The sequence below is a fragment of the Anguilla anguilla genome, chromosome 14 (genome assembly GCF_013347855.1).
Source record: "Anguilla anguilla isolate fAngAng1 chromosome 14, fAngAng1.pri, whole genome shotgun sequence".
In the NCBI taxonomy this organism is placed as follows: Eukaryota; Metazoa; Chordata; class Actinopteri; order Anguilliformes; family Anguillidae; genus Anguilla; species Anguilla anguilla.
The window spans coordinates 40,794,983-40,856,644 of record NC_049214.1 but is presented as its reverse complement, the minus strand read 5'-3'; the positions used below and the strand labels follow the sequence as shown (position 1 = coordinate 40,856,644).

General features: G+C 43.4%; 1 protein-coding gene across 2 annotated transcripts; it reads left to right on the top strand.

The window, feature by feature from the left end:
* The first annotated feature begins 4,654 nt into the window (after window positions 1-4,654).
* LOC118212884 (anthrax toxin receptor 1-like) lies at window positions 4,655-58,579 on the top strand. 2 transcript variants are annotated; one of them, XR_004762329.1, is made up of 19 exons: window positions 4,655-5,560; window positions 26,299-26,370; window positions 26,564-26,635; window positions 27,581-27,662; window positions 27,865-27,898; window positions 28,076-28,155; window positions 28,902-28,970; window positions 29,256-29,336; window positions 30,322-30,382; window positions 31,074-31,172; window positions 35,059-35,128; window positions 35,571-35,649; window positions 36,149-36,244; window positions 38,480-38,521; window positions 42,670-42,765; window positions 42,898-43,065; window positions 46,635-46,715; window positions 55,947-57,701; window positions 57,906-58,579. XR_004762329.1 is itself a non-coding variant. In XM_035391324.1 (18 exons), exons 1-18 carry the CDS (start codon window positions 5,415-5,417, stop codon window positions 56,382-56,384), a joined length of 1,866 nt encoding a protein of 621 aa, XP_035247215.1. In that variant the 5' UTR covers window positions 4,655-5,414; the 3' UTR covers window positions 56,385-58,579. The 2 variants fall into 2 exon arrangements, 1 of the variants encoding a protein (XP_035247215.1); XM_035391324.1 differs by having other exon boundaries at window positions 55,947-58,579.
* The last annotated feature ends 3,083 nt before the right edge of the window (window positions 58,580-61,662 follow it).

Sequence of the window (61,662 nt, the reverse complement as noted above, 5' to 3'; positions counted from 1 at the left end):
TTCAATGAAATCATTTGCAATCATTTCTTTGGTACTGCTGTTATTTCCTGATATGCAAAGATTGATGGTAAACATGTTTGTGTATGACATTGTCCAATGTCAAGTGTCTATTTGTGAAAACTGTTAGCTAGTTTTGTCGGTCAAATTGTAAGGTCAGATTAGCTAGCTGAGGAAGACAGCAAAGAGGAGTCCTAGCTACAACTAAGCATATCAACGTGTCTTAGTTATAAACACAAAAAGTAGATCTCTGAAGATGAGATGAGTTGGACGGATTTTTAAAAAAGCAATTGCCAAACTCGCAACTCAACCGTGTCAAAAACTTGCTCAAGTGCTGTCATTCAGGCCAGATCATCAACGCACACCTCAGTCTCCTAACTTGCGAAAATGCTTATTCTGCATCCTCTGGAAACCATTGCTGAGCGGTCCATTTAGGGTACCCCCTAAATGGGCAAGGATTAGCCAGATTTGGCATGTGCGCTAAGGGGTTAACAGAGAGAAAGAGATTGAGAAGTAAGCAGAGTTGGACACGTCACTAAGCTGTGCATACAGAGGCCTCAGCATGTGCTCTTTTTCTGAAAGAAGCATCTGTGTGTGAGGTGTCTGTGTGAAAGGGGATCATTTTCTGGGTGTTCCTGGTATATTCTGGATGACCGCATGATGGAATTTGACATGGCTGCCTGCCAGTTCATGGTTTTCAAAACAAATGGCGCATCCAGTTAGTGTCCTTACTTCCGTGTGGGAAAGGAGGGACCTGTATGTAGCAGCCTGGGAAAGGAGGGACCTGCATGTAGCAGCCTGGGAAAGGAGGGGCCTATATGTAGCAGCCTGGGAAAGGAGGGGCCTGTATGTAGCAGCCTGGGAAAGGAGGGACCTGTATGTAGCAGCCTGGGAAAGGAGGGGCCTGTATGTAGCAGCCTGGGAAAGGAGGGACCTGTATGTAGCAGCCTGGGAAAGGAGGGGCCTGTATGTAGCAGCCTGGGAAAGGAGGGACCTGTATGTAGCAGCCTGGGAAAGGAGGGACCTGTATGTAGCAGCCTGGGAAAGGAGGGGCCTGTATGTAGTAGCCTGGGAAAGGAGGGACCTGTATGTAGCAACCTGGGAAAGGAGGGGCCTGTATGTAGCAGCCTGGGAAAGGAGGGGCCTGTATGTAGCAGCCTGGGGAAGGAGGGACCTGTATGTAGCAGCCTGGGAAAGGAGGGGCCTGTATGTAGCAGCCTGGGAAAGGAGGGGCCTGTATGTAGCAGCCTGGGAAAGGAGGGGCCTGTATGTAGCAGCCTGGGAAAGGAGGGGCCTGTATGTAGCAGCCTGGGAAAGGAGGGGCCTGTATGTAGCAGCCTGGGAAAGGAGGGGCCTGCATGTAGCAGCCTGGGAAAGGAGGGGCCTGCATGTAGCAGCCTGGGAAAGGAGGGGCCTGCATGTAGCAGCCTGAGAAAGGAGGGACCTGCATGTAGCAGCCTGGGAAAGGAGGGACCTGCATGTAGCAGCCTGGGAAAGGAGGGGCCTGCATGCAGCAGCCTGGGAAAGGAGGGGCCTGCATGTAACAGCCTGGGAAAGGAGGGACCTGCATGTAGCAGCCTGGGAAAGGAGGGACCTGTATGTAGCAGCCTGGGAAAGGAGGGGCCTGCATGTAGCAGCCTGGGAAAGGAGGGGCCTGCATGTAGCAGCTTTGGAAAGGAGGGGCCTGCATGTAGCAGCCTGGGAAAGGAGGGACCTGTATGTAGCAGCCTGGGAAAGGAGGGACCTGCATGTAGCAGCCTGGGCCCCATGCCTGGGAACGGAGGGGCCTGTATGTAGCAGCCTGGGCCCCATGCCTGGGAAAGGAGGGGCCTGCATGTAGCAGCCTGGGCCCCATGCCTGGGAAAGGAGGGGCCTGCATGTAGCAGCCTGGGCCCCATGCCTGGGAAAGGAGGGACCTGCATGTAGCAGCTGGGCCCCCTGCTTGGGAAAGGAGGGACCTGCATGTAGCAGCCTGGGCCTCATGCCTGGGAACGGAGGGGCTTGTATGTAGCAGCCTGGGCCCCATGCCTGGGAAAGGATGGACCTGCATGTAGCAGCTTTGGAAAGGAGGGACCTGTATGTAGCAGCCTGGGAAAGGAGGGGCCTGCATGTAGCAGCTTTGGAAAGGAGGGGCCTGCATGTAGCAGCCTGGGAAAGGAGGGACCTGTATGTAGCAGCCTGGGAAAGGAGGGACCTGCATGTAGCAGCCTGGGCCCCATGCCTGGGAAAGGAGGGGCCTGCATGTAGCAGCCTGGGCCCCATGCCTGGGAAAGGAGGGACCTGCATGTAGCAGCTGGGCCCCCTGCTTGGGAAAGGAGGGACCTGCATGTAGCAGCCTGGGCCTCATGCCTGGGAACGGAGGGGCTTGTATGTAGCAGCCTGGGCCCCATGCCTGGGAAAGGATGGACCTGCATGTAGCAGCTTTGGAAAGGAGGGACCTGTATGTAGCAGCCTGGGAAAGGAGGGACCTGTATGTAGCAGCCTGGGAAAGGAGGGGCCTGCATGTAGCAGCCTGGGAAAGGAGGGGCCTGCATGTAGCAGCTTTGGAAAGGAGGGGCCTGCATGTAGCAGCCTGGGAAAGGAGGGACCTGTATGTAGCAGCCTGGGAAAGGAGGGACCTGCATGTAGCAGCCTGGGCCCCATGCCTGGGAACGGAGGGGCCTGTATGTAGCAGCCTGGGCCCCATGCCTGGGAAAGGAGGGGCCTGCATGTAGCAGCCTGGGCCCCATGCCTGGGAAAGGAGGGGCCTGCATGTAGCAGCCTGGGAGCAGAGACGTACCTCCAGAGAGAAATGCCTGCATTTCCCTTTGAGATTTAGATGAGGTTTTTGCAGAAATGCACATCTGCTTCCAGCCAGCAATTTGAAATGGAGTTTTTCTAATTTTTCAATCAATAATAGAAATGTAAGTCTTTAGGACCTGGACTCAACGTACATTTTTCTTTGGCTTACGTATACTAGTGGAACTTTTCACCAATGCGCAAACACAATTATTTTGCTTAATTTTGGTTATTGGTATGCAGTGGGTAGCACTGTCGCCTCACAGCAAGAAGGTCCTTGGCCCCAATTCCCGGCCGGGGCCTTTCTGTGTGGAGTTTGCATGTTCTCCCCGTGTCCGCGTGGGTTTCCTCTGGGTATTCCGGTTTCCTCCCACTGTCCAAAGACATGCAGGTTAGGAGAATTGGAGAGTCTAAATTGCTCCTAGGTATGAGTGTGTGAGTGAATGGTGTGTGTGCACTGGTGACCAGCCAAGGGCGTATTCCTGACTCTCACCCAATGCATGCTGGGATAGGCTCCAGCACACTCCACACTTCCCTGACCAGGAATAAGTGGGTTAGATCAGTGGGTCCCAATCTCGGTCCTGGAGTACCCCTGTGTATGCTGGTTTTCGTTCCAACCACAGTTGAAATTCCATAATTATAACAAGTTGTAAATTTTTCTTAATTAGGTACTCTTGTTTAGAGGGATTATTTACCCTCTTCAACCACATTATGTCAGAAATAGCTAAGCATTCCATGAAGAATAAAATTCCCATGTTCGCATTGTGCTTATTGTGCTACATTGCAAACAATTACATTAAAAGGTAAATTATTTTTAACGGGATCAAATTAAAGACTGAGGTGAGTCAATAGGCTTCTAATTGGTCAAAGTGTGGACACCTGGCCACTAAAACTAACCATCTGGAAGATAATGAAGAGTTCAAAGACAAAGCAAATGGTAACGAGCCGAACCTGCATTGTGTCAATACATTTCTGGAAATTAAACGTTCCACTATATGTTCAGGGGTCTATTGATTAAGTTTTTCAATTGGTCCAAAAAGTTTGTTACCTCTTCTATGTAATTATTTGCAATAAAGCACAATAAGCACAATATGAACCTGGTAACTTTATTGTTTATGGCTATTTTTGACATGATGTGGCTTAAGTGGGTTAATAATCCCTCTACACATGATAGGCACCTAATTAAGAAAAATGAACAACTTGTAATTCTGGCATTGCAATTGTGGTTGGAACAAAAACCAGCATACACAGGGGTACTCCAGGACTGAGGTTGGGAACGAATGTGTTAGATCAGTGGTGTCAAACTCGTTGCCATGGAGGGCCGTGTGTATGCAGGTTTTCATTCCAACCAATTAATGCTGCCTCAATTGAGTCCAATTACTCATTCAGCCATATGCGTTTAACTGCATTGAAGCACAGAATATAAGAAAATTTTTATTTAGACAATGCGGGTCACCATAGACGTCGGGTCACCATTGTGCACAAACCTGCATCCCTAATTCAGCAAATAATTTAACTAATTATATAATCAAGATCTGAGGCTGGAATGAAAACCTGCATACACACGGCCCTCCATGGCAACGAGTTTGACACCACTGTGTTAGATGATGGGTGGATGGATAGTAATTACTAGATTCCCTACAGGCCATTAGTCCTTGTCTGTGGAAACAGGGCCTTCAGTATGATATGAAAAACTCATTACATTATCTCATCTATCTTTGAGTTACTTTGAGTTGGGTTCTCTGTCCTACCACCAGGGGGAATCAGCACCACAGTGATCCAATTCGCTTACATTATTATTTCAGAGAGAGACAAAGAGGGAGAGAGGGAGAAGGGGGGAGCGAGAAAGAGAGAGAGAGTGAGTGTTTTGGAGAGTTTTGGAAGGAGTGTGAAGCTCTCATAAACTGAAATGGATTGCAGTGGAAGTCTCTGGAACACATGTGTCCCATATGTTAACGAGAAGAAGCAATGAAAAACAGGGCGCGTGTGTGTGTCTGTGTGTGTGCGTGCGCCTGTGTGCGTGTGTGTGTGAATGCTTGAGGGTTTGTCTCTGATCAGAGTTTCCCGATTCTGTCCAGAGAGTATCTCCTGTCTCCTGACGTTGGAATCTGAAAACTGCAGAGGATAACTCGATCGTGCTCTTTCTCGCTCTGAAGTTTACCTTCAGACAGTTGGAAGGACTGAAACAGGGAGCTCCACAGATTTCACAGACCATCTTTTTAAACCTGTTATGGAATAATTCTTTTTTAGAGAGGGTTCAGCAGGTGCTCTACCAGAACAGTTGCCTTTTAGGAAACGGATCAGAATCCACCTGTCTATTTGCTTTCTAGCCATTTTTTAACTGTATAAGAAGTATCTTGGATTACAATACAGTCTACAAAAAAGGAAAGGAAAAGAATAAAATAATTATTATTTGTATAATAAAAAATAATATATACATATTTTAAAAAAAGAAATTAAAGCAAACTGCACAAATGTGCATGAAAGTGAAGGACCGTTAGCAGAAGGAGGACCACTGCTGCATTTCTGACTCTGGCTCTGTTTTTGCAAGGTTTTTTGTTTTTATTTTTGAGGCTTTTGGGGGTGAATCTGTTGGGGATACTCGGGCTGCTTCTCCGGGTCTCCCCGACTTCAGCACAATGTCCTCCGGGCCAGTAGAGGGCGCCCACCTCTTGCTGAAGTTGTGCACCACGCTGGTGGTGCTAATGACAGCAGGTGCTGGACACAGCCAGGACGCCAGGTCCTCCTGCTACGGGGGATTTGACCTCTACTTCGTCCTGGACAAGTGAGTGAAACCCGGTCTTACCAGCAGAGCGCCTGGTTCTGGGGGACGTCCACCAGGGGGCCCCAGGGGTTCAACTCCTATTTTCTACATTAATTAATTTGCATGTTTTCACAAGTGACTTACAATACACAGCATATAAAAGTGGTTGGAAGTTGACAGCCTCTGTGCATGTTGGCTAAGATGCCAAACAAACTTGTTGCCACTGCTTTCTAGTTGGGAAGCCAATTGAGAAGAATGATCCAATACAGAATTAATGAATAGTTGGAGAGTCTGGTGTTTTGAAAATGTGCTGACAGTGACTTGCTGTGGATATGCTGGCACAAAAGCCCAGTTAAGTAATAGGTCATAACAGGACATTGTATAATGTATACACAAGGAGGATGACAGAGTGCTACCCTTCTCTGTGCATGTGGGTTTGGTTGAAGCCACAGAATGACGTTTGCCCTCAAGAGCCAATTCAGAAGGATTATTTTTATAATTTATAATGCACTTTTACACTGATAGCGGCTTAATAAAGCAGCATTCATCCAGTTCTTTCTTTAAAATAAGCTTTACATTTCATTTAAAAAATCAAGACTGTCCAATTTGATTTGGAAAATTAAAGATAGGCTACTTGAGTGTGTTTGAAGAATCTCTGAAATTAGCAACTTGTCAGAATAAAAACATGACCTTGCTAGAGTCTCCACTTAAAACTAGAACTGCTTCTAAGAATATACATTTCAACTGTCAGGCCTCAACAACCATTATCTATATAGGCATTAAGATTTTCAGTCAATGATTATTTCAGATTTCACCAATTGCATTCAAATTTAAAATCAAAAGAAAAATTACCTTTGTGTGTTCTTCAGCCATGCTGGGCCGCTGGCCCCATAAATAGCATTGAGTGTTCCCTCCAGAAGGTAATAAAGCAATAAAATTTTAAAAGGAGAGAAAACTCCAGGTTTTATATACATTTAGAAGACCTTGGTTGTGACTATAATTGCCATGGCTGTGTGTGTGTGGGTGGGTGGTGGGGGTGGGGGTGGGGTGGTGGGGGTGGGGGTGGGGTGGGGGGGGCGGGGGAGAGGAGGAGAGACAGAGAGAGACCATTTCTGTGGTTTCACAGAGCAAGTTTGCCAGATCAAATTATATTGTCTATTTCTCTAAGGCGGTAATCTAAAAACTAGATATTTGACAGCACACAATTAACACTAGAAAGGCTGCATTTTTTACTACCTTCTACTGCTAAAACCTGACTCCCAGTGGCGTCAGGCTGATCCAGCATTACAGCGTTACAGTGTCATAGCATTACAGCTTTACAGAGTTACAGCATTACAGCTTTACAGAGTTACAGCATTACAGCATCACTGCATTACAGCGTCACAGCATTACAGCTTCATAGAGTTACAGCATTACAGCATTACAGCTTTACAGAGTTACAGCTTTACAGCGTCACAGCATTACAGCTTTACAGCGTCACAGCATTACAGCTTTACAGCGTTACAACATTACAGCTTTACAGCGTCACAGCATTACAGCTTTACAGAGATCCAGCGTTACAACATTACAGCTTTACAGCGTTACAGCTTTACAGAGTTACAGCTTTACAGCGTCACAGTGTCACAGCATTACAGCATCACTGCATTACAGCGTCACAGCATTACAGCTTCATAGAGTTACAGCATTACAGCATTACAGCTTTACAGAGTTACAGCTTTACAGCGTCACAGCATTACAGCTTTACAGCGTCACAGCATTACAGCTTTACAGCGTTACAACATTACAGCTTTACAGCGTCACAGCTTTACAGAGATCCAGCGTTACAACATTACAGCTTTACAGCGTTACAGCTTTACAGAGTTACAGCTTTACAGCATCACAGTGTCACAGCATTACAGCATCACTGCATTACAGCGTCACAGCATTACAGCTTCATAGAGTTACAGCATTACAGCTTTACAGAGTTACAGCTTTACAGCATCACAGCATTACAGCTTTACAGCGTTACAAAATTACAGCTTTACAGAGATCCAGCGTTACAACATTACAGCTTTACAGCGTTACAGCATTACAGCGTTACAACACTACAGTGTTACAGCATTACATCATTACAGCATTACAGAGTTACAGTGTCACAGCATTACAGTTACAGCATTACAGCGTTACAACACTACAGTGTTACAGCATTACAGCTTTGCAGCATCATGGCGTTACAGCTTTACAGTGTTACAGTATTACAGCTTTACAGTGTTACAGCATTACAGCGTTACAGAATTACATTGTTACAGCATTACAAACTTAGTGTTACAGCATTACAAAGTCACAGCATTACAGCGTTACAGCTTTACAGTATTACAACTTAACAGTGTTACAGCGTTACAGCTTTACAGTGTTACAGCGTTACAGTTTTACAACGTTACAGCATTACAGCGTTACAACATCTATTTCTGCACCCACAGCAGCCTAATTCCATAAACATTACAAAACCACAAGTTGCAAAACTATTGTCTAGAAATAAAGAACACAAATGTATCAATTTCATAATTTTTATTTCTATATTATAGTAGTTTTGTCATATAGTGTAAGGGAAATGTTTCAAGGTGCATTGCACTGAGCATGCTAAAATGTGCAAAACAAGGAAAAACACAACATGGAAAAAGGGGCTAAAGAAATACAAAGTGCAGTATCTTAAAAAAGTAATTTCTTCGGTCATAACAAATTCAGCACGTTTGTCCCTTCCCCAGTGCATGTTTACATACTGTATGTACTGTCTCTCTCCTCTTACTCATCAGTTCCACAGGGAATGCACATCTTTGTCTATCTGTGTGAGCAGGGAATGAGAACCACGCAGTTGTCCTTAGCCAAAGTCACAGTTTCAGTGGAAAACTGAAAGTATAGCTCAGGAGGTAAGACTGATTGTCTGGCAGTCGGAGAGTTGCCAGTTCAAACCCCGCCCTGGGCATGTCGAAGTGTCCTTGAGCAAGACACCTAACCCCTAACTGCTCTGGCGAATGAGAGGCATCAATTGTAAAGCGCTTTGGATAAAAGCGCTATATAAATGCAGTCCATTTACCATTTACCATTTATGTTGGAAGTGTTATCTCCGTTGAGTTAGCTGACTACAGCACCCACAATTATTATCCCCATGCTGAGGTCAATCATCAAAGTAAATCATCTTCATCAGATGACTGCATTGAATTAATTTTCTGTGATTATATGTGCAAACTTAGTTTCAAATGTGCTTGATCAAGTGATTTGTATCAAAACTTCAAACATTCAGTTGCTGAATAGGGTGCCGGAGGAGAGAGAAATCCATTCACACCTGGGTACCAGCACATGCTGCCTATTCACACCTGGGTACCAGCACATGTTGCCTATTCACACCTGGGTACCAGCACATGCTGCCTATTCACACCTGGGTACCAGCACTTGCTGCCTATTCACACCTGGGTACCAGCACATGTTGCCTATTCACACCTGGGTACCAGCACATGCTGCCTATTCACACCTGGGTACCAGCACATGCTGCCTATTCACACCTGGGTACCAGCACATGCTGCCTATTCACACCTGGGTACCAGCACATGCTGCCTATTCACACCTGGGTACCAGCACATGCTGCCTATTCACACCTGGATACCAGCACATTCTGCCTATTCACACCTGGGTACCAGCACATGCTGCCTATTCACACCTGGGTACCAGCACATGCTGCCTATTCACACCTGGGTACCAGCACATGCTGCCTATTCACACCTGGGTACCAGCACATGCTGCCTATTCACACCTGGATACCAGCACATTCTGCCTATTCACACCTGGGTACCAGCACATGCTGCCTATTCACACCTGGGTACCAGCACATGCTGCCTATTCACACCTGGGTACCAGCACATGCTGCCTATTCACACCTGGATACCAGCACATTCTGCCTATTCACACCTGGGTACCAGCACATTCTGCCTATTCACACCTGGGTACCAGCACTTGCTACCTATTCACACCTGGGTACCAGCACATTCTGCCTATTCACACCTGGGTACCAGAACCTGCTACCTATTCACACCTGGGTACCAGCACTTGCTACCTATTCACACCTGGGTACCAGCACCTGCTACCTATTCACACCTGGGTACCAGCACCTGCTACCTATTCACATATGGGTACCAGCACTTGCTACCTATTCACACCTGGGTACCAGCACCTGCTACCTATTCACACCTGGGTCCCGGCACTTGCTACCTATTCACACCTGGGTACCAGCACCTGCTGCATATTGTCTGGTGGGGGGTTTTGTGAAGAAAATGGCACAAACTGCCTGTATTTCTTTCATGAGTTGACTTTTTAGAATTCTAAAAGCAGTTATTTTAAGGCCAGATATTTAAGCCGTGGGTGTATTGGATTGGTGGTGCTGAAGTAATTATGTGTTTTGAGTCCAAACGCCTAATGGCATCATCTCTGCCCTTTGTAGTGTTAAAGGAAGGCTTATTAGAAGTGAGATTTCTAAACGATCAGAATGGCGATGAACCGGCCACAATCATGAAGTTGATCTGCCGGTCAGAAGCTTACAGCAGCCTATTTACTGAAAGTATCTTGGGAGATTTTTACGGTCTGGTTGTGATCTTTCACACCTTTCAGTCTGTGTGGGCTAACCCCCCCCCAACCCCTATCCGCAGCCCCTCTATCCCCCCTTCTCTCTCTTTCTCTCTTTCATTTTTCTTTTTCTCTAATTTTTGTTAACCCGCTCTCTGTCTTTGTCTCACTATCCCCGTCTGTTGATCCTTCCCTCTCTCTATCCTTCTTCTCAGTCACTTTTTCTCTCTTCAATATCTCTCTCTCTCTCTCTCTGTCCTCCCCCCACCTCTGTGTCCCTCTGTGTGTTTTTGTAAGTAATTTGCCGAGAGCTTTTGATGAATTTTCCAGTTGCAGACAGGCGGCAGTTTCTGTGGCGCCAAGACCTTAGACTGCAGGGATCTGTCCAAACTCCAGCAGCTGATGATTTAAAAGCACAAGGTAGACTGGAGTTTTAACCCCGAATAATCTGTTCTGTCCATCCCTGTGCCTCTTTACTGCAAACGCTGATGTGAAAATAGACAAAAAACAATCTGTTAATGAACAAGAGAAGGCCAAACTTCAAATATCCTGTTTGTGGCCTGAAAGTACAAAGAAAAGCAAAAAGCAAAAACAAACCAACATTCTCTTATCTCTTCTTTTTAAATGATGGGACACACTAAACACAATAGTGTTTAGTGTGTCCCATCGTTTAAAAAGAAGAGATAAGAGAATAGTTAGTGTCCTAGAAAAACTTTAGTCCTTTTGAAAAATTATTTTCCCTGTTACACATAAATAGTTTCTTTCTACACATTATTTTACTTCAGGGGTTTCAACATAACCTTCTCTAAGACCGCTTTTTGCTTCAGCATGTGTAGAATCTGTACAACGTTGAATCTGAATGTGATCGGGCTGTTAGACCTTGGAGTTGGTGTACATCCATCCATTGGAGTACATCACTGACAACAAATGAAAAGAAGCACAATGCTCTTCAAGACATCATGCATTTTTTAAAGGATACATTCCTTTCACTTTTTCACCACAGTGTCAAAGGGCATCCTTGGATGCAGAAACAGTGTTGTACAATATCAGAAATGTTGAAGCACATTTCAAAAACATTTTTGTATGTGCTTGCAAATTGAAACCGTATGGCTGGGATTATTTAGCACATATTTCGAGATTGACTCATTATTTCTATTTAGCAAAACAATGAGCTCTAATATCAGACTGATAAGAAAAACCGAAGCTAATTTTGTTTGAAGAATAGGGCTAAGATTATAACATGATTTGGCCAGCGTGTATCAAATGGAAAATTGGAATTTAGACACAGATAAAGCATTCCACTGTAGCTAATTCATTTGGTTCATGGGACCAGAGCCCCTGCCCATTATGTGAGGCTATTGAGTGGGCTTAGCCTGTGCTGCTTCAGGAGTCCAGTGCTAGCCACTTTCAGCTTTCTTTGTTTATTCCTTACTTACAGTCCAGGATGGATCTACAGGTTATCGGTGCAGGGGGAAAACGTGATCTGAGGGCCCCTCCAGGTGTATACCTGAGCACTAAACCATTGTACTGCAGAGCAAGTCCATGGATTCATTTAAAAACCAGTTATGTCCAGCTCAATACCTGTTGGGTATAAAAGAAAAGCATTCTGTTTCAGGCATTCATTATCCCTTCTGGGCTGTGTGGACTTTGCCAGTTAAAGCATATTTTGAAGGCATGGAGAGGCTGCTTGGGTCCAGCCCACAGCCACAGCGTTTACTGTGTTTCAGCACCAGTGATTAAGTCCCTAATCGACTAAAAAAAAATCTACACACCTTGTTTTCAAGGAAATGACTGCTGATCAAAAAAAAAAAAAAATCACAAATACCTGCAGGCACTGTGGCCCTCCAGTTTGTTTCACAACCCTGGGTTAAATCTTGTGTTTGCCACATTTATGTAAATTATGTTCAAACTTAGCAGAGCTCACACACCATCCATGACCTTGACTGATTTTATTTGACTAGATTTGACCCAGAATCCATGATCATGGTGTTGAGCTAAACCAGGGGTGAATTATACGAGCCAATAAGTTTCAGTATTTGTGCCAACTAACTTCTCAGTTATTTAACAAGTGCAAACATTTACTTGATCTGATATTTTCTAAATCATGAATGGGATATTTTTCTACATCTACAGCTGAAGACTGCATTTGTGTCCTTGGTGAAAATGTTTTGCTGTGGTCAATGCAGGAGCGAGCCAGGGCTTGTGGATACAGATGTTCAGAAAACCGCAACAATAAGAGTCTGCATATTTAGAAGGTTAGGCAGTAAGAGACTGCACATTTAGAGGGTTAGGGTTAGGCAGTAAGAGACTGCACATTTAGAGGGTTAGGGTTAGGCAGTATGAGACTGCACATTTAGAGGGTTAGGGTTAGGCAGTATGAGACTGCACAGTTGGAGGGATAGGGTTAGGCAGTAAGAGACTGCACATTTAGAGGGTTAGGGTTAGGCAGTATGAGACTGCACAGTTGGAGGGATAGGGTTAGGCAGTAAGAGACTGCACATTTAGAGGGTTAGGGTTAGGTAGTATGAGACTGCACAGTTGGAAGGATAGGGTTAGGCAGTAAGAGACTGCACATTTAGAGGGTTAGGGTTAGGCAGTAAGAGACTGCACAGTTGGAGGGATAGGGTTAGACAGTAAGAGACTGCACATTTAGAGGGTTAGGGTTAGGTAGTATGAGAGTGCACAGTTGGAGGGATAGGGTTAGACAGTAAGAGACTGCACATTTAGAAGGTTAGGGTTAGGTAGTATGAGACTGCACAGTTGGAGGGATAGGGTTAGACAGTAAGAGACTGCACATTTAGAGGGTTAGGGTTAGGTAGTATGAGACTGCACAGTTGGAGGGATAGGGTTAGACAGTAAGAGACTGCACATTTAGAGGGTTAGGGTTAGGTAGTATGAGAGTGCACAGTTAGAGGGATAGGGTTAGACAGTAAGAGACTGCACATTTAGAGGGTTAGGGTTAGGTAGTATGAGACTGCACAGTTGGAGGGATAGGGTTAGACAGTAAGAGACTGCACATTTAGAGGGTTAGGGTTAGGCAGTAAGAGACTGCACATTTAGAGGGTTAGGGTTAGGTAGTATGAGACTGCACAGTTGGAGGGATAGGGTTAGGCAATAAGAGACTGCACAGTTAGTGGGTTAGGCAGTAAGAGACTGCTCAGTTAGAGGGGTAGGGTTAGGCAGTACGAGACTGCACAGTTAGAGGGTTAGGCAGTAAGAGACTGCACAGTTAGAGGGGTAGGGTTAGGCAGTACGAGATTGCACAGTTAGAGGGTTAGGCAGTAAGAAACTGCACAGTTAGAGGGTTAGGGTTAGGTAGTACGAGACTGCTCAGTTAGTGGGACAGGGTTAGGCAGTACGAGACTGCACAGTTAGTGGGTTAGGCAGTAAGAGACTGCACAGTTAGTGGGATAGGGTTAGGCAGTGAGAGACTGCACAGTTAGAGGATTATGGTTAGGCAATAAGAGACTGCTCAGTTAGTGTTAGGGTTAGGCATTAAGAAACTGCACAGTTAGTGTTAGGGTTAGGCATTAAGAGACTGCACAGTTAGAGGGTTAGGCAGTAAGAGACTGCACAGTTAGTGGGATGGGGTTATGCGGTAAGAGACTGCACAGTTAGAGGGTTAGGCAGTAAGAGACTGCACAGTTAGAGGGTTAGGCAGTATGAGACTGCACATTTAGAGGGTTAGGGTTAGGGTTAGGCGATAAAAGACTGCACAGTTAGAGGGTTAGGCAGTAAGAGACTGCACAGTTAGAAGGTTAGGGTTAGGCAGTAAGAGACTGCACAATTAGAGGGTTAGGGTTAGGCAATAAGAGACTGCTCAGTTAGTGATAGGGTTAGGCATTAAGAGACTGCACATTTAGAGGGTTAGGCAGTAAGAGACTGCACAGTTAGAGGGTTAGGGTTAGGCAGTACGAGACTGCACAGTTAGTGGGATAGTGTTAGGCAGTACGAGACTGCACAGTTAGAGGGTTAGGGTTAGGCAGTAAGGGACTGCACAGTTAGTGTTAGGGTTAGGCAGTACGAGACTGCACAGTTAGTGTTAGGGTTAGGTAGTACGAGATTGCACAGTTAGTGGGATAGTGTTAGGCAGTACGAGACTGCACAGTTAGAGGGTTAGGGTTAGGCAGTAAGGGACTGCACAGTTAGAGGGTTATGGTTAGGGTTAAGGTTAGGTGAACTGTAGCAGTCTGAACTGCCTGTTTCTTTGTGTTTTTAAACTCTTCCCTTCAGAATGTTATTTTTCACCTCCTTCCTTCTTTTATTTCTTCTCCACTGTTTTTCCTTTCTGTCTCTGTCTCTCATTATTCATAGCCTATCCCCTCTTCTTCTGCTCTCTTTCTCTGGCTAAAATATTGCATTCTTTCCTCCCCTCGCCTGCTCCTCTCTATTCCTCCATTTCCTGGTACAAAAGTCCAATTTGGACACCTCACACAGACTTCTTTTTTTGGTCTAGAAACACAAACACTCCCCAACCATTACTATATATACAGCTCTGTAACATATAAGACTCCACTCTCTCTCTCTCTCTCTCTCTCTCTCTCTCTCTGGTTTTTATCCTGGGGTTTCCATACAGTCAAAGACAGAGGGCAAAGTCTCAGCTCATTAACTTTGTTTTGGGGCAGGCAAAAATGGCAATTTACCTAGCCATAAAGCCATGGTTGATCGGGGGGATGCACAAGATGTGGTGGCTATGGTCAGGGGTATGATTAAGGCCAGAGTCATGGTAGAGTTCAGGTACTGCAAGGCCATGAGGACACTCTGAGTTTTTCAGAGTGTATTGGGCTATAGGGGAGCAGTATGCTCAGTAGAGGAAGGACAGCTTCTGTTTGCTCAGGGCATTTGGTGACTGAGTAGGGGTGTCTTCTTTGCTTTTGTTCACTTAAGTGAATGAATTGTCACTGATGCATAAAAATTATGTATTGAACTCGCCATTGGTTAAAATTTAAATTCTCTCTCTCTCTCTCTCTCTCTCTCTCTCTCTCTCTCTCAAATTCAAATGCTTTATTGGCATGACACATTTATAAATACATATTGCCAAAGCGTAGTGATAACAAGAATCAACCATAGCATCAACCATAGTAAGAACATATATAGTAAAAATAATAATTTAAAAAATCAACAACGATAACAGCATAAATGACGGTAACATAACATCTATCTATTAAATCTATTCTATTAAATTAACTACTCAAATTCAAATTGCTTTATTGGCAGGAAATACATACGTACATATTGCCAAAGCATCATAAATTAATTCAAAATACATATAGTGGAATACTAATAACAGTGAACATTCTATAAACAAAAAACAGAACAGTAACAATATTAATGTTCAATCAACACAAGTATTTAACGAAAAAATTAATATAATTATGTAGGATGGTCACTCAGTGTCCCTCAGGTTATGGCAAACTGAGACATATTGAGTCGCAATTGGTGCTGTTGTTCCTTGTCCTAATAGGACTGCACATTTTTCATTCTTTGATAATGAATGGAAGTTTTTTTATAATTTCTGAAAATTTGCGGTGATATATTTTTCTTATATTTGTATATTTTGTACAGTTTAGGAGTAAGTACATCTCTGTCTCCACCTCTGCTGTCTTACAGTGACCACATAGAAAACAATTGTGCGGTACGAATTGGCAATAAGGACGGAGTCCTTCACACGAGAATACATTCATGAGTTACTGGTGTTGTTGGAAAAGTCTGCAGCTCCTGATCTCACACTGTGTGACAAAGAGATCAAATGTTTGCTCTATGCAGATGATCTGGTCCTCTGTCACCCACAGAAAAGGGGTTACAGCAACACCTGGATCTTCTTCAGCAATACTGCCAGAACTGGGCCCAGGCAGTAAATTTTAAAAAGACAAAAATCATGATTTTTCAAATGAAGCCCAGATGTCAGGAAAACAGATACAAATAAACTCTAGGTAACACTGCCCTAGAGCACACTCTGAATTATACTTACCTTGGTCTGACTATCACTGCATCAGTTTCCGCATAGCAGTAAATGCATTAAAAGAAAAAGTTTGAAGATCAATATTTATTTATTTATTTATTTATTTATTTAAAAGGGACAACACACAGTAATCAACAGTAATCAACATTTCCGCAGTTGCATCAAATGGTACAGTGCCAGAGTTAACTCAAGAGCTAATTTTCATCTGTATATGCAATAGAGAGACAACTTTTCAAACTAAATATCCCAATTAGAATCTGGTCCAAATTATTTGACAGTGTAATTCAGCCTATTGCGCTTTATGGAAGTGAGGTCTGGGGTCCACTCAGTCAGCAAGTCTACACTGCATGGGACAAGAATCCAGTTGAAACATTACATACTGAATTCTGCAGAAATATCTTACAAATACAAAGGAAAGCACCTAACAACGCATGTAGGGCAGAATTAGGCCGATTTCCATTGGTAATAAACATACAAAAAAGAGCTCTAAAATTCTGGATACACCTCAAATAAAGTCCCAATGACACGTTACAATCTAAAGTGCTACAATCCCAAGAACTGGACCCAGAAAAGAGTCCCCTCAGTCAGATGGTACTGAAGCTTACTAATTCTGTAACCCAAACTAACCTGCACCACGCTCCGACCAGCACTGCTTACCAGCCGCAAATCAGTATAACCCAAATTATGCAACAAACAAAAAAACTGTATTTGGAACATTGGGATAAAGAAACCAAAACACAAAGTCGACTAAATTGCTATCAAACCCTTAAAAAAAGACTATACTCCAGCAGAGTATCTCTTCTCTGTCAGAGATACAAAGCAGAGACAGATTCTGACCAAATACAGACTCAGTGACCACACCACTGAAATTGAAAAAGGCAGACACAAAAATTCACGGTTACCAAAAGAAATGAACTACTCTCTCTCTCTCTCTCTGTTTCTCACACACACACTTTCTCACTCTCCTGCTATTCCTCCCTCTCTCCTCTCTCTGTCTTTCTCCCATTTACCCTCCCTTTTTACTCTCTCCCTCCCTCCTTTCTCTCTCTCTCCCTTTCTTTCTCACTCCCTCTCCCTCTCCCTCCCTCTCTCTTTCTCTCTCTCCCTTTTCCCTCCCTCTTTATCTCTCTCCCTCTCTGTCTCTCTCTCCTTCCCTCTCTCTCTCTTCCTCCATCTCTATCTCTCTCTTCCTCCCTCTCTCTCTCTGTCTCTCTCTCCCTCCCTCCCTCTCTGTCTCTCTCCTTTCTCTCCCTCTCCCTCCCTCCCTCTCTCTCTCTGGTACAGCTGTCCCAGCTCTTCTGAATCTGGCAGCTGTGTCTGCAGTGGGACTCATATCTTCCTAACAATGGAAAAAAAAATGGTGGGAGGAGCAGAGAGACAGAGGGAGGGAAAGAAAAAAGAAGAGAAAGACAGAAAAGCATATAATGCTGTTAACTTAAATAATATAAATTCAATATTTGCAAAACCATATTGAATAACTGAGTGAATAGCTGAGGACTTTTGGCTGAAGAGCACAGATGCTGTAATAATTTGAACCCTACGCCCAGCTGATGTGTCCCCAAAGGACCTGAGCTAAATATCATGTGGGAAGAAACTGGAGTTTGCACTGTGGCGGATCTGGAAATGAATAACCATTGATAACTACAGTTAGGGCTGTCGCACTGGCGAAGTGGCATTTGAGTTTTGGATTTGATGCATCTGAGCATGTTTGGTAAATTTGGTGACTCACTGCATCCCAAAGTAGAAGGAGACATGCTGTTGGCACTACGCCAGTGAAGATCATGCAGCGCACTGCAATTTTGGTGCAGCGCAATGCAATTTGGGTGTCAAGCATAGTCTACGACTTGCACCTGCCCCGACCAGGTCTATGGTGTAAGTCGCAGCCCAGCACATGGTGAGTTGCTAATTTCAGGGCTTTCACATGCAATGTGCACAGTATCATAACCTATTCAAAAGCCAATAAACCGTTTTTATGAATCATATGCTGTTCAATTTGACTTTGATATAAATCCCCCCCAGCAGGAAAAATGCACACTTTTCATTTAACATTTACTGTCTTTCTTCTTTTAATAATGTTATTTCCTGTGTATATTTCTGTTTTTAATTGTTTATGGCTGTTCTGACAGTGGTCCAGGGGTACTGTATTCCATTATTTTTCTTACACCCCTTAATAATGACAAGAATGACAATAAATGCAACTTGAACTTGACCAATCTTCTCATTGTAATTGTATGACTGTAGTTAAAATGATAGCTACAAGTAAGCTACATGCATTAACTGTATTATTTATCTGTGCATACATTTAGGTAGCCTCAAAATTAAATAATGTGTTGGTCATTCTATTCTATCAAAATGGAAAAATGTAACTTCACAGCACCTCAGGAGTGCCATTTGGAAATATTAAGGCCTCTGTGCCATTGGAGACAAAATAACCAAGGAAAAAGTCAAGGTATGCAAGCCGCAACTAACCCTCCAAAGGCTGCCAGAGAGAGATATTGGGAAGGCATGCTTTGAGCAGAGAGGCAGGGACACAGTTGAGAAGGCAGGTGGAGGAGCTAGATTTATGAATGATTTCAGTGATGTAGGCAGGGTCAGCGAGTGGGAAGCTTCTGAGGGTGACATCAGGATTAGTATTATGAGTTTCTGTGGGAGTATCAGATGAGCTGCTGGGGGAGGTATCTGAGTAAATGTTGTTTTGTCTTGAAAAAAATGTAGGAAAGTATTACATTGTTGACAGAGGTAGTTGAAACCGTGGCAGTTATTGAGAAGGTCAACTGACTTAATTTTATGGAATGATACAACACACTTTTTACCGAAATGAGGAAGGAGGATGTCAAGGCTGAATTCAATGAGCTTGTGGTCAGAAATGCCAAGATCTGAACCAGAAACAGAGACAGAACTGTGGCCTGTGGAGCAGATTTGGTCTAGTGTGTGGCCATGAGTGTGTGTGGGGAAGTTTACATGCAGTGTGAAATTGAAGCAATCAAGTATTGACATGAATTCAGTGTTAAGAGAACATTGAGAATCCAGCTGAATGTTAAAATCACTAAGCAGGATCACAGAGGGGCACAGTGAGCTTTTCTTTCATCGAGTTCAGCTTCGGGGGCTCCTAGGTTCGAGAGAACCTTGTTTTTAATGCAGGAAGCTCCATTATCCTCCATTAATTCAGAAGGAGATTGTGAGTACACTAACCCCAGAGCCATTAATTCAGAAGGTTGTGAGTACACTAACCACAGAGCCATTAATTCAGAAGGAGATTGTGAGTACACTAACCACAGAGCCATTAATTCAGAAGGAGATTGTGAGTACACTAACCACAGCTGGATATATATACTGAAGCAATTCCGGTTAAGTGCCATGCTCAAGGGTACAACGGCAGTGTCCTTACCCGGGAATTGAACCTACGACCTTTCGGTTACAAGCCCAGTCCCTTACCCACTGTGCCACACTCCGTCCTAACCACAGAGCCATTAATTCAGAAGGAGATCGTGAGTACCCTAACCACAGAGCCATTAATTCAGAAGGAGATTGTGAGTACACTAACCACAGAGCCATTAATTCAGAAGGAGATTGTGAGTACACTAACCACAGAGCCATTAATTCAGAAGGAGATTGTGAGGAGAAACCCCGACAGGAGAAGCCAGCCACATGAGAAACCCCCCGCAGGAGAACCCAGCAGCAGAAGATGCACTGTGGAACATGCTTGCGGCAAAACCCTGTCCCTGGTTTGTTTTAACCTCCCTACCTGGGCCGTGGATCACTGTGAGGGGTCACAAAAAGAGCTGACCCCTCTTTCTTGGCCCTCTACTCAAGTGATTCTACTTTTGGAGAACACATTTCAGGCTTTGGGGGGACTGGCATCACACAAACTCTGCCCTCAGCAGAGCCCTGCACTCTTAGCAGCCGACTCTAGCTCTGCCAGCTTGTCACATCCTAAACTCCAGCGGTCTCCGAGCCTCTATAACAGCAGGAACCTCTGCCCGCATTGTGCTGCTCCTCTCCTCCATCCACACTCATCCTGGGTACCTTTATAGTCCATCATGCCAGTCTGAATTGCAGTTGTTTTTAAATGCAGCCCCATTGCTGTCAGTAAATTTTATAGTTTCAAAGTTTTTATGTTTAAAATTATGTGCGACAATCCTATACTCTGTGTATATATTCTATGCTATCTACTGCCCCCCTAAACCAAACCCTGTGTTCTTGTCTGGATTTACAAAACTGTTATCTTCTGTTGTTCTAGATTATTATTAAGTTTGTTCAGGTGCTTTTGGTTGGTGACGTCCACATAGATGACACTTTAAATAGCACTGCAGCTGAATTTTTAAACATTACTGAGTCCTTTAATTTGGTTCAGCATGAGCCTGGCTCAAATCACACCTTGGCCTGATATTTAGTCTTGGCCTGGTGTTTAGTCTGGGCCTGGTGTTTAGTCTAGGCCTGGTGTTTAGTCTTGGCCTGGTGTTTAGTCTGGGCCTGGGTTTAAATAGCATTGCTATGAAAGACCTCTTTGTCTCTGATCATCAGTGTGTCATGTTGGACACTGTTTTCATGCTGCTGCTTAACCTCCAAAGTGTTCTGTGTTCTTAATAAACATATGGCCTGAAAGTTTTCCTCCTTTTTATGAAAACTTGTGACAGCATACCCAGTCATTCAAATACTAATGGCCTTTTAAAGGGGAATTATACTTTAAAACACATATGGGCCTATTTTATTTCTAATTTTCTTCTAATTAATGTGTCGACCTTCATTTTTCGATTAGTTATCTCGTTTAGTTAATATTTTACGATGTTTTGTTGCTTACCTTTACAAATTCAGGAAGTAGACCTAGGCGGCATATCATTGCGCGACTTCAACGCTATGCTTTTCTTCGAAGGAGAAGAAAAAACCAGCAACCGTACTACTATGTGGACTTGCGCTAAAAAAAAATAGGTCCTTGTTTCTAACATTAGACATTTAAAACTAAATAACTAATCGAAAAATGAAGGTTGACACATTCATTAGAAGGACAATATAAACAAAATAAGCCCATATGTGTTTGAAAGTGCGATTCCCCTTTAAGTTATTTTAATCAGTTATGCTGATAGTTAGTTATGAAATCAGTTATCTCTTTTAGATACTATTGCTTATTTTAAAACCTAGTTAAAGTCAACTACTCTCATTACATTACATTACATTACAGGCATTTAGCAGACGCTCTTATCCAGAGCGACTTACACAACTTTTACATAGCACTTTGCATTGTATCCATTTATACAGCTGGATATATACTGAAGCAATGCAGGTTAAGTACCTTGCTCAAGGGTACAACGGCAGTGTCCTTACCCGGGAATCGAACCTGAGACCTTTCGGTTACAAGCGCAGTTCCTTACCCACTGTGCCACACTCCGTCCCTCTCCTGCGCAAAAAAAATGGGCCAAGCCCAAATGGCAAAATATTATGCTTTTAATGGTCTTAACAACAAAGCATTGGTCAGAAAATTAGCAAGAATTAAACAAATGCACTCCTGAGACCTCCTGTGCCACCATTTGCTCATTTGCTTTTGCTGCAGTGAACTGTTTGGGGAAAAGCTAGAAACAGGGCAATTCACTTATACAGTAGACAAATTAACATGTCAAATAAGAGTCATGTTTTGTCTTTGGTTGCATATCATTTGCATGCCATAACTTCCTGATGTCTTTGACCTATCAACATCATCAGAGTCTGGATATCTTATCTTCAGGTTGTCCTACAAGCGATACAAAAACTCTTTGCATTTGAATGGATCTCTATGGGAATTGGGGGTGGGTCTAGATTCAGCTGTAAATTATGCTGATACAGTATGGAACACATTTGTTGGCTAAATAAAAGTCATCAAAAGTCCAAGGTATCAAATGAGCATTTCTCCTGATTAATTTTCCAGTTGAACTCAATGGAAAAAATATTCAGGAGAAACGATGCTTGTAGTATCTACTGCATATCTGGCAGCATCACGGTGCTTTGAGGCTCATTTGATACCTTGGACATGCATATGCATATATATAAATAAAATGTATTATTATTATCATTTTTTAAATAGAGCATTGCCTTGCCTTGTTTAATTATTTATCAACAGCCTCTGATAAAATTAGTCCCAATATTCTTCTGGGTAAGCTGGACAATTTGTTCTGATAGTACTGATAGTGGTTCGGGGTCTACCTTAAAGGCAGAATCCAAGCAATAGTGACAGAGGGGCATCAGTCTAGTTTTCTTGAGGTATCAAAGAGGTCCCCCAGGGTTCTATGTTGGGGTCTTTGCTTTTGTTTTATACATAAGTGAGCTGGGCTCGCTGATTGCAAATAGTTCTGTTCATTACTGTACGGATGATAGCATCATTTACACTTCAGCACCCTCAGTTGATAAAGCTTTTAGAAATTTACAAGCCGACTTTCAGGCCATTCAGAATGTCTATCAGGTCTTAAACTTGTGTTTTACCCAGCAAAACAAATGACATGCTCTTTAGTAGATATGCTTTTTAGTAAAGGGAAACATCACTGAAATTGTAATATTTATACAATGGGTGGGTTTGAAATTCAGAGAGCCCAGTGTTAAGTATTTGGGTATCTGGTTAGATGAAGATTTATCCTCTAAAACATGATGTTACTGCCAATTATGCATCCAGCTGTGCATGTTCTCCGATTTGAGAAGTTCTACATCTGCAAGCCCTACCCATCCCTCTCCTCACAAAAATGAGCGTCATGCTCAGAAATGTCTCGAACACATCTTAGAAGAAGAAATTCCGGCAGAGGAGCATGGATTCGGCAATTGTGTGCAAAGACAGAGCCATGTGTGCAATTACCAGTGCATCATAGAATGGTTATTTTATAATGTTTTCAAGGTAAAACTCCTGCATAGTATACCTTTAAGGAAAAAAGCAGACATCATTCATAGCTTAGATTATCCTGAAATCTGCAATGGAGTCAAAAAAAATAGCATTACACCAGCATTGCTCATATCAAAAGGTGTTGCAAGGGTGACACAGTTTGACTCCTACCTAGCTACTTCGGTAGCTAAATTTTTGAAGATACCACTAGCTGGGAAGCACAAAGTCCAGGTATACTAGTGTTCCAGCAGAAATAATGCAAGCTCCGCGTCCGTCTTCACCTCCCCCTGCTCCCGAAGCTCTCGCCACCTTCTGAATTGAGCTTTGATATTTATTGTAGTATTAGAGCTAGCTGTATCTAATTTTCTTTTCTTCTTTTTGACATTAGATAGCACCATTGATGCAGGAGCAGGTCATTTGTCCATCTCTGGCGAAACTGTTACGTTCTTTCTCAAGTTACTACCTATGTGTACTGTTATGTCAATGTGCTAGGTCAAACTCATCGTTAATTGGCTAATAAAATGAACCGGCCAATCTCCTTGTTTGGTTCACCTTGTAAACCACTTTGTTTGAAAAACAAAAACTCAGGCTGATTTCCTGGTTTTAGAACACAGACTCTGAGGGTATAAAAATCTGGTACTGGATTTCTCTTACTGCTGCTCTTTCTGTGATTGCTGCCAATTAAGCATGACTGTTCCCTGACGTCTTTTGAAAAACTTACCCAATGCAGTTTTAAATTAAGGCAGGAGGGGGCCTTAATCTAGAACAGGTAAAACAGAATACTCTCTGGCTTTCATGAACAAGAAAATTAAAAACTAATCAGGAATCAGGAGTGGGACATTTCCTCAAAAACCCTAAAATGGATGTAGACAAGTTTTTTTTTTTGTTGTCTCATTAGAATTGGATTGAGACCAACCAACCAATCAATATTAGGTAAATTATATGAAAGCCAAAATCATAACATTTAAATAAATCATGATTCTGTATCAAAATTACAGAAAGTAGAGATTTTGAATGTGTCTATGAAAAACCATTTTCCTTCCTTTGAATGATGAAAATCCTGGAATAAACTGGATTTAAACTTTGTTAGACTCCGATGGTCAAAATTCACTAACAAGATTAAAAAATACAAAGTTTAAAAATAGTTAATTTTTTAATTAATTCAAGTTGGGGGGTCAGTGTTGGACACATTTGCATCCTTATATAACTGGTTGTATAATGCCATAATTTTCTAAAATAACTACGTTTGTGCTGAACAATGTTTGCACATTTTGTTTCAGTACTGATGATAAGTGGACGTTTCACACTCTGTCCTACTTTCTTTTTTTAACCTCTTAGCGCACAGCCCCTAGTGGTCAGCACGCTAAATTACTAAACTCAGACATTCGGTGCTACTGCAACCAAAGTATGAGTTAATAACAGAAACACATTGTTTTAGTTTCATTAGTAGATGATACACGACAACTATGCTGAATACGGAGTTTCGCAGTGCCACCAGTGTCGCTCTGGTCGTTCATTTAACACGCATCCCCTCCCTGCAGTCTCATCTACAAAACACCCCCCACCCTTGACATAATGGACAATATTGCCTATCTTGGCATTCATAAAAATATTCTTTCACTACAAAAAAAAAAATCGTATTCCATCATAGCAACAAGATAAACCCGACAATAGCCCTAAGATATACCTATACAGCAGTGAAAACCCTGCTCACTGAATAACGAAATAAACAAGAAAAAGTTTTTAAAAATGATACCATGTAATTCTACAGTCAATATCTGGGACTAAATATTGAATAAATGTACAACCTTACCATTGGTTTTACGCGTAGAGATGTCCCTTTTGAGACTGAATGGTCATACATTGTCTTGGACAATCCGTTTGTGAAATATACGCGCATTTGGGATGCCTGGGTATCTTCCAAAATAGCTGTGAGTAATACCACACGTGTTGTTTACGGCGTTGTCGCCCTTTTTAGTACAGTCTGGCTTGATTAATAATTCATTTATTTAGTAGGTGAGAGTATAAGCTTTCTAACAATGTATAACATTTTCTTATCATCGCATTCAATTACGCATTCACTCTGTGGTAGCAGTAAAACAAAGACGCTGCTAACAAAACATTTGTCAACTATTTTTATGAATTTCTTGGAAAATATTATTATTATTGAGGACTTCTGAGCATAGCTAAGCCATATGCTTGCTGACAGACCGAGCTGACATTTTCTGGTGTAAGACAGGAGCGGATAGAACTATATCATTGATTTCCTGTCTCTGTCTCTATCTACTGAAAACAGATAAGATTTCATCATTGCTATGTAAGTATTACTGCTGAAAATACTTCGGTTATATATATTATTTTTGAAATTGAGTGTCTTTAAATAGGTTAGTGGTATTATATAATGTGGATATTTCACACTGTAATGTAAGCTTAGTGTAATAGTTTTTGTGAGCATGCAACAGTGATGACGTGAGAGTTGGAGCATTGCCAAAACGTGGTGGATGGTTGAAAATTCTTTTCATGTCGTCCCATCCCCATACAAGAAAACATATGAGAGTACAGAGTATAGAAATACAAACAAGAGATCATTATTACACATTTAGGTACTGTACCGCATTGTGTGACAATATTTTTACACTATTTTTTAACCTGATAGTAATGTTCCATCTTAAAACTTCATAAGGGACTCATTTATATGTTTTATAATGGACAAAAAGCATTTGATTCATTTTTGGAGAGATTTTGGATATTTGGACAGTGGTCTAAAATATCTAGGGGTCCAGAAACATATCCAAAAACTGATGGAAAGCTTGTAATTGCCACTTGAAAATGATGCAACAGTGAGTTTCTTGAGACAAAACAGTTGATTTGCAGTGAAATACGTGAATATTTTGTGATTTACAGCAATGCATCATTTAGACATTTTGGATAGATTTGGAGACGCTGGGTACACTGCTTAGTTTTTGCTTCATACATCTATAGTAGTTCTACATATCCACCCTTAGATTTTATGAACTTGTGGTCAAGAAGTTTTTGATCCAGCACATGTATAGTTTAACCTGCTGTATATATGCAATCTCTCACTCAGTATTTCACTGCAAACTAAAAAAGTGCAAATTCATTTTTGATTTTTTGTCTGCATTTGTGGCACTTTATTTCTTCCAAAATTATGACTATAAATAAATCTGCAGTAGTATTGTAAATTGTACAAATGTCTTGCTTCATTTAAGCCATTTTTCAAGTCTCTGTGATGTTCACATCTGGAGTTATAAAGCTTTAAATAGGGTACCCCCTAAATGGGCAAGGATTGGCCAGATTTGGCATGTGCGCTAAGGGGTTAACCAAGTGTCACCTTTCTCTTTGCAGGTCTGGCAGTGTTCAGAACCACTGGGATGAAATATATTACTTTGTCAACCATTTGGCACATAGATTCATAAGGTAAGGGGAATCAAAAATCCTGGCCAATATAAAAATCCCCCCCCCCCCCCCCCAAATAGAAGAATAATGGGTAAGGGTGAGTGTAAGTGTATTTTCATCCAAATTGTCCAAACGGCTTAAGAAAGTATTTATTGCCAGTGGAAGAAGGCATGCGAATGTGGAGCTGCTGTGTGATGGCTTGTGTTCCTCCCAGCCCACAGCTGCGCATGTCCTTCATCGTGTTCTCCACCCAGGGCCGGATCCTGATGAAGCTGACTGAGGACAGGTGAGGACTAGGCCTGCAAGAGTGCACTCTGCAAAAAGGACAAGTGCTTTGTGACCCATGTCTTTTAAGAGAAAACAAATTACCACTGAAACAACAACATGCATCTTGTCATCACAGTATTTTTTGGGGTTGCTGGACAGGCTGGTTGTGGTCATTCAAACACTAATGCATTTTTAAGAACATATTACCTTAAAACAATTAAGTGACAAATATATAATCTAAACAAAGTGGAAATGCAGGAGAAATGAACTTCTGCACCAAAATGATTATCCCAGGGTTAAGGGGTTAAAGAACACGTCTCGACGCATTATTGTTGAAATTGTCCACATGTGAACAGCTGGTATATTACTGTAAAATCTCAAACGTAGCCTGCAGGTATGTTATTGTGTCAGAGAAACGTGAGCTCCAGATCCTGTACACAGAACACTCTCTGGCTTTGAAAGGAGAAGCTATTTTCAACCATTTTGTGTTTCCCTCCTGTTCCATTCCATTATGTGTGTTCCGGCACCACCACTAGCCCGCACTGCTTAGATATCCTCCAGTGATGCAAACACTGCACCAGCATGGAATGGAATGTTTTTCCCAGTGCTTCGGAGGGTGGAATTGGACACTGTTTTACACATAATGCCTGAATCCCAACAGTTTTGGAAAATTCACAAACTTCAAAACTCCATTCTGTCGCCGCATTAGGGCTCTTACTGTCACTTAGGGCTTGAGGGCAGAAATACTTTTTTCTCTTCCAATGTATGTATCTGATCTCATTTTCTTCATTTGTCTGTCCACTTGTTTGTGTGTCTGTCCATCTGTATGTGTGTCTGACCATCTATATGTGTCCGTCCACCTGTTTGTGTGTCGATCCATGTGTATGTGTGTCTGTCCATCTATATGTGTGTCTGTCCATCTATCCACCTGCCCATATGTCCATCTCTCTGTCTGCCTGTGTAGGGAACAGATTCGCATGGGGCTGCATGAACTCCAGACGGTGCAACCGGGAGGAGACACATTCATGGACAAGGGTCTCCAGAAGGTGAGGTGCCCAGTGGCACTGCCTTGGCTTTCAAAATGGACAATGGAAACTTGTTTTTTGAGGTGGAAATGGTCACCATTCTGGATCAGGTTACAGAGTGAGCAAGGAGCCAAAATGATATCATTGCCAGAAACTGACATCAGCGCATGGAAAGGCTTAGAAAAGTCTCTTAGTCTCTAAATCCCTCTTTTTCTTCCTTCAGGCCAGTGAGCAGATATACTATGGGAACACAGATGGTAAGCAGGTGTATCAGCACCGGAAGTATTTGTTAAATTCTACTTTTGGTGGGCTCATTGCATAAGGTCAATGTTTGGATTCTTTCTTTGCGGTGCAGAGCATAAGCCAGACAGCACATGCAGTATTTGTTGAGGCAAGCAGGCTCTGTTTACTCTGGTCTGTTCCCATGGATACAGGGTACCGCACAGCAAGCGTCATCATTGCTCTGACAGATGGAGAGCTTCGCGTGGATCAGTTCGACCTGGCAGAGAGAGAGGTAGTGCCCATGAATGTCAACATGTGAACATGTCAATACCTGCCATCCCAACAAGTTATGACTTGGTGGAGCGGCTTGCCCCAAACCTATATAGCACTGAAAGTTTGGCACTTTACAGGGTTCACTACAGAAATAACCACAATGAACACATTCTCCGTTTTAAGGACTCTCAGCCCTTAAAACATTAATTTCTGTACCCTCTGACACCATTTCAACAGACATAATTCACAAACAACTGTATCTTCCTGGCTTACTGGCACATCTGCTTCCCATACCGCTTTCTCCTGAAGAAGTGCTGAATAAGCAAACGGAACCAGGCTCCATGGCGATTGACAGACCAGCCGGAGCTCTACAGAATAGGCTCCTTTGTTTTTAATCAATGAAATAAATTTGTTATTGACTTGACTAAGTGTAACTCAAGTTCTTCATTAGCTTGTTGATTACTCGATTATTAGTTACTTGCATATTTTGTTGTGACAAAATCATTAACCAAACATACAACTGCTTCATGAGCTGTTGACACAGATCACTGTCTGCCATTGTAGTGCAGTAGTCTTGCTTTTATCTTCAAGCACCAGATAACAGAATTTCAGCTTTCTTTCAGGGAGCTTACAGTCAGACGGTAGAGGTTGTGCATGACTTTGTATTACACTTACACAGATTTCCTTTGACTGTTATTCAAACAATGGTTTGCTCTACCTTTTAAACTTCTCAGTTGAAATAAAAATATTTGTGTGTGCTTCCAGGCCAGCCGGGCCCGCCAGCTGGGAGCTATTGTTTACTGTGTGGGAGTGAAGGACTTCAATGAAACGCAGGTGGACCACCTTTGGAACTCAAGTTACAATTATATTTTAGACAAACCCTTTTTTGACATTAAATTGTGTTGTTTACCATTGAACTTAACTTAATTTTAACATGTCCCCTGTAAATGACAGAGAGATTTTAATGCGACCCAGGTATACCATTCAAGGTCTGGCCTACTGTGTGAGAATCTTATGGTCTAGTCAGGGTGTCTGTTTGGTAGAAGCTGAAAACTTGGCCCTTCCAATAGTATACATTTGGGGTTTCTGTACAGTTGTTTCCTCTTTCTCTCTCATCAGCTGGCGACAATTGCAGACAGCAAAGATCATGTCTTCCCTGTGAACGATGGCTTTGAGGCCCTACAAGGGATCATTGGTTCGGTGAGAGGAGTGTCCAACCTGGGACAAGAAGAGGGGCCTATTTTAGGAGTGTGGAGAGGCTTGGGTTGGGAGAGTGGGAGGGGCCTGGTTTGGGAGAGTGGGAGTGGCTTAGGTTGGGAGAGTGGGAGGGGCCTGATTTGGGAGTGTAGGAGGGGCCTGGGTTGTGAGAGTGGGAGGGGCCTGGTTTGGGAGATTGAGAGGGGCCTGGTTTTGGAGAGTGGGTGGGGCCTGGTTTGGGAAAATGGGAGAGGCCTGGGCTAGGAGAGTGGTAGGGGCCTGGTTTGGGAGATTGGGAGGGGCCTGATTTGGGAGAGTGGGAGGAGCCTGGATTGGAAGAGTGGGAGAAGCTTGGTTTGGGAGAGTGGAAGGGGCTTGGTTTGAGAGAGTGGTATGGTCCTGGGTTGGGAGAGTGGGAGGGGCTTGGTTTGGGAGAGTGGAAGAGGACATTGAACAGTTTTAGACAGCAGTGGAGGGCAGACCTGTGAGAGGGACACTGTAACAAAAGAAACAAAATCTGAAAATAGAAAAGATGGACAGAAAGTTTTGTCTATGATGGTGAGAATCTGCGTTAGTTGTGGGATAGAACAGTGATGGAACAGTGATTATTGCCATTCCTTACCACTGCACAAAGTGTGATGGATCAAAATTTGATTGAGTTTCTGTAAAATGACTGCTTCTGTACTAAATACAGTGACCCCAGCAGTGACATTGTACACATAGCAGGAGATCTCATTATGGGGTTCTGCCTGTTTGAGATGTCAGGGGTTGGGAAGCTATGACTGCAAAGGAAGCGATCACAAAAACAGAGTGATAACATGCCTGGGGCCTGTCTCTCCTCCTCTTCCCTCCCACCCCTCCCGACTCCTCCCCTCCCCTCCCCACCCCTCCTGACTCCTTCCCTCCCCTCTCCTCCCCTCCACTCCCCACTCCTCCCCTCCCATGCCTCCCCTCCACTCCGTTCCCCTCTCCACTCCTCACCCTGCAGATCCTGAAGAGGTCCTGCATTGAGATCCTAGCTGTGGAACCTTCCTCCATCTGTGCAAGAGGTCAGTCAGGCTTTATGCTCTGAAACCTTCCTCTATCTGTGCAGGAGGTCAGTCAGGCTTTACACTTTCAAAAGATCCTCCATCTGTGCATGAGGTCAGTCAGGCTTTATGCTCTGAAACCTTCCTCCATCTGTGCAGGAGGTCAGTCAGGCTTTACACTTTCAAAACTCCCTCCATCTGTGCAGGAGGTGAGGCAGGCTTTACACTCTGAAACCTTCCTCCATCTGTGCAGGAGGTGAGTCAGGCACCTCCATCTGTGCAGGAGGTGAATCAGGCACCTCCATCTGTGCAGGAGGTGAGGCAGGCTTTACACTCTGAAACCTTCCTCCATCTGTGCAGGAGGTGAGTCAGGCTTTACGCTCTCAAATCTTCCTCCATCTGTGCAGGAGGTGAATCAGGCACCTCCATCTGTGCAGGAGGTCAGTCAGGCTTTACACTCTGAAATTTTCCTCCATCTGTGCAGGAGGTGAGTCAGGCATCTCCCTCTTCCCCACTCCCTCCCTCTCCCTCCCTATTCCCCCCTCTCCCTCCCTCTTCCCCTGACTCCCTCTCTCTCCCTCCCTCTCTGTGTTCTTACATGGTGCTGTTATAGTTATGCTGTGTATTTTCTCTTCCTCCCTCTCTGTGTTCTTACATGGCACTGTTATAGTTATGCTGTGTATTTTCTCTCCCTCTCACTCTCTCGTCTCAGAGACCTTCCAGGTGGTCGTCAGGGGAAATGGTTTCCTCCACGCTCGCAACGCCGACCTGGTCCTCTGCAGCTTCCGCATAAACGACTCCCTGACTTTAAGTAAAGAAAGTTCCTGCATATGGACAGAGTAGCAGTCAGACTCACTCCTACATGCGGATAGCACTCAGACTCACTCCTACATGCGGATAATAGTCAGACTCACTCCTGCATGCAGATAGCAGTCAGACTCACTCCTGAATGCAGATAGCAGTCAGACTCAGTCCTACATGCAGATAATAGTCAGACTCACTCCTGCATGCGGATCTCACTCAGACTCTCTCCTGCATGCGGATAGCACTCAGACTCACTCCTACATGCAGATAGCAGTCAGACTCACTCCTGCATTCAGATAGCAGTCAGACTCACCCCTGCATGCAGACAGCACTCAGACTCACTCCTACATGCGGATAGCAGTCAGACTCACTCCTGCATGCGGATCGCAGTCAGACTCACCCCTACATGCGGATAGCAGTCAGACTCACTCCTGCATGCAGATAGCAGTCAGACTCACTCCTACATGCGGATAATAGTCAGACTCACTCCTGCATGCGGATCTCACTCAGACTCTCTCCTGCATGCGGATAGCAGTCAGACTCACTCCTGCATGCGGATAGCAGTCAGACTCACTCCTACATGCGGATAATAGTCAGACTCACTCCTGCATGCAGATAGCAGTCAGACTCACTCCTACATGCGGATAATAGTCAGACTCACTCCTGCATGCAGATAGCAGTCAGACTCACTCCTACATGCGGATAATAGTCAGACTCACTCCTGCATGCAGATAGCAGTCAGACTCACTCCTGCATGCAGATAGCAGTCAGACTCACTCCTACATGCGGATAATAGTCAGACTCACTCCTGCATGCAGACAGCAGACAGACTCACTCCTGCATGTGGATAGTGCTCAGACTCACTCCTGCATGTGGATAGCAGTCAGACACACTCCTGCATGTGGACAGCAGACAAACTCACTCCTGCATGCGGATAGAGCTCAGACTCACTCCTGCATGTGGACAGCAGACAGAGTAGCAGTCAGACCCACCCATGCATGCAGATAGCAGTCAGACTCACTCCTGCATGCGGATAGCAGTCAGACTCACTCCTGCATGCAGATAGCGTTCTAAATGAGTGCATTAATGGACCACATATCATGTGCAGTGACTCCTCAGCTGAGTGCCAGTACGGTGGCACAGTCTTCCATGAGCTGTTCCCATGGATATTTAGATCTCCCAGCAGGGTCATTGGGATGCCATCTTTAGGAAGGGAGGTGAGCAGGGCATCAATGAAACTTCCCAGAAGACTTGGTGGCAATGAAACATTTTGTTGGATAAGTGATAGCTCTGGCATGATATTCGAAAGAAGAAATAGAGAGATGAAAGAGAGGGTTGACAGAAAATATTGAGAAATGGGTGTTCAATAAACCAGTTCCACCACCTCAGTCCAACAGTCAGCGGGAGTTAGAGGAGCAGGTGATTCATGTCACAGTGAGGGAAAGGGAGGGTGAGGAGAGAGGGGTGGGCTGAGATGAAGGCCACCTTCTGTGGTTCTTCTGGTGAGAGACATCTACAATAGCATCCTTAAGGTTTGGAAGCTCCCAGAGCTTAAATACCTGCCACGAACCATAATACAAAACTGCACCATACATTTCATTATCAGTACTACATTGCCAAATCTACAACGTAATCTACACCATGCCCAAATATACATATTTCACAGGCTAAACAAAATGTGAAAATGTAGCCACAGGATACAGCCAAGTACATGTCTTTACCAGAAACAAAAGCTGAGCTCCAGATTACTCCCTCTCTCTGCGCTAACGGCTGATGTTCTCATTGACAGTTCAGACTGGTTCAGTGGTCAGCCACAGTATGCTGGTGTGGAGGGTTTTTGGCTTTGAACCACAGTGTGGGGCTCCAGGGTTCCTCCTCCACGCATGGGTAAACTGGTCACAGCAGGATGGTGGTTTCAGTGGGTAAATGGGTCACAGCAGGGTGGCGGTTTCAGTGGGGAAATGGGTCATAGTAGGATGGTGGTTAGAGTGGGTAAATGGGTCACAGCAGGATGGTGGTTTCAGTGGGTAAATGGGTCATAGCAGGATGGTGGTTTCAGTGGGGAAATGGGTCACAGTAGGATGGTGGTTTCAGTGGGGAAATGGGTCACAGTAGAATGGTGGTTTCAGTGGGTAAACTGGTCACAGCAGGATGGTGGTTTCAGTGGGGAAATGGGTCACAGCAGGATGGTGGTTTCAGTGGGTAAATGGGTCATAGCAGGATGGTGGTTTCAGTGGGTAAATTGGTCACAGCAGGATGGTGGTTTCAGTGGGGAAATGGGTCACAGTAGGATGGTGGTTTCAGTGGAGAAATGGGTCACAGTAGGATGGTGGTTTCAGTGGGTAAACTGGTCACAGCAGGATGGTGGTTTCAGTGGGTAAATGGGTCATAGCAGGATGGTGGTTTCAGTGGGTAAACTGGTCACAGCAGGATGGTGGTTTCAGTGGGTAAATGGGTCATAGCAGGATGGTGGTTTCAGTGGGTAAACTGGTCACAGCAGGATGGTGGTTTCAGTGGGGAAATGGGTCACAGTAGGATGGTGGTTTCAGTGGGGAAATGGGTCACAGTAGGATGGTGGTTTCAGTGGGTAAACTGGTCATAGTAGGATGGCGGTTTCAGTGGGTAAACTGGTCATCGCAGGATGGCGGTTTCAGTGGGTAAATGGGTCACAGTAGGATGGTGGTTTCAGTGGGTCAGCGGGTCACAGTAGGATGGTGGTTTCAGTGGGTAAAAGAGTCATAACAGGATGGTGGTTTCAGTGGGTAAACGGGTCACGTATGGAAATCTATGGAAACCTATGCAATCCTATCCAAATCTGTCGGTAGTTTCAGCCCTGCCAAATCAGGTGTTTCTATGTGCAATTGAACAGTTTGGCCCATTTATTTATTTTTGAGTCCCAATAGTGTGATATATGCGACCCAATAGTTGCCTTGATATATAATCTTTGGAAGAGGTTAACAATAAGTAATCAATAGACTATCACTCCTTGGGTGTGTTAAAAAAATTTTTTACGCACCATTACCTGCCTTTCTAATCATTAACATACCTCTCAGAGGTGAATATTTAAGAGGTTGTCCTAATCAGAATGGGTTTTTTTTAAAGTTAATTTCTGGTGTGAAAAAGTGTGAAAAGCATTTTAAAACATTTAAATCGACAATTCTGGGAACATTGTTTCATATCAGTCTACTGTCCAAAAATCAAAATGGTAAAATAGGCACAGTGTGCCTGCATTTAATAGGACTACCACCTTTTGGGAATCTGAGTGCAGAATTCACAATGATGAAACAGCCGTCACATTGTACACAGCTTCCTACCTTTTCTTTTGCTTATTTTTTACACAAAGACATCATAAAATCAGGGGGTAAAAGTTAAAGTAAAATATAGTATTTAGGGTCATTTATGGCCAACAAAATGAAACTGAATAAAACACTATAATTCCAACTTGGTCAAGAGTAGGCCTACAGCAGCAATACCTCACCTGGGGATTGAACCGACAGCCACTTGAGTTACAAACTGTTTCTGAACCCTTATACTAATTCATTTTGGGTTAAAACATTGTCTACACGTTTAGTTTTTAATAAGGTAAATATCTGTACAGGGTTTTCTTATCATTGCCTCTCTTGAGTCGTGGTTCAGAAAGATAATGTGGTAATAAGGCACATATGTGTGGTGATACAGTATGCTATGCACTGGTTTGCTGATATGATCCAGCTATTCTGTTTTTACTGTGAAGAGAAAAACATTTTGATTGGTTCAAACAAGTCAGTTATATGGAAGTGATTGTTGCTCAAGGGGTCCCATCACTGCTGTAGGCTAGTTTTCATTGGTATCGGTAGATTAACTGTCTTCTCTCTCTCTCTCTCTTTCTCTTTGTCTTTCCCCGTGCCCTCCAGTGGAGAGGCCGTTGGTGGTGAAGGACACCTACCTACTTTGTCCTGCTCCAGTCATGCAGGAAGTAGGAACGTAGGTGACATTATTGTTCTCAGCATGTAAATCACACCTGACAACTCACAATCTGGCCTTCAGCTCCAGGAGTATTATTGGTCTTCTTTTCCCACCTGTTGGTTTATTCATTAATTAATGCAACTGATTGGTCAGAAATTCCAGGAACATGTGTCCCAGGTATAAATCAGTCTTTGATTAGAGGGGAAACAATGAAAACCAAGACTTCACCTGGCCTCGTGGCCCAGATTTTGGTACGCCTGCTACAAACCATAATACTCTGTATGCTGTGCCAAACATTCCATAGCCAACATTATATTCCATACAATATGTCCAAATATACAGTACATATTCCATATGTTCATAATATTAATAAAATGTGAAAATATACCAAATGTCTCTATCAGAAACAACAGATTTCAGTTTTTTTTGAGGATTTTTTTCTTTCTCTTCTCTTTCTCAGGTCTGCCACTCTACATGTCAGTATGAACAATGGCCTGAGCTTCATATCCAGCTCAGTCACCATCACCACAGTTGGCTGTGTAAGCTAAAATAATAATAAAAACTCCCATGATGCACCCCGTCCATGCATCACTTTATACCATCCTCCCAATTCAGTAAATTAATCAGATGGCCAGGCCCCTGTTTCCTGTGTCAATTCTGTTTCTTAATGACAGGAGGTTCTACTTTGTCTTAATAAAAATATGGTTAATCACATTACAAATGTCTTTCCCCAGTCACTATCTATCAGTCACTAAATCACTCTTTCTCCATCCCTATCTCCAATGTTTGTCCTTCCTGCATACTTTCACTCACACTCCTTTTCCACCCTCTCATTTGCAACTCTTTCTTTCTTCCCCTCCCCTTGCACTCTTCCCTAATCCCTCCACCTCCCCCCTCTGTTCATTACCATTTCTTCTCTTCCACCTCTCCCCTTTTCTCTGAATATTCTCTCTTCCTTCCCCCTTTCTCCATCTGTTGCTCCCATCCCCTTACCCCCCCCCCCCCCCCTTCTCCTTTTCCCTCTGTGGTTCTCCTCAGTCTGACGGGATGATCCTGGCCATAGCCCTGCTGGTCCTTCTACTTCTGTTGGTCCTGGCTGTGCTTTGGTGGTTTTGGCCTCTGTGCTGTACTGTGGTGAGTCTGCCACTACAATTACTCAAAGCAACAACGAGGGGAGTGTGCACAGAGCTAGGGGAAACTGCCACAGACACAGCCGTGATGGTTGGTACTATACAGTGTGCAGTTTGAGGAGGATGGTAAGACAAGCACAACTTTCTATTAAATTACACCCTTTCTTGCAACTGCACTTGTGTCTGCCTGAAGGTCCAGACTATGCTGGATCAGCACACAGGAAACAAATTCTGAAGGACTCAAAATGAGGTGATTTACTTCTCAAACTAAACCGGTACATCCTGTGTAGAATTTGCTCTGCTTTAGGGATGAAGAATAGAGTGTTTTAAGAGTGAAGCATAGAGCACTTTAGGGGTGCAGGATTGGTGAAGGATAGAGTGTTTTAGGGGTGACTGAAAGTGATTTAGGGGTGAAGGATAGAGTGTTTTAGGGGTGACTGAAAGTGATTTAGGGGTGAAGGATAGAGTGTTTTAGTGGTGAAAGACAGAGTGATTTAGGGGCGAAGGACACAGTGATTTATCAGTGAAGGATAGAGTGCTTTAGGGGTGAAGGGTAGAGTGCTTTAGGGGTGAAGGATAGAGCGCTTTTGGGGGTGAAGGATAGAGTGCTTTAGTGGTAAAGGATAGAGCACTTTAGGGGTGAAGGATACAGTTCTTTAGGGGCGAAGGATAGAGTGTTTTAGGGGTGACGGATAGAGCTCTTTAGTGGTGTTTACTGTTACTGTTGGTGCACAGAGAAGAGGGCCTAAAAAACTATCCAAGTTTGGAGAAATTCTATGGTATGAAAAGCAGTGGCTTTTGGAGCAATGCTGTGAATTGAACCTGTGGAACCCTGAATAAAGGTTTGGTTCTAAAGCGGTTTTGCAGGGGTGTGCCAACTTTTTTTAGGGGCCCCTCACCCTTATCCCCTCACCCAGACTCATCTTAATTTCCATTTGTGCTTATTATAATTTACACAGCTGGATATTTACTGATGGAGCTCAGTTTTAAGCGTCCAGCCATAGGGCCCAGCCAACCTCCAATCAGAGGCCTTGGGGGCTCATCTGTAAAACATCTTTGTGCACAGATTTGATGGGAAATTGTGCCAGCTTTGTGATTTATATGCCAATAACTTGACAGGAATGAGTGTAATATTCAACTCTACTGAGCAGAAACACATGATGGGTGGTGAAAGCATAGGAATAAAAATACCTTACTCAGGGGAGACAGTGGTGCTCGGCTGCCTGGTCTGTACGGACTCCTCTGTCAACTTTTAAGTCCAGCACTCTGGCCTTGGGGACTGCAAATAAAAATCTTTTGTACATGAGCTTCCTTGATCACCCTAATTCTTCTGTATCATTTTTGTTTTGTAAAAAAAAAAAAAAGATGACACCTCTCTCTGCCCGGGACCATTTATAAAAATGTTTTTCAGTCTTTCAATGGGATACAGGCTTCGGTTTCAGCTTTGAGTAATGAGCAGAGCAAGAAGAGATCCAGTTGGATTATGAGGCTGAAGCTTTGATGAATACAGAGAGGGACTAGAGGTCCATTTGGATTATGAGGCTCAAGCCAGTGCCTTATTGTCCAGAACATCATAAGTTCCAGAACCTTGTCTCTGATCCTTTGTAACACACTACGTCACACAGCCAACAGGCCACTACCTAGAAAACAGAGAATGTTGGAAGATCATATTGGATTTGATTCAACAAACTATGTAATTTTACATTTTTTGATTTGAGTTTGTTTTTCATAGATCATTTTGTACCAGAGCATTTGTATATGATTACGACAGAAACAACAGATCTGTTATCCATAGCTACACATGCATGGGTTAGACTCTCTTGCCAGCTTCTCTCTCTCTCTCTCTCTCTCGCTCTCTCTCTCTCTAAAGCAGTCTGTCTTTAGACACATCTGGCTTCATATTTCATTTCTAGTGTTTAGTGTTTGTGCAATGAAGTATGTGCTTCCTTCATCCTCCAGGCTCTGAGCTCTTTACTGGAAAGGGGTAAAATGTGTTGGTTTTTTTTTCACACGATAAAACAATTTGGACTTCTGTAGATTACTGTATGTGGTGAAATATGTTGTTCACTTGTAAGAGCTTTGTTTAATGACCAAATGTATTTATATAAAAACTCTCTTTAGCTCTATCTCCTTTTGTCTCTCCCTGATTCTGTTTTTATTGTAAATTGAAAGAGAGCATGCGTTAATAAATGACTATTAACAGAATAGAACTGATGTGTGTTTCTCTCTCTTCTGTCAGATCATCCACGAGCCTCCTCTTCCTGAGATAGAAGACAGTTCGGTGAGACTCTAGTCTTTTCCATGTCTTTGATTCTGCTCCTCCAATACCATGTCTTCTGATCGCATCAATCAATCCTGAAAAACAACAAACTCAAAATGTTAAGTTAAGAATGCACATTGCCTCAACATGAACATAAAAAATTACCAAATTGGGAATAACTGTATACCGCCTAACGTAGGCAGATTTTGGGGGGGGCGCGGGGGATACGTCCCCCTCAATATTTAGAACACGTGCATATGTCCCCCCCTATAAAAACATTTCCACCATAAATTGATGCAGAAAAGGCACAAATTGGTGCAGAAAAATTCACCAGAATGCAGGAAATGAAGTGTTTTACACTCAAAATTTCTGGTGGGAGGACCCACAGACCCCCCGCTTAATGTGTTCCCCTCAATGTTCAAATGAAACCTATGCCACTGCCACCTAATAATCTAATCTCCAAAACTGAAATCCTCTTCTTGCTCCTTTGACCCAAATCCAACCAGAATGTAAAAATGCTTTTGATTGCTCGCTGATGATGTGCTAGGACGAAGTGTAGCTCAGTGGGTAAGGAACTGGGCTTGCAACCGAAAGGTCGTAGGTTTAATTCCCGGGTAGGACACTGCCGTTGTACCCTTGAGCAAGGTACTTAACCGAAATTGCTTCAGTATATATCCAGCTATATAAATGGATACAATGTAAAAATGCTATGTAAAAGTTGTGTAAGTCACTCTGGATAAGAGCGTCTGCTAAATGCCTGTAATGTAATGTAGATATACACTCCTCAGCAAAAAAATAGGCCAAGCCCAAAATGGCAAAATTTTAAACTTTTAATGGTCTTAACAACAAATCATTGGTCAGAATATTCGCAGGAATTAAACAAATGCACTCCTAAGACCTCCTGTGCCACCATTTGCTCATTTACTTTTGCTGCAGTGAACTGTTTGGGGAAAAGCTAGAATTCACTTACACAGTAGACAAATTAACATAATTCCCATAGAGATCCATTCAAATGCTTTTTTTTATCGCTTGTAGGACAACCTGAAAATAAGATATCCAGACTCTGATGATGTTCATAGGTCACAGACATCAGGAAGTCACGGCATGCAAATGACATGCAAATGACATGCAACCAAATACAAAACATGACTCTTTTATTTGACATTATGTTAATTTGTCTACTGTATAAGTGAATTTCCCTGTTTCTAGCTTTTCCCCAAACAGTTCACTGCAGCAGAAGTAAACAAGCAAATGGTGGCACGGGGTCTCAGGAGTGCATTTGTTTAATTCTTGCTAATTTTCTGACCAATTATTTGTTGTTAAGACCATTAAAAGCTTAATATTTTGGTCCATTTTTTTGCTCAGGAGTGTAGTGAGTAACTCTTTATTATCAGGGATCTTTGCAGATGAATTAAAAATGGCTGTAGCTAAACGTCTTCTTAAGAAGAAGGACTTGGACTGCTCAGTCATCAGTAATTACAGATCCATCTCCAATTTGGTTGCCATGAGTAAAACTCCATAAAAAGGCAGCCTTGAAACAACTTATTGATCACCTAAATAACAATGATAAGGGAAATGTCAGTCTGGATATAAAGTAAGTGATTACACATTGACTGCTTTAGTGAATGTCTTAAATGATCTGAGGGTTAATGTGGATGCAAATAATTTATCTGTTCTTCTGCTTTTAGATCTGAGTGCAACCTTTGACACCACAGACCATAGCATTATTGTTATCCATTGTCTTCACCTGGGTTGGTTTCACTGGCAATGCATTAAACTGGTCTGAGTCATACCTAGCTAAGAGAAAATATTTCCTTAGTTCAAGTGACTATGTTTCAGAGGCTCATAGAAGTGTACGGGGTGTTCTGCAGGGATCCATTCTTGGCCTATGCATTACATTACATTACATTAATTTGGCAGACGCTTTTATCCAAAGCGACGTGCCTGTTTTCCTTATACTTGCTTCCATTGGGTAAAACCATTTATAAGTATAGAGACAACGTTCACAAGTATTCCAATGACACGCAGCTATATATCTCTGTTTCATCAATTACCCTGATGCCTAAACTCGATTGATGAGCCGTTTCACTAGTATTGTTGATTGGATGAGCAAAAAACTCCAGTTGAACGAGGACAAAACTATAATTCTGCTCATAGGAGCAAATGTAAATAAAGATAAAAAGCTTAGCAAACTTTAGCAGACATTTAGCTGCTCACATTAAATCGGAACTGAGAAATCGTGGTGTCATACTTTGCTCTGAATGAAGTTTCAAGCCTCATATTGATTATGTAACCATGACAGCCTTTTTCCACTTGAGAAATATAGCACGTGTCAGCCCTTTTTCTCTCTCCGCAAGATGCTAAGAAGCTGATGCATGGATTCTTTTTAGTCGCTCAGATTATTATAATGCGCTCTTGATGGGACTGCCAAAGAAGATGATTGATAGATTACAACTTGTACAAAACAGTGTTGCCAGAATCTTAACAAAACCAAGGAAATTAGACCCTGACCCTAACACATGAACACATCACTGCTGTACTGATCTCCCCGCACTGGCTCCTGCTATCTTTAAGGATTGATTTTATAGTGCTTCTGCTCATCTATAAAGCACGTAACGATTTACAACTATTGTACATTTCTGATTGTCTGTCAGCATATGTTCCCAGCTGAACCCTTAAAATATCAGCAGCTGGTTTCCTAATGTTCTAATAATGAAAGAAAAGGAACCAGGTGAAGCAGCATTGTGTTATTATACTCCAGAAGCTTGGAGTGCATTACCAGTTGCTATCCCCTGGGCAACTACTGCACACAGTTTAAAGCAACAGCTCAGGACTCTTTTTTATCTTGCCGGCTAGCTTTTCCTGTTTTATTTATTGTTTTATCATGTTTTACTTTATAATAATAATAATAATAATAATAATAATAATTTTCCTGAATAACTAATTTCACAGATAGTTCAGTGCAATAGTGAAGAAAGTTGATCATTTTCCTTCCATCCATTCTCTTTTATCGTCAGTCCTCCTCCCTTGTTTCTTGATCCTAAAAAACAGGAAATGCCAAGGCTTAATTTGTCTTCCAAGGTATTTTGTTTCAGCCAATCTGCAGCCTCCATAGGGATGAAGTCATAATTAGGATCATTCCTCTCTATATTTTTTTCTTTCTCCACAGCTCTTTTGCCCTCTGTTTGCCCCTTGCTTCTCTGTCACTGACTCTCCTCTCCCATTTCCTCTCTCTTCTCTATCCTTCACTCTTACCTTCCCACTCATGCCCACACCTGTCCTTATTTCACCTGTCTGCTTCTCCCTCCTTCACTTTGTGTCTTATCCTCCATAAGTTTCTCTCCTTCTCTCTTTTCGTGTTCCTGTCATTCTTGATGGTGGCGAGAGATGGAAAACTCTTCATGCCTTCAGCTAGATGCTCCCTCAGTATTTTTCTTCTTTATATTTTTTAATCAACCGTGCCCCTGCTCAAGATCAGATCATGTACTTATGCTTTAGATCAGTGGTCTCCAACCTTGGTCCTGGAGAGCTACAGGGTCTGCTGGTTTTCATAGTGACTCTGCACTTCATGAATCAATTAGAGCAGTTGATTACAGAGTTAACTCAACTCACCTGGTGTCTTGGGTCTCAATTGGGTGCTGATTTTAAGGTGAAAACAAAAACCAGCAGACCCCGTAGCTCTCCAGGACCAGGGTTGGAGACCACTGCTTTAGATTATTTCTTTACCATAGATGTCTTTCTCTTTAATGGCCTTTGAAAATCCATGAATCTTGTCAAGAATATAAACTCTTTTCATGTACCTTAAATGCCTATGCATTTATTACTATATATATATATATATATATATATATATATATATATATATATATATATATATATGTATGCATGCTACATTTTTCTGATTCATTTTCTAGAGGATTTTCAGGCTACAAAACCAAATATGCAATCCCAGAGACAAGCATGTAGTCTTCTGGTTACCAAACCACACCTAGCTCCTGGCAGACTGAGGGTACAGCAAGGCTTCCTCAATGCTAAATTGGATGGAGCTGCAATGTGCGGTTGCTAATTTAAACCAATCATCGCTTTGCATCTCTTTTTATAGTTGGATGATGTAAGTCAGTGACATACTGTTGCCTCAAAATTCATTCATGAACCCTCTCTCACTCTAGGATGAGGATGAGGATGGAATCCCCAAAAAGAAATGGCCCACAGTGGATGCCTCCTACTATGGGGGGCGCGGTGTAGGCGGGATTAAGAGGATGGAGGTGAGTTTAGTTTATTTGGGGGGGTGAACAGTTTTTGTAGGATGGCAGAGGGAGTAGAGAACAGTTATTTTTTGAAGTTGGGGGAATGTATGGTTGCACATTGTAGTATAATGATGGATGGGGTTTTTCCAGGTGCGTTGGGGGGACAAGGGCTCCACTGATGAGGGGTCCAAACTGGAGAAGGCAAGGAACGCTCGGGTGAAGTTGCCGGAACAGGAGTACGAGATGCCCCCGGTCCGCACCCTCAACAATGGCATGCGCAAGCCACTGCGCCCCAGGAAGTGGTACTCCCCCATCAAGGTACGGGCGGGATTCGGGTGGGGTAGGGAGGGGGTAGGCTCCCCCATCAAGGTACGGGCGGGATTCGGGTGGGGTAGGGAGGGGGTAGGCTCCCCCATCAAGGTACGGGCTGGATTCCGGTGGGGTAGGGAAGCGGTAGGCTCCCCCATCAAGGTACGGGCTGGATTCGGGTGGGGTAGGGAAGCGGTAGGCTCCCCCATCAAGGTACGGGCTGGATTTGGGTGGGGTAGGGAGGCGGTAGGCTCCCCCATCAAGGTACGGGCTGGATTCGGGTGGGGTAGGGAGGGGGTAGGCTCCCCCATCAAGCTACGGGCGGGATTCGGGTGGGGTAGGGAGGGGGTAGGCTCCCCCATCAAGGTATGGGCTGGATTCGGGTGGGGTAGGGAGGGGTAGGCTCCCCCATCAGGGTACGGGCCAGATTCGGGTGGGGTAGGGAGGGGTAGGCTCCGCCATGAAGGTACGGGTCAGATTCGGGTGGGGTAGGGAGGGGGTAGGCTCCCCCATCAGGGTACAGGCCAGATTGGGGTGGGGTAGGGAGGGGGTAGGCTCCCCCATCAGGGTACGGGCCAGATTCGGGTGAGGTAGGGAGGGGGTAGGCTCCCTACGGGCCAGATTCGGGTGGGGTAGGGAGGGGGTAGGCTCCCTACGGGCCAGATTCGGGTGGGGTAGGGAGGGGGTAGGCTCCCCCGTCAGGGTACGGGCCAGATTGGGGTGGGGTAGGGAGGGGGTAGGCTCCCCCATCAGGGTACGTGCCAGATTCGGGTGGGGTAGGGAGGGGGTAGGCTCCCCCATCAGGGTACGGGCCAGATTCGGGTGGGGTAGGGAGGGGGTAGGCTCCCCCATCAGGGTACGGGCCAGATTCGGGTGGGGTAGGGAGGGGGTAGGCTCCCCCATCAGGGTACGGGCCAGATTCGGGTGGGGTAGGGAGGGGGTAGGCTCCCTACGGGCCAGATTCGGGTGGGGTAGGGAGGGGGTAGGCTCCCCCGTCACGGTACGGGCCAGATTGGGGTGGGGTAGGGAGGGGGTAGGCTCCCCCATCAGGGTACGTGCCAGATTCAGGTGGGGTAGGGAGGGGGTAGGCTCCCCCATCAGGGTACGGGCCAGATTCGGGTGGGGTAGGGAGGGGGTAGGCTCCCCATCAGGGTACGGGCCAGATTCGGGTTGGGTGGGTTAATTACCGCTGCTCTAAGGGAATCCAGTTTTATCTGAGATTAGGGCTCGTCTGGATCCAGATTTTTTAAGCAAAAACAAACAGACGCACACACACACACCCACGCACTCACACACTCACACACACATACACACACACACGCACTCACACACACACACACACCCACGCACTCTCACACACACACACAAACACACGCACTCACAGATACAAACACACGCACACACACATACATGCACACACTCACTAATACACAGACAGACAGACACACACACACACTCACACACACATGCACGCACTCACACAAACACAGAGACACACGCACTCACACACACATACACACAGGCACATGCACACACACATGCAAACACATGCACTCGCACGCACAAACACACACACACACACACACACATACATGCACGCACTCACACATACACAGACAGGCAGACACACACACACTCACACACATGCACGCACTCACATTCACACACACACACACACAGACACAGACAGACACACACGCACACACACAGACACACACACAGCTCCTCATGTTCTGCTTTCCATGAACAGTTTATTCATCTGGACAGAATTCTGGCCAAATGGACGTGCCAACAGAAGAATGTAAGACACACATTACATCACATGATACTGGAGCAGGAAAAAATAACATTTATATGGCTATTCTTTTCTCTGTCTTTCTGCTTGGCTGTTTTGCTCATTACAAATTCCTTACTGGGCACCAGTAGCCACTCAAGAGAGGGGGAACGAGGCCCGATTGGTAACTGTGGTGCCCCAGGGTCCTGAGTTCAGTGCAGGCCTATTTCCTATTAACCATTCAGTAAGCACATTAAGCCTGTCACTCACTGCCCTGCATGTGACTCACTGCTCAGAATCACCATACTGAGTATCTCAAACTGGAGACTCACTGCACTGCATATACCTCACTGTTAAAACTCCCTGAACTGCATATATCTCACTGCTAAAACTCCCTGCACTACATATATCTCACTGTTAAAACTCCCTGCACTGCCTATATCTCACTGCTAAAACTCCCTGCACTGCATATATCTCACTGTTAAAACTCCCTGCACTGCATATATCTCATTGTTAAAACTCCCTGCACTGCATATACCTCACTACTAAAACTCCCTGCACTGCATATATCTCACTGCTAAAACTCCCTGCACTGCATATATCTCACTGCTAAAACTCCCTGCACTACATATATCTCACTGTTAAAACTCCCTGCACTGCATATATCTCACTGTAAAAACTCCCTGCACTGCATATATCTCACTGTTAAAACTTCCTGAACTGCATATATCTCACTGTTAAAACTCCTTGAACTGCATATATCTCACTGTAAAAACTCCCTGCACTGCATATATCTCACTGTAAAAACTCCCTGCACTGCATATATCTCACTGCTAAAACTCCCTGCACTGCATATATCTCACTGTTAAAACTCTCTGCACTGCATATATCTCACTGCTAAAACTGCTAAATGTTAAGCTTTCCTATGTAAAGCTAATTTTAAATTATAATGTGGATCCTTAGGCTTTCTGAATGCAAAATGATTATGGGTACTACTAGAAAACAGAAAGCAACCAGCAATCAATTGATCTTCAGTGGGGCAGGTCTTTTATTGGCCCGCAGCTGGTGTTGCTTTAAATTGGAACAGCAGCTCAACGTAGCTGGTGGAAATGAATGAGGAGCTGAAAGATAAACAGATACAGCGATTAACACAAAGAAATTACATTACAAAGCAACCAAATTGTGTGGTGATGTTTTCATACTGGATGGAATTCAAATAGAATGTGCCAGAATGTGCACAAATTCCCAAAATTGTTCTAAAACAACAATGCAGTAACAATGCTTTCCTTCTCTAAACTGAACAGAGCTTCCTGTACGTATGATAATAACAAACGAATGCAGCTACAGTGGAACAGTGTATTAAATAATAACTTAAGGTAATAGTCACTCTGGATAAGAGAGTCTTCTAAATGCCTGTAATGTAATGTAATGTAGCATAAAATAATGGTGAGAACAGGCCATTCAGACCAACAATTTTCACTATTTTCCAAACTAAATTGTACCTAGTGCTCTGCTTTAGATGGTATCTGATACCCTATCAAGTCTGGTCTTGAAAATCCCCAGAGCTTCTGCCATTGACCACTCTCTGTGTGAAGTCTAGATTAGGGATAAAAAAATAAAGGAAGTTGGACATAAAGGATAAAGGAAGTTGTAATCAAAGTGGTTTAAAAATATGTATTTGTGAGGGATGTTTAATGTGCTGTGCACCCTGTTTCTGTCTCCAGGGTAAGCTGGATGCCCTGTGGGTTTTGGTGAGGAAACCTTATGATGTTTAATGTGCTGTGTACCCTGTCTCTGTCTCCAGGGTAAGCTGGATGCCCTGTGGGTTTTGGTGAGGAAAGGTTATGACCGTGTGTCGGTGATGAGGCCGCACCCTGGAGCCAAGGTGAGACACAGCTGCTCATCATGCCTATTGAGCAACATTCATTTTGGAGAACATTTTGCTTACAGAAATAAATTGTGAATCTCTTGTAAATATCAGGCAGCTGACCTTTCTTCATTTATTTTTGAATGGATTCGGACGGAATGGATTTAGTATTCAACATCAATCAACCATGCATACACACAGACACAAACGCTTAACTGCATGACTTTCTAGATAAATACAATTACCACTGCAACTTAAATCCACTCATACAGTACAGTATGCTGGAGTACAGTAAATGTTTAATTGCTTTATTAAATATCTAAATAAATGAACAAAATGTAAACAATGTACCATAAATATTCCTGGTGGTTAAGAACATCCACTGATTAAATATATACAGTTGAGGCCAAAAGTTTACATACACCAAGCTAAATATATTCAAACTCAGTTTTTCACAACCCTGCACATTTCATGTTGCTATACATTTCTTTTGGCAAATCAATTAGGACATCTACTTTGTTCACATCAGAGGTTAAAAAAAAAGTCAATTAGAGACAGATTTATTCCAGATTTAATTAACTATACCAGAATTCCAGTGGGTCAAAAGTTTACATACACCAAGTTGACTGTCTCTTTAAACAGTCTGGCAGATTCCAGAAATTGATGTAATGACTTTTTAGAAGCTTCTGGCCACTTGTCATAATTAGGAGTTAATTGGCACCGGTGGCTGTATTTAAAGGCCTACCTTTAGAGCCACTGTCTTTTTGCCCTTGATACCATGAGAAAATCCAAACAAGTCAGCAAAGATCTCAGAAAAAAAATTGTGGACCTCCACAAGTCCGGTTCCTCCTTAGGAGAAATTTCCAAACAAGTAAAGGTACCACGAGCATCTGTACAAACAATTTTATGCAAATATAAAAATCTTGGGACCACACAGGCACTGCATCGTTCAGGAAGGAGGCACAAATTAACTCCCAGGACTGAACAAACTTTGGTCCGAAAGGTTCAGATGAACCCCAAGACAACAACAAAGGAGCTGGTGAAGGAGTTGGAGGCATCAGGTACCAAAGTATTTACATCCACCATTAAAAGAATCCTACATTGCTATGGCCCGAAAGGCTGTCGCGCACGGAATTAGCCCCTATCCAAGACCGGCATGAAAAAGCCAGAATGAAGTTTGCAGGTGATCACCAGTACGAAGACCTAGCCTTTTGGAGTGTTCTCAGATGAAACACAAATTGAACTGTTTCGCCATAATGATCGGCACTATGTATGGATGGAAAAGGGTGAGGCTTTTAATCTGAAGAACACCACCCAACTGTGAAGCATCATGTTGTGAGGGTGTTTTGGTGGAAAAGGGACTGGTGCACTTTAAAAAATAGATGGCATCATGAGGAAGGTGGATTATCTAGAAATACTGAAGCAACGCCTCAAGACATCAGCTAGAAAGTTAAAACTTGGTCGCAACCGGGTCTTCCAGCAAGACAATAATCCTAAACATACCTCCAAAGTTGTAACAAAATGACTTAAAAACAACAAGTGAAAGTATTGGAGTGGCCATCACAAAACCTGTCCTGAATCCCATAGAAAATGTGTGGACTGCACTGAAAAAGCGTGTCCAAGCAAGGAGGCCTACAAACCTGACTGAGTTACACCAGTTCTGTCAGGAGGAATGAGCAAAAATTCCAACAAAGTATTGTGAGAAACATGTGAAAGGCTAACCCAAGCATTTGATTCAAGTTAAGTAATTAAAAGGCAATGCCACCACAACAAAGTGTATGTAAACTTTTGACCCACTGAAAATCTTCTATAGTATATAAAAGCTGAAATAAATCTGTCTCTTTGCTATTATTTTGAAATGACCTCTTATGGAAATAAAGTATATAACCTAATTAACTGAACACAGGAAATGTATGGTAATATGAAATTGAGTTGTGAAAAAATGAGTTTGAATGTCTTTAGCCTAGGTGTATGTAAACCTTTGGCCTGAACTGTAATGTAAAACAACAGTCAGTTGTTGAAGTCCATCTGTCACCACATGATGGCAATCTTCATGTTAAGGGACCTCCCACCAGCAGGGGGTAGGAGAGAGAGAGGCCTGTTCTGTTCTGATGAAGAAACAATGCATGTTTCTCAATACCAAGAATGTCAAGTTCAGACTTGAGTTCTTGTGAAGAATGCTATTATCAAGTTTCCTTCAGAGACTGCACTTCCAAGAACACAAGGGCAGAGAACACTGCTATATGCATTTGAGATTCATTGTGTGCTTGTGATGTGCAGTTACGCTACCACTACAAAAAATCAGCCTTTCCTAAAAGCCTGTCCATACCCGGGGAAAAGTCTGTCCATACCCGAGGAAAAGTCTGTCCATACCTGTCTCGTCCACCATTGTGCAATGAATGATGGGATATCAGGTCCATTCTCATTTGGCAAAGATTCATTGGATGCATCATTGATATTTGGAGTGAATCAAGAACGCTCCCTGGATCTTTAACCATTCTCACCTTATGTTCTTGCCTTTGGAACAGAACTTGAGCTGTTCAATTTTATGTCACACAAGTTTACAGGAACACAAGAGCAGACAAGAACTGATATCGAAAAACACCAAATGTCTTGGTCCAAGGCACCAGAGCCCTGCTGCCCCTGATTGGAATCCAGCACAGGATACCATATGCAACATGTCATTGTTTCTACTGCTCAGAGCAGTTGCAAACCAAATCAGCTTAGCCAAGAGCTGCACGCTTATGTAAACAGGGCAGAGTAGACCCACCCAGATCAGCTTAGCCAGGAGCTGCACTCTTATGTAAACAGGGCAGAGTAGACCCACTCAGATCAGCTTAGCCAGGAGCTGCACGCTTATGTAAACAGGGCAGAGTAGACCCACCCAGATCAGCTTAGCCAGGAGCTGCACTCTTATGTAAACAGGGCAGAGTAGACCCACTCAGATCAGCTTAGTCAGGAGCTGCACGCTTATGTAAACAGGGCAGAGTAGACCCACCCAGATCAGCTTAGCCAGGAGCTGCACGCTTATGTAAACAGGGCAGAGTAGACCCACTCAGATCAGCTTAGCCAGGAGCTGCACGCTTATGTAAACAGGGCAGAGTAGACCCACTCAGATCAGCTTAGCCAGGAGCTGCACGCTTATGTAAACAGGGCAGAGTAGACCCACCCAGATCAGCTTAGCCAGGAGCTGCACTCTTATGTAAACAGGGCAGAGTAGACCCACCCAGATCAGCTTAGCCAGGAGCTGCATGCTTATGTAAACAGGGCAGAGTAGACCCACTCAGATCAGCTTAGCCAGGAGCTGCATGCTTATGTAAACAGGGCAGAGTAGACCCACCCAGATCAGTTTAGCCAGGAGCTGCACGCTTATGTAAGCAGGGCAGAGTAGACCCACCCAGATCAGCTTAGTCAGGAGCTGCATGCTTATGTAAACAGGGCAGAGTAGACCCACCCAGATCAGTTTAGCCAGGAGCTGCATGCTTATGTAAGCAGGGCAGATGGCAGCCTAGTCTGCCAGAGTCCATGTGACCATCACACATGACATCATTCTCATGGGCTGGATTAATTGGATAAATGATCTCTTCCTTATTTTGCAATCCAGAATAGTACACTGTTTAATGTACACAGAACTTTGAAGTAAGACCTGCCCTCTGTGATTATGTTGGCTTGAATTGGCTTTGGGTGTCTGACAACTGTTTTTATTTTGCTTTTGGAAAAAGTTTCAAGAAAGGTGTCACATGTGCATAATGTGCACAGCATACTGAAGAGATGAATGGGTCTGTGCCATTCATGTGTGTGTGCTTGTGCTTGTCCAAGTATTAAAGCATTCTATGCAGATATATTATAAAATAAACATCCTCTGTCCTATGTGTGATGCACTGGCAATCTCTGTCTTTGCGCACATTATCCATGCTGCCCTGCCCGTATTTATTCTTCTAAAATGTGTTTGGGACGTTTCTAGGCATGAGGCTCTTTTCTGCGTGGGGAGGGGTGAGTGTGGCTGCAGAGCCTGTGGGGTTGGATCGGGTTTCTGTGGAGTGTTTGTAGCTGGCCACGGCAATGGCGCAGGTGAAGAGGCACAAGTACAGTGAAGAGAAACAACAAGCTGACAGGGACCGAGTCAACCTTGGAATTCCTTTTCCTCGATGGCTACAAAAATACAAAAATAAAAACGGTATAAAAACGGATATATAATATAAAAACAGAGGTCAGTAGGCAGAGTTGAGGACAGAGGAGGAGACTTCTTTGACAGTAAACACAGGAGCACAGCAAGGTCAAAAATCCTGCACAGTATGCCTTTAATGAATGATGCGTAGCCTCATAGTCGCTCAAAGAGCAAAATCCTATTCTTATTTATTAGTTTAGCAGATCCTCTCTTCCAGGGGTTCACTTGGATCATACTCATATTCATCTTCAATTCTTAGACATACAGCCAAACTCCTTGACGGAGTTCTGGAGCAGTACTTTGCCTTGGAATCAAATCAGCAGCAAGTAGGCTTATACCTAGTCAACAGGAAGCGGAGTCTTGGCTTACATTCTGGATATTAAAACCAGATGAGAGTTTTTACAGTGGTGATGAAGAGAGGAATAGTCAGCAGGTTTGAGGAATGTGTTCAAACTGAGCCCATTGAACAGGCATCAGAGGTCTGCTCCTGGTTCGGGTTCAGCACATGTGCAGCAGCCAGCTCTGTAGGCTCTGTTCCCACCGCCGCAGCTCGAAGCTGCCTGCACTCGTGGACGATGCTGGAAGCTCACTGCGTCTGTGGCATGACTCAGCAGCCACGCGTTCAACTTCGGATACACACACAAAACGGACACATATACACATATATACAAGTGCATGTGTTTATAAGAAGAAAACTTTACATCCTTGCTGTCAACTTACCTCCTAGCTCCCTGAGTAGTACGTTTCTCTTCTGGACGAGTGACAGACGTGGGTTAAAATCCCCCTTGGACTCAAACGAACCTCTAAATAATTACACTGCCCTGCTGGCTAACTAAAAATAAAACATTTCAACTATTGCATTTGCATCTGTACAATCTTTGCTTGAAACTCATTTATATTTCTGAAATCCAAATAAAATACACCCACACTTTAGACAGTCCCGCTTTCAGGCATTTTTTCACTGATTTTAATGTTAGCTACTTTGCTAACAACACGACAGACTGAGTGTATTATGTTAGTACAGACACCTCTGAAATTAAGCAGAAACATCTGTGTTGCGATTCGGTCCCGGTTGGTATTGTTACCAGTCGTATAGAAACTACCACAAGACAATGACTTCATCACGCCAGGTACCCCATATCGATTCACCACAGCACCTCTAGTGATGACTACTTTTTAACTAGTCTACTGCAACAACACATTTCTAAATTAATGTTAGCTATCCCAATAGATCCTCTACCGACATACAAACGATTAGTAGGTCTGTTGTGTACAATAGTACATTAAAACGCTTCCATTTAAAAACATGATACACTTTCATTCATGGTAAAGGAAAAATGATTGAATTCATTGAATTCATGGATGTGTGTTTTTTTTCAAAATGTAGGCTATGTGTGTTTGCATGCATTTACGTGTATGCATGTCAGTCATAGCCTACATTTATATATGAATTACTATTATCACTTACTCATAACAAACACAGTACAAAAATAAATGATATCTGATGAAAAACACATTTTCAATGCCAAAAATGCCAAGCTCACCCATATTATACAAAACATTGTCTATAAATCATTCATTCAAATCTAGCCCTGCCATTAAAAGTACTGATATCAAAATTGCGCCAAATTACATGAATATATTGGCTATCTTAGCTCTCACAAATTAAACAAGCTGTATTCCAAAGCAACGCTACCCAATGTTTCCTAAATTGTTTCAAGTAACTTAATGACTTATAGACAGTGCTTTGTATGTGTGAGTAACTTTTTTAAAAAAATTTTTAAAGCATTTTTTGTACGTTGAAAACATCTGGGCCGGCTCAGCTCACCTCTTCACCAGTATGTGTATACAGTAAGGATAGGGCTGAATACGAATACCATATTCGGCAACACTTGAATAATGCGTTCTTTCTGAATGTTTTCTCCTCCCAAATTTTGCCAATATTATTCGGATTCGGATATTTTTTTCCTCCTCTTTCATGTTTTGTCATCACCAAGTTTCTCAATTAGAAACACGCACGCACACACACGCACACACACACACACACACACACCTGCAGAGAGACAGCGCGTGAGAGTTTCCCCTAACGCAAATAGGCCAGAGCGATGCCATCAGGCCGTAAATGCTATATCCTCCTTCTTCCACGACTTTCCTAATTATTTGGGTTTAAATAGCTGCATTTATAACATTTGAGAGAAAAAATCGCCTCAGTAAAGAAATACTGGCAGTCTGTGCCATTTTCTTCGCAAACAAATTTCCCAATCAAGCGCTATCGACCAAATACATGTGAAAAATACTGCACTTTGTATTTCTTTAACTACTCCCATTTTGTGTTTTGTCATGCACATTTTAGCCCTTCTCTCAGTGTTCCAGTAATATGCCTCAATATATTTTCCCTTAGCCAATATTATAAAACCGCTATAATTTATAAATACAAACACTGAAATTGATTCAGGCATGTCCTTTATTTCAAGAAAATATTTGTGCAAAGTATGGTTTCGTAATCTATATGAAGACCTCAAGTTATTAATGCTGGAACTTTATGTAACTTTGACATCAAATATAATTTCATGAAGATTCTTATGTGAACGTAATTTTAATACTTATTGCCAGTGGTATGTAAAAAAAATACAATTTTACTGTTTACTATGTATTGCAGATATATTGTGTGTGGATTCTTACAAAGATCATAGGAAAAAAAAAATCAGATCTGTTGACGTAGGAAGAATATCCACCAAATCAGTATGGTCAGGATCATTGTTGAAGGAACAAAGTCCAGCTTATTTTTCTGGATGAAATTCATATACAGATACAGAATTGTCTTAAAATGGGCACAACTGTGAAGTGGTTTTGCGGAATGAGAGTTTGCTGCAGATTTATTTTGTTTTTAATGTATTCATAAATAATGAACTCACGTTAACTACTACATTAGTTAATGTCAATTAATTTACCCTTATAGTAAAGTGTTACCAGAAGTTGTTGCTGTTCTCCTACAGACTGAATCTGGTGAGGTGGTAGAGTGACTGCCAGACTGATTGATATATGTGATGCGATTTACAGTAAAAAATAAATGGGTATAGACCTGAACTCATTGTTATAAGGCAATATACACAAACACCATGGTTAAATTAAAGATTACATGGTGTATATGTGTGTATACCCTTGACTACACACCAGGGGGTGTAGTTATGTGAAGTAAAGAAAAGCCTTGTACTTTGTGTTTATATAAATCCTCTCTTTCTCTCTCTCTCTCTTTCCCTCTCTCTCTCTCTGCCTGTCTGTCTGACTATCTGTGTGTTGTGTGCATGAGTGAATATGTGTCTGCTTGTACGCGTGTATGCTGTGTGTGAATGTGTGCATGACGTGGTCACACATTGTCCCTCAGAGTATGGCATGCAGCAACCTTTTTTTCTCCTAATAAGAAGGGTGTATCATTGAATTGGAGACATTATAAGTCATTTTTGGGTGGAATTTTTGGCGAATTTGGTCAAATTTGGTACATTCCACCACAAAGTGTTTTTCTGTTTCAATTTGGTTGCCTTTGCATTGTTGGCACAATCTTTTTTCTTCTGGCAACCATGATTTTCTGTGCCTGCTAGTCTCTATGGCTAAGTGGTGCTCACTGAGTCTGTACCTCGTCAAGGTGGTTCTCAGTGTTTTTGTCAGTAACTGTGGTCAGGTGGTTCACTACAGACCAAATAACGTTTCATTTTACTGTGTGATTCTGTTTTAGTTTCCCAGTAAGTTATATAATTCCATTTCAGCTGTGTTGCAATTGGGTTTATTCTCATTATGTTTGTATTTTTTTTTTGATCCTGAGCAGGTGAGGTGATAGTATGTGTTAGTGTGTATGGAGAACTAAGGCTCAGGACCAGCTGAGTGAGGGAACTGTTTACTTTGTGCAACTCTTGGTATTGCAGGGTTTTGTATTGATGTGAGTGGGGTTCACTTTGTGTTAAGTGCTTTCAAAATTTGATTGACCTTTTTGTATTTTGATAAGTAATGGGTATTGGCATAATTCTGCCCTGCATGCATTGTTTGTTGTGATTCTATGCAATTTCAGGATACAGAATTCTGCATGCAGGGTTTCAATTGGATGTTTGTCCCATTTGCCAAATTCTTGACTGATGAGTGGACCCCACACTTCTCTACCATAAAGAGCAATTGGATCAATTTTAGCTCCAAAGATTTTAAGCCAAATTCTAATTGGAATCTCTACAGAAATTTGTCATTTTATGGCGTAGAAGGCCCTGTGTGCTTTCTCCCTTAGTTCATTCACTGCAATGTTGAAGTTTCCTGTAGAACTGATTTTTAGCCGTAAATAATTGTAATTTGAGGAATGTCCAATGTAATGTGCTCCTAACATAAATTTGTGTTGTGTTCCCTGAGATCTGGATCTTTTTTGGAATGTCATAATTTTAGTTTTGTTAAGATTTACTGCCAGGGCCCAAGTCTGGCAGTACTGTTCTAGCAGATCTAGGCTTCTCTGTAACCCCTGTTCATTGGGGGACAGGAGAACCAGATCATAGAATAGGCATCTCTGAGTTGTGTAGAGTGAGACCAGGCACTGCAGCTTTTTCTAGTATGTTTGCCAATTCATTAATATAAATATTGAAACGAGTTGGGCTAAGGCTGCAGCCCTGTCTCACTCCACGCTCCCAGGGGAGAAGAAATTTGTTCTTTTGTTACCAATTTTTTTTTTTGTTCCCTGTGTACATTGATTTTATGAGATCATAGGTTTTAGCCCCTACACTACTTTCAATAATTTTGTAGAATAACCCTTCATGCCAAATAGAATCAAATGCTTTTCTAAAATCAATAAAGCAAGCAAATATTTGTTGTTTTTTTTTGGGTTATGTATTTCTCAATTAGGGTGTGTAAGGGTGTAAATATGATCGGTTGTGCGGTGATTTGGTAAAAATCCAATCTGACTTCTACTCAAGACATTGTGTTTAGTAAAGAAAGTTAAGAGTCTAGAATTTATAATACTACAAGAACCTTCCCCAGATCACTGTTAAAAAAATAATATAATAATATAAGGAAATAATTGCTGTTCTCTCTGTCTCTCTCTCTCTCTCCAGGGCCGCTGCATTAACTTCACCCGAGGAAAATCTAGCCCACCCTCCCGATACCCATTCTACAACCACCACCCCTCCGTTTCCCCAATCTACAGCCCCCCCTCCCACCACTACCCCCCAGCCTCACCGACCTCCACATTGCCCCCCCTGCCCAAAACTCCACCTCCTTCCTCCATCACCCCTCTCCCTCACATGCTCCCACCAACCCGTGCCCTGCCTCCAACCTCCCTGGACGTCCCCCCGCCCCTGGCCCCACCCTCTCCACTGCCACCAACGCCCCCTTCATCACCTGCGCATGTGCCCCCACCACCTCAGGCCCCCCCCTCTCCACTGCCGCCAACACCCCTTTCATCACCAGCCCATGTGCCCCCACCACCTCAGGCCCTCCCGACCTGCAGGGCCCCACCCCCTGACCGGCCTCCGCCTCGCCCATCCTCGTAAGGAACGCCTTTTTGTCTGGGGGGGGGGCACCTGTTCCTTTCACCACGGGATAGGAAACAAACCCTGCAGCTGAACATCACCCCTTCTTCCTTTCCTGCATTACACTCTAAAACTAAAGACAGTTATTTTTCATTTTACATTTTTGACTTTAAAAATTTTTTTTTTCCATTGGGTACAAAATCGCCCATAGAGGCTTGATGGCTTTTCTCAACACTCCCTTCTCTGCGCTCAGGTCAAACTGCAGGATGTCACAGATCCGGTCCTCTCTCAGAACCTCACGCTTAATAATCATTACCAAGCACTCCTAAGAGCATCTTTCTATAGATGAGCGGCAGCATCAGCCTTGGTTACAGACTAAAGACAGAAAGGGAATGGAGAACTGAAGGGTGGGCGGTGAGGGTGAGGCCCGGGACCCTTTGGAAGGGTACATGTCCGTAGAGCAGTGCCACAGCATGGTCACACAGTAAGAATGGGCAGGGCACAGACAGGGTGCCATAAAGTTGAGCAGCAGAAAACCGAACAACCCACGCCGGAATACGGAAGGCCCAGACTCTGAGAGCAAACAGGGCAAGCAGCTGACCCCCTCCTCCTTACTACACTGAGCGTGATGGTGTTCTTCTGTAAAGATCAACCTCGGCTGTGTGGCTGTGAGTAGGGGCGCCACCAGGGATTTTTGGTCACATGAAAAGATTTCAGTGGGTCCCACCATCCCAGGCTACCCCATCCATGCACAATTACAGCATGATTTTTTAAGACCCCCTGTCAGTCAGGGCCCTTGGAATTATCCTACCCTGCTTCTGAGGCCATCTAAGACATGCAGAACTGTCAGCAGTCTGCTGGGATCCAGCAGAGACTGGAACAGTGCTCCTGAGAAGGTGGAGGAGAGGCTGGAACAGTGCTCCGGGGAAGGTGGAGGAGAGACTGTAACAGTGCTCCTCAGAAGGTGGAGGAGACACTGGAACAGCGCTCCGGGGAAGGTGGAGGAGAGACTGGAACAGTGCTCCTGAGAAGGTGGAGGAGAGACTGGAACAGTGCTCCTGGGAAGGTGGAGGAGAGGCTGGAACAGTGCTCCTGAGAAGGTGGAGGAGAGACTGCAACAGTGCTCCTGAGAAGGTGGAGGAGAGGCTGGAACTGTGCTCCTGGGAAGGTGGAGGAGAGACTGCAACAGTGCTCCGGGGAAGGTGGAGGAGAGACTGCAACAGTGCTCCTGAGAAGGTGGAGGAGTGACTGCAACAGTGCTCCTGAGAAGGTGGAGGAGAGGCTGGAACTGTGCTTCGGGGAAGGTGGAGCAGAGACTGGAACAGTGCTCTTGGGAAGGTGGAGGAGAGACTGGAACAGTGTTCTTGGGAAGGTGGAGGAGAGGCTGGAACAGTGCTCCTGAGAAGGTGGAGGAGAGGCTGGAACAGTGCCCCGGGGAAGGTGGAGGAGAGACTGGAACAGTGCTCCTGAGAAGGTGGAGGAGAGGCTGGAACTGTGCTTCAGGGAAGGTGGAGCAGAGACTGGAACAGTGCTCTTGGAAAGGTGGAGGAGGAGGACGGAGGCGGGGTCCGTGCACAGGGTGTTCCGACACGTGGCAAAGAGCACTGTGTCAAGGCCACTTCATCTTTGTCACTCATCCTGCATGTGTGGGTGTGTGGTTAAGAGAGTGAGAGGCTGTGCTTGAATACCAAAATAATTTTTTTCTGCATCCTTTCATTGTTTGTGTATATATATCATTTTTGAGGATTTGATTGTTGTGGGCTGACCAAGACGGGCTAGCTTGGCCTTGGGCAGGGAACCTTTAATACCTAAGGCCCCAGCAGAGGAGTAATTCAGAATAGTTTTAAAATGGAATCAATTTTTAAATGTTTTTGTTAAACAATATTGAGGCCAAGATGCTCAGATGCACTTGGAATTTTTGTGTGTAGTTCACAGTATATTTATGAGTTCTCCATAATGTAGAAGGAAATGCACGGTAAAGAGGAAGTTGTATATTTGCTTGCATTAGAGTAGATAGCAGGACCACTACAAATTTAGCAACTCCTTGCACTTAGGCATAAGTCCATTTTTGTAGGGTTTGACCCTGGTGTCCAACTAAGCTCCTCCCATTCAATGTCTCTTTGTTCATGTATGACGAGAGGACTTGATCAACTTGAATGACCTAATTTGTACAGCAAGACAAGACAGCTTACCAAAATAAAGCATGTACACACTCAGACTGTTGTTCATCTGTTCCTTTTTTTTAAATGAAAATGTAACTTGTTTATCTTAAGGATCTTAACTTGAACTTCACCAGTAAATATTTGGCAGAGAGAATTCCATACTCTGGGGACCTGCACAGAGAAGGGTAGATCGCCTTTCATTTTTAATTACGTAGTGGGGACACGAAATTTAGGCACATTAAACATTCCATAGTATACACACCATGTGTGGGGAAGATGGCTCATCTAAGAAGGAAGTGATGCATAAGGTTTGGGAAAGGAAGAGTATGGGCAAGATGATCTGTCACAGCTGACTGTCAGTACCTGAGTGTCTGTAGCAGTGAACATCAGGGTCTGTCACAGCTATGACTGTCAGTACCTGTGAGTGTCTGTAGATGTGAACATCATGGTCTGTCACAGCTGACTGTCAGCATCTGTGAGTGTCTGTAGCAGTGAACATCAGGGTCTGTCACAGCTGACTGTCAGTACCTGTGAGTGTCTGTAGCAGCTGACTGTCAGTACCTGAGTGTCTGTAGCAGTGAACATCAGGGTCTGTCACAGCTGACTGTCAGTACCTGTGAGTGTCTGTCGCTGTGAACATCATGGTCTGTCACAGCTATGACTGTCAGTACCTGCGAGTGTCTATAGCAGTGAACATCAGGGTCTGTCACAGCTGACTGTCAGTACCTGTGAGTGTCTGTAGCTGTGAACATCAGGGTCTGTCACAGCTATGACTGTCAGTACCTGTGAGTGTCTGTCGCTGTGAACATCATGGTCTGTCACAGCTATGACTGTCAGTACCTGTGAGTGTCTGTAGCAGTGCACATCATGGTCTGTTGCAGCTATGACTGTGAATGTGAGCTAATTTTTAAAAGGAATTTTATTTTTTTTAAAAAAATACTGACTGCAGTTCCACTGACATTTACAAGTTTATTATCACCTTTTCCTTTTTTTACTCTTCTATGCCATCGCATAAAAATAGAAAGTACGCACCAAATAATTATACTTCACTCCAATACAGGGAAGGGAGACAGCAGCACAGCCATTTCTGACCACCTCAGAACAGTTTTTCTTCAAAAATTAATTCTGTACAGCAGTTTTTCACTCTAAGTTACACAAGTAAAACTCTACGGACAGGGACACGTCTGTGCAGCGGCCATTTGTGGTGTCTGAGTTCTGCTGCAGGGATGGAACTGCATAAGTTATCTGCACCCCATGTGGTCTGGGGGTGGGGGGGCGGGGGGACAGAGTTGTGCTGCAGGGAGGAACTGCATAAGTTACCTGCACCCTATGGGGTCTGGGGGGGGGGACAGAGTTGTGCTGCAGGGATGGAACTGCATAAGTTACCTGCATCACGTGGGGTCTGGGGGGGGGGGGGGCAGAGTTGTGCTGCAGGGATGGAACTGCATAAGTTACCTGCACCCCATGGGGTCTGGGGGGGGGGACAGAGTTGTGCTGCAGGGAGGAACTGCATAAGTTACCTGCACCCTATGGGGTCTGGGGGGGGGGGGACAGAGTTGTGCTGCAGGGAGGAACTGCATAAGTTACCTGCATCACGTGGGGTCTGGGGGTGGGGGGGGGGGGTTGAGTAATGGTGTCCGTCTTCTCAAATCAATCAATCAACCACATATCCATAAGCAGAAGAGTTTAATGGATTTGCTTTAAAAAAAGAAGAAAAAATGAAAAATGACCATAAAATGAAAGATTCTGCACTTTAGCCGAACACAATTCCATGTTTCTGTGGTGACAGAGGAAACGCATATGGAAAAAAAAAAGCGCTGACACAGGGGTAATGTTTAAAACAATGCTTTTTTTTTTTTAAACAACATCAATACCATCTGTTTTCACATCTGCTCCACAAATAGACCTCCCAACAAACAATAACAGGGATGGACAGGACAGTCCTTACACCATGGTGGACGGCCATCGCTAATCTCCCAAATTTACACTCCTTACAGAAGACACAGAAATAAAGAATTTTGCGTAAAACTATATCCATAATAATGAAATTTAAATATCATACATTCATTCAATAACCACTCCATCTATATTCACATATATTCTGAACCGTATTTTAAATATCTTTTAGAATCTGTTTTTTTACTATATACTTTATAACTTAATTTGACAATGAGGGGGGAAAGGGGTTCACATAAACAGTGGCACACGTCGATGGAGAGAAACGATATCCATTGTTTAGGGCAAACGGATGCCATGGAAACGGGGTATGTACAAGGAAGCGGGGCAATGGCTGAGAATGGCATGCTGGGTAGGCCGGGTGCTGCTTTTCTTAACACAGGTTAAGAAAAGTCTTCTCCCAGCATTATACCAATTATACCACTAAACATATTAAGCTCCAATAAATTAACATACAACACTGCTACCCAAAGTGCCACAAACGAAACGCGCTAAAGGATTGGCAGTTGCACATTATCCTGAAAAATTCTGTAAAACACCGTGGTGTGAGGTCGGGCAATGGGGGTCCTGGAACCATGGCTAATATAAGGGGTTTTCCTGCATAGAGAAATCTTTGCCATGCGTCAAAGCAAGGAAAGGGAAAACTAAAATATTATATATTTATCGGCACAATGTAGCCCTCTGATAATGTTGGAGAAAAGCAAAGAAGAGAGAGCGAGGGAGAGAGACAGAGAAGGAGAGAGAGAGAGGGAGAGAGAGAGCAAAATAGAGAGAGAGGGAGAGAGGACAAGACAGCATGCTCTGTGGGCAGGACTTTCACATGCAGGGATGCTTGGCTTGTTTGCGTTGCCACCCAGTAATCAGAGCCATGAAGGTATGTGCAGGGAAAAAGTGACATTTTGAATAATAATATTTTAATCCTTATCACTAGGAAACGTGTTCTGTCATTTTGAGTCGGGGGTTAACGGCTTGTTTGTACAGCAAACTATTTTTATCAAATCAGACACAGTTGAACTGTGGAGTCTTTTTTCTCAAAAACAGTTTAGTGACAGTTTAAATGATTTGAATCTTGCTGAAAATTTGGAGTAGGAAGATATTACCACAAGAAAGAGGAGACTCTCTTCACAGCCATATATAAGCTCCAAAATGTGTTTCTAGGTTAAAATGACTCATAATTATGG

Excerpts from the sequence above, each read along its gene's own strand:
- LOC118212884 (XM_035391324.1), top strand. The coding sequence starts at position 5,415 with ATGTCCTCCGGGCCAGTAGAGGGCGCCCACCTCTTGCTGAAGTTGTGC. Across the intron at positions 27,663-27,864 it reads TGGACAAGGGTCTCCAGAAG|GCCAGTGAGCAGATATACTA; the intron begins GTGAGGTGCCCA and ends TTCTTCCTTCAG. Across the intron at positions 28,971-29,255 it reads AGGACTTCAATGAAACGCAG|CTGGCGACAATTGCAGACAG; the intron begins GTGGACCACCTT and ends CTCTCTCATCAG.